General features: G+C 38.9%; 1 protein-coding gene and 1 pseudogene across 2 annotated transcripts; both read left to right on the forward strand.

Annotated features, from left to right (window-relative positions):
* Window positions 1-8,013: 8,013 nt before the first annotated feature.
* HS3ST5 (heparan sulfate-glucosamine 3-sulfotransferase 5) lies at window positions 8,014-51,250 on the forward strand. Of its 2 annotated transcripts, XM_031667481.1 has the most exons (3): window positions 8,014-13,039; window positions 43,953-44,091; window positions 48,644-51,250. In XM_031667481.1, the coding sequence occupies exons 2-3, from the start codon at window positions 43,985-43,987 to the stop codon at window positions 49,575-49,577; spliced, it is 1,041 nt and encodes a 346-aa protein (XP_031523341.1). In that variant the 5' UTR covers window positions 8,014-13,039; window positions 43,953-43,984; the 3' UTR covers window positions 49,578-51,250. The 2 variants fall into 2 exon arrangements, with proteins under 2 accessions (XP_031523341.1, XP_021793644.2); XM_021937952.2 differs by lacking the exon at window positions 8,014-13,039 and having other exon boundaries at window positions 43,529-44,091.
* LOC103884099 lies at window positions 22,039-22,615 on the forward strand (annotated as a pseudogene).
* Window positions 51,251-72,089: the final 20,839 nt, after the last annotated feature.

The raw sequence follows: 72,089 nt of genomic DNA on the forward strand, positions 1-72,089 counted from the left end.
GTCTATTTTAACAGAGAAATGGCTACTCTTAGATTAGTCATATGATGGATGATAATGTAATTTATTTCATTCAAGTAGGGATAGTTCCTGCATTTCTGGGAATCTCATTATCTTGAAAACTTTGCCCTATTATCTTCTTCTTTTCATGAAATTACCTCCTTAGCTTAATTACAAGTGTAGTGTTTTCCCACAGGCAATATAATATCTACTTACCCTAAATACCCCAAAGTAAAGAAAACTTAGAGCATTAAGTAAAATTGATTTGTTGAGCCCAAATCGAAAACAACATTACAGCTTACTGGTTAATCAATGTAAATTTCACTAATGCCACAAGGAGTCAAATCCATTTGTAAAAGAACATGTGTGCAATCTATTTCATAAACTTGTATCATATGCAATGTAAATTTGATCTCACTAAGGTAGTTCTGTGAGACAAAAATAATATTACCTCAAAATGCTCTATTTAATCATTGTATAACATGAGTTATGTCCGGTTAGGGCAGGAGATGTGTACAGAGCTATATAGAAACATTTATTGACATAGAAAATAGCTGTTTATAAATTTGATCAGTTAGTTATTATAGCAAATTTATAGCACACATCCTAAGGAAAAGCTACTCAATAGTGACCACAAGAATAAGAAGTCCCCACTTTTTGCCAAATTTAATTCTTGAAAATTGTTTCTAAGATGACAACAGCATTTCTCCACAGGCAGAAAATGTTATTGTGGTTACATTTCCCGATCAAATAAATAAATAAAAAATGTAATCAATATTATATCACAGTAACAAAGATACAACAAATATAAACTTCTTTCATGAGATAAAATGGCAAAATTATACTGCCAATCATATAAAACAGCACAGATTTACTTATTACTTGCTCCTGAGGAGTCAAAAATCCCACTCCCTGTACACATAATTTCTAACAGTGCTACTCTACTGTGTGGTTACCTAAAGTAGTATACTAGCTGAAACATGCTTTGGCTAAAATTTTACTGACGTTTCTTTGGCTTAGAATTTAGGAGAATTTGGAGGGACTATATACACTTTTCAGCGCTCCTGAAACTGTCCATAGACATTTGAGCTGCTGCCTTCTTTTTCCTAATGTGTTTTTCCTCTAGCCAACAAAAGTGTTCATTCATAATTATCCCTTTGACCTTAAAACCGCCTCAAATAATGAAGCCACTGGTTACCCAGTGGTTCTGTTGACAGCTATGAGAGTAGTTCACACTTTACTGGGAGATCATAGGAAAAAAAAAAAAAATCACCAGGTCATTAGCACAAACTGTTTTTTTCCTTTTTCTGTGGATGTTTGAAAGTGCTCTTGTAAACCGCGAAGATGACTGGTATCCCAGAGCACAGGTACTTGCTTCAAAATCTGTCAAAGTTTTAAGTGTATGGACAAAAGTGGTAAAAAGTTGAGGTTTGGGTGTTCATTGAGCCTGAACTGAGGAAAATGATATTCAATGCTACAAAAATGAGTCTTGTGACATAACCCTTAATCCATGGGTAACTTGAACCAAAAGTATTCTCCTTCTGTGTATTTGTTCTCAACCCCCAATTCCTCACAACTTTCTAAGTAAGTAGGGTAAAAAGAAAGTCAGGGCTGCCTAGGGAAGCTACATTTGCTTCTCAAGGCTTGCACCTGCGTATTTCTTTTTTTTTTTTTTTTTTTTTTTTTTTTTTTTTTTTTTTTTTTTGAGACGGAGTCTCGCTCTGTCGCCCAGGCTGGAGTGCAGTGGCCGGATCTCAGCTCACTGCAAGCTCCGCCTCCCGAGTTCCCCCCATTCTCCTGCCTCAGCCTCCCGAGTAGCTGGGACTACAGGCGCCCGCCACCTCGCCCGGCTAGTTTTTTGTATTTTTTAGTAGAGACGGGGTTTCACTGTGTTAGCCAGGATGGTCTCGATCTCCTGACCTCGTGATCCGCCCGTCTCGGCCTCCCAAAGTGCTGGGATTACAGGCTTGAGCCACCGCGCCCGGCCGAACCTGCGTATTTCCGTATTTCATGCCTGACATGTTGCTGAACACAACCGAGTCAAGTGCCAGAATGCAATCAGCTCTGTCCAAGTGGTACCAGGAGTGCTGCTGAAACTAAGGTAGGTTTAGGATTCTGCAGGATCCAAGACAGGCCAGGGAACTGGGACTAATTCTGGGAAACCTCAAAGCTGAGCATATTTGAAGAAAATGCAGAGTGAAATGGCTATGGGGGCCGGGAGGCCTGGATTTAAGGTACCAAGCACCACTGATATAAACACTGATGCTCAGAAAAAGAGATGATGAGTGTGTATTTGTGTCCCTTGAGACCTAATTTAACTTATAATTATTCACCAGAGGTAAGAGGTAAGGTATGTCTCCTTGCTGGATATCTGAATTTACACAGTTCTCTAGTCGTTAGTATTTTTTACAAATATACCACTCAGACTGGGGGTCAGAGGATCTAGGTTTAATTCCAAGACCTGTCACTTATCTGTGATGAGTTTTGTAGCTTATAAAAATCTCTACAGTTTAAACACTTTTTTAAAAAGTCAAGTACTCCCCCTCCTTGGATAACAGGATTGTTTTAACTATCACAAGGAATGAAATATGTAAGAGTGTTTTGAAAAGTAGAACAATAGGCCGGGTGCAGCGGCTCACGCCTGTAATCCCAGCACTTTGGGAGGCGGAGACGGGTGGATCACGAGGTCAGGAGATTGAGATCATCCTGGCTAACACGGTGAAACCCCGTCTCTACTAAAAATACAAAAAAAGAAATTAGCTGGGCGTGGTGGCGGGCGCCTGTAGTCCCAGCTACTGGGGAGGCTGAGGCAGGAGAATGGCAAGAACCCGGGAGGCAGAGCTTGCAGTGAGTCGAGATCGCCCCACTGCACTCCAGCCTGGGCTACAGAGCAAAATTCCGTCTTGGGAGGAAGGGAGGAAGGGAAAATTAGAACAATAAAGAATACAGTTAGGCTTGAAGCCAGGAGTTTGAGACAGGCAACAGAGTCAGACCCTGTCTCTACAAAAAAAAAATTAATTTTAGAGAAAGGAACATAGTCAATCAACAAGAAATGAATTGCTCACTATGTTCTCTGAAGTCAGCTAACTGATGTTCATGAGCTTTCCCATGTCTTCTAATAATCTATACAATTATTTAGTTAATAGTTTTTCTTAAATCAACTCATTTTTCCCCTTTTGCACCCACATTACTCTTACCCTAAAACATAATATTCATAAAATCAGAAGTTGGTGTGTTTATCTTTTTTGTTGTTGTTGTTAGCTTTTAAGAGTCAGGATCTTGCTCTGTTGCCCAGGCTGGAGTGCAGTGGTGCAATCATAATCTCTAATTCCTGAGCTCAAACGATCTTCCTGCCTCAGCCTCCCAATAATTCTAATACATATTAAAATGAATTCATACTTACTAAAAGTTTTAAAAGTTCTGTATATCATGCCTCAATAAACACTGCTAGAGAAGAAGAAGTTCTTAAAATACAGGCAAGTAGCTGAGACCGAACAGGGTAAGAAACAGAAGCCATAAAAGGGTTGAAAAATTGTTATTTGATCCTTTTTCAGATACCATCACTCTCGTCTTTAAAAGTACAGTATTGATTTTTAACTTAAGGTGAGTTAGAAATTTTTTTTGAAAATTCTCTTTTTCAAAAAAAAATTACTGTCACTAAAGCCATCTGGAAGTGTAGAATCTGAAGAAAAATTTTTATTTGAGGTTTAAAATTTTATTTTGGTATGGCAACCTCTGTTTTGTCAAAGGAAGGGGTGACACTGGCACATTCTGGAGTGCAGAATTTTTCTATAATGCATTCTTAAGAAGCCAGATTTTAAACTTTTTACACAGCCCTACCTGTGGCTCAGCATGTTAGTGTTATGATGTATTTTAAGGATAGGGTTTGAAATAAGATTATAGTGTGTGATTTTTGGCATAGGCGAAAAATCCAATAAACTGAGCGTTTGAAAAGGGAAAACAAAGACCTTGTAAATCTCTTCAAGCCAGAATGTCTATTTCTTGCTTCCTTGGGTAGAGCTACTGTGGTCAAAGTTTATTACCTTTAAGTTACCCCTGTCTTTACCCTCCTTCATCATGGCAAAATTCTCCCTAGGCATCTAAGGCATAGGGGACCTATCATGGTAATGCTCAAGAGGTCTGGAACACCAGTCCTTCTGCTCCAGATGGGGGAAGGTAGACAACAGCGAGCTCCTCCAGATCCACAAATAGGCTCCTATTTCAGTGCCAAATGTCAGAGATTCTGGAACCAGCTTATGTTCTGGGAATGGCAAAGACCTGAGGTAGAAAGAACTATGTGCCACCATTTCTAAGCCAGGAGTGCAGTAACATATTGAATGGTTAGGCAGTAGAGGCAACTCTGCAGTTAATACACATTCTTTAAACTTTTATTTGAGGTTCATGAGTACATGTAGAGGTTTGTAATATAGGAAATTGTGTGTCACAGAGGCTTGGTATACAGATTTCATCACCCAGATAACTAAGTATAGTACCCGATAGGTAGTTTTTTCCATCCTCACCTTCCTCCCATCCTTCACCCTCAAGTAGGCCCCAGTGTCTCTTGTTCCCGTCTTTGTGTCCAAGTGCACTCAATGTTTAGCTACCACTTATAAGTGAGAACATGTGGTATTTGGTTTTCTGTTCCTGAGTTGGTTTGCTTAGGATAATGGCCTCCATGTCCATACATGTCGCCACAAAGGATGTGATCGCATTCTTTTTTATAGCTGTATGGTATTCCATGGTATACATGTACCACATTTTCTTTATCCAGTCTACTGTTGGTAATTTAGGTTGATTCCATGTCTTTACTATTGTGGATACTGCTGTGATGAACACACATGTGTGTGTGTCTTTATGGTAGAATAATTTCTATTCCTTTGGATAAGTACCCAATAATGGGATTGCTGGGTGAAATGGTAATTCTGTTTTAAGTTGTTTGAGACATTGCCAAATGACTTTCCACAGTGGCTGAACTAATTTACATTCCCGCCAGCGGTATATAGGCACTGCCTTTTCTCTGCAGCCTCACCAGCATCATACAGTTTTCTTTATCGAAAATATTTTTGGAGCCTTTGATATACCCACAGGCACTGTAAATCAACAAAAGGGGCACTCTGTCCTCAATTTCATCATTCTTCTAATTTTTTTAACCGCATGGTGCTTTTTTGGGAGCATGTGAGGAGAATAGCATCCCAGGAGAGTCCTTCTCTAAAAAGATATTGCTGTTTGGGACAATATAAATATAATGCAATATCATATAGGAGGTTGTCCTTTTGTATATTTTTAAAACATGCTACTTTTGTGCTTTGGAGTTGCCCTAGATAAATATGTTGTAAACCTTTGTGAGTCTCTGCTTATTTGGCTTAATAACCCTTTTGTGGTTTCTGAATAATGTAGGAATTTGATTCATTATTTAGAAATCTGAGTTGCTGCAGTAATGAACTAGATATTACATTTAATCGAGACTGCCAATACTACCCAGATTGCCAGCCTCACAGGGCATCAGACCTAACTGAATTTTCCTGCTAGCTTTAGAAAAAAAAGACAGAAAAATAATTCACTTCCAAAAGTTAAACACTTTGCCAATTACTAGTGACCCTTGATGTGACTTTTAATTTATACAAAGGCCCAGATTAATTGTTTTCAAACCAAAAGCTATGACTCTTAGGTAACACTTTAATTTTGAACAAATCTTCTCCTCCATCTTGACTGTGAGCTTGTACCTACAGAATGATAAGCCTTCTAACAATGCCTGGCATAGTGTCAGCTTGTGAAGCCATATACTGTATATGTTTTGGAACTAAATATTTCTTCTTTCCATTGACTCTTGACCCCCTTAGAACAACTGTCACCTTCTTCAGATGCTTTCACTAAGTAAAAAGTCAATTGGCTGTAAGTGGTGATGAAGACAATGTCGTGTGATTAATGCTACAGTTTAGGCTGTTGTGATTAGTCACAGGAAAAACAGTTAGACTTCCTCCCCCAAGAAACATGGTACGTTAACGGCAAATGGCCTGCCTGAAGCCCAATAGGAAGAAATAGTTGGGCAGTGTTAAAAGCTGCTTATTGATTTGGGCCCCGACTGAAAGCCATGTGCTGATGTAAATGAAAATGTGTCAAGAGTTGATATCGATTTTTTTTTTAAATCAGACCATCTCTGGGGAAATACTGCTAGCCATACTACTGCCTGTCTATGAGTGAAATAAGGTTCCTTTCCACAAGACTACACATGTCCAGACATCAAATTTTTCTCCTTAACTGAGGTGTGGTAGGATGCCTCTCTATCGTCTGCAACCTCTGCATGGAGAACGTGGCCCAGAGACTATAAAGATTGTCTTGATGAAAGACGTTTATGTGGGGAAGGGTGTGAGCTCATGCCACCCATCTACACATCGGTCTGTTTGTGTATGGTTCGTAACACACACGTAGGCTTCAGCTAGGAATTGTCATCCTGTGTCTCCTAGAATAAATCATTGCAGAAGAAGAAATTTATTTTTAGAAAATTCTATCCAGAGAGAACCACAATATAGGATAAAATGTAAAACATATTAGAATACGAACCATGAAGTTAGGGTCTTTCTTTTCCTTCAGACTGTAGGAAAACTAGCCACATTTTTTTCCCCGTTTCTTAGGAGTTATTCCCTGAGCTCTACCTTATTCATAGACTGCAGTGCTTGTAAATATTGACTAACTATATATGAAAAGGCCAAGAGTCATAATAATCACGCAGCTTTGGGTCATATCTGTGGGGATTTCAGCTGCCTAGGTAAGGCTGCACTTCTGACTCAGCTGGGATAAAGCATGGATGCTAATATTAAGCGATTAGAAGGGAAAATTAGTGTGAAAGAGGAGAGGGGTCATCACCTAGCAATATATGTGGATTATTTGGAATCAACTACCAGGATTAGAGAAAACCCTAATAAACTAATAAGGGAAATGGTCTTTCCCTCCATGCTAGCTTAGAGAACTGAATCCACTTAGTTTGATTTATTGGCCTTAGGCACAGACACATGATGAAGACTTAACTTTGCAAATTGATTAACTTTTTGTTGATTACTCAATGACTTTTGCCGTCCTCTAAATTTTATGATCTGTGTGCCTTGTGCTCGAGATTAAAGGAAAAACAATGATCTGAAATAGACCTTAAGGGAATAGGAATTACTATGATGAGACAATTTTATACTGAAAGTTCTACATTAAAATTTAGGAGTGTGTAACAAAACTTTCAACTAGTGTTTTAAACTAGTTGTTACCAGTAACTGGGAAGACAAATGAGGTCTTACAAATGATCTAAGTAGATGGAACTTTTCAATTAGGGCTGCTGCCTTAAAATACTTAACATTAACTTGTACTTCTTAAAACAGGTGTAGCTTGCTGGCCCTGTAACTTGATTAACAAGCTAAGGTTTCTGGCTGACCCTCTAGGGTATCCCTAAGGTGGCTACAAGAGCAGCCCTTTCTGCAGCATGGAAGACCAGCGCTGACTCAGAGACCTTTGCCTATCTATCAGGAGTTCTAGACCAGCTCTTGACTGCTCCAACTCCCATCATTTCTTGTATTGTTATTTAACTTCAGGTATATATTTATTAAGAATCTCCAACAGGACATTAAACTCAATAAAAACATGTGTTATAGTTCATTGTGTTGGCAGCAGTGCAGAAATTCATAACTGCTCAAGGGAAAAATACACAAATATACATACATACATGTACACATATATGTGTGTATGTATATATTTTTAATGCAAGATGAGCTAGTCTTCCTATGACATTAAATTATTTAATCACTTTTTAACTGAAATCAAAGAAATACTCACCAATGACTTTACACAGTTATTTATTCTAAGGTGAATGCAAATTACCTCAGAAGATATTATCCAGAATAACAATAAATGTTTATTCTTTCTTCTTATGGTTTATATAGCTGCCTAGTATGCCCATTCATCAAGTATTTCATAGTTGTATTTCATGCTCAAGCACATATATATCATTTTCAAATATATATATTAAATATTATATTAAATTGTATACTAAAATACATATTTGAAAGTGATAGATATATACATATACATATATATGTACTTGAGATGAGAAAAAATAATTTGAGACAGGCCATAAAGTCTGAAAATATAGACAATATTAATTATCATCTATATGCAATATAATATTAATACATCATTTGTTATATGTTTTATTTCCAGGTTTAGTGACCACTCAGTGTTTGTAAATATATTGTAAAGGTATACATTCAACAAATTAACTGATCTTCTGATTTTAACTTGAGTTACCAAGTTGAAGGTTTTTCTTTACTTGGTTTTTTTGTTTTAAATAAAAGAAAGCAAATGATTTCAGGAAGAGAATTGTCACAGCCAAAAACTTCCAGGTTAAGCAAAAGATCATAATAACTTTATCTTACCAACTACCTTGAATGTTTTAGTATGTTCTCCACTCACTTAGTAAAACATCTGAATTAGAAAGCATGTATTACCATTTAATTCCCAGCCTTTCCTTTCAGGGGCCAACCTCACTTTTCCAAGTACTGTACTAGTGAAAGAAGCAGGGAACTAAATGTCTGTACATGAGTCATGCATTTGTCTTTTGATTGTAGAGAAGAAAAAGAAAAAAATATATATATACACACATATAAACCTAAAAATAAGAATGAATTATTTGCCAGCCCACAAAATTTTTCACTACTCCTTTTTTGTCCTTTGGGGGTAGAGTTAGTTAAAAATCTGTTTTTTTAAATTTTGGTTTGGAATTAACAGGCTGAGATGGGAAACCAGAAAATAATGAGAATATATACTATTTTTTGATTTTTTTAAAAAGGAAAGAATAAGGAAGTAGAGCTCAGGAAAATTATCTTCCTTTTCTCATTCCCCAAATCTTCTATCCAAAAATAATTTTGATTACTTCAATTCAAAGTGTTCATATTTTCCAAAGCACAAAATAGACTCCAAATATAGTTCTATGTAGAATTTTATATATTTATGCCACAACATTTGACAATCATAGAAAAATATAAGAAATATGCAACACAGAACTCATAATTGGAACATATTTGAAAGCATGGAAACAAACATAAATTACAATATACAATATAAAGGATGCTGAATACCCAATATTTCCTTCCCTAGTAATAATGCTTTTGTTTTAATATGTTTCAATGTTCCTAGGAAAAGTTGTTAAACAAGTTTTGCATTTTACATGTCTTAGAACAGTAAATGAAATACATCCTAATAAGTTACCTTTTTTCTTAAGTGTATCCACATAAGACCAAACCTTTTAATGAATTCCTTTAACTGGTAATACATTAGTATTTACAATTTAAAAGTTTTACTCTGTATATTCTGTTGAATAAGGATAAACAACCTAATATCCAATTATATATATGTATAGAGATACATATTTCATATCTATAAATAATCATCTATTAATTGATGGAATAATTCAAGTGGCAAAAATTTTAAACGTTGTGTTTTGTATTACTCAGGAAGAAAAATAATCAGGAAACTAGAGGAAGCTCCTTTTTTCCCCCTTTTTATTACACCAAAGAAATTGAGCGCAATGAACCACATTATGCCTTTCTTTATCAGGTGTGTATTTACATTTACATTTCTAAATTATTTACCATAAATACATTTTTAACACTAGAAAACCTTAAAATAATAAAGTTCCATTTTTCAGGCTTTATACAAACATGCAAATGTTAATATGACTAAGGAATATACTTTAAATTACAGGGCATTTTTATTCATTATTCTATTACTCCTGCTGTGATAGTCAGGCTTCCTGCCTACGGAATGTTAGAGAGCCCCCTAGTGGCACTTATATGCCTATTAAGTTTCCAAACTAAGAATAAAGTTGTTTTCCTTACTAACTGCTTGGACCAGTTTTGATACCTAAACATAATTTGGTTGACTTTTTTCCCCAATTTTTAAACCCAAGTTGACTTCCTTTTATGTACCACACAAATTGTGCACGTTTATGGCCTCAAAAATGTAATAATAACATTATCTCTGGTTATTCAAATGCTCAGTTGCTAAGCATCTCTTTTCATTTTTTCTCACCTGGTAACCTTTCCAGTCATCTCAGGAACCATTTGGAGATTCACTGTGAAAAACATTTTTATGGGGAAAAAAAGTCCTGCGTTAAACGGTAAAAGCATACACTTACCCAAATAGATGTTATTTTAATGTTACTGCAGTAAAGAGGCGTGTCTTCATTATACTTTCATATAGCCAGAGGAAAAGATATACAAAATGATACCTAAGATGCATTATCACTGAGGCAGCCACCTAACATGTTTGGAACTTTTTAACATTACACTAGTTTATGTTCAAGATTTGATGATGGGCTCAAGGGTGATGTTGCCTTGGACTAGTGAACAATTTGCAGCATTTTGATGCTTTTTCAGCTGGATACCCACAAAACCTCTGCCCTTGTCTAAAATTATCCTTCTTAGTAGGTGAGTGAACGCTTCCCGAAGGTTTAAAATACATCCATGGAATCTTAAAAGGTAAGGTGAAGTTAGTCTTACAAATGCTGGAAAAGAATGTTCTTCACAGTGAAAATAACTTCAATAGGAATATGGAGATGAAAATAGCATGAATATGCCCCGGAAACTATACTATAAACAATTAGTATCATTGAAATACAGAGTGAGAGGTAGGAGCATAGGACAGGAGATGTATCCAGAGATGTAACAGCGACCAGTTACACTATCGAAGGCTTTGGGGACTACAGTAAGGGGTTTTAATGTATCCTAGATACTAGTAGAAAATATTGTAAGATAAACCAGATTTCTGTTTTAGGAAATCAGTCTGGGAATAGACTCGAGGATAAATTAGAGGGGGAATAAGATTCCAAGTCAGAGTGAACATTTGGTCCAAGCAGGAAACAATGAGAGCTGGTAGAGAAAGTTGTCAAAAGTGCCTTTACAGTAAAGTGAGGTCATTGCTGGGCTACTGATGCCTCGGACAGTAGTAGAATTAACTGGGGTCTGAGCAAAGGCCTTGGCACCACCCTGCCTCGGTTCAGTAGTCAATCAGTGTTGTCTTCGTTGGTTATTTGCCCCTTATCCTTGGCAATTCTGTTGCCTCCCTCCCTCTCCCATATTCATGTGAGCATCTTATAGCCATCAGCCCTGAAGAAAGGCATGGGTTGTGTAGTTTGAGCTTCACTAGTTTGAAGGGTATGAAGCATAGAAAAGAAGAACTGGTTGAAAGGTAGGATTTTGGAACATGCAGAGTGGTTAGATGGTAGATGTTGGGCATACGGAAAGGGAGAAGGTCAGAATGGCTCCAGGGTCTCTGGCATCACAACTGGGAAGATGGAAGCGCTAATCACTGTTTATACAGCCAATAATAGAGGAGGGCCAAAAGTGAAGTTTATTTGCTTTCTATGCTGTGTTACAAATTCTCACAAAGTTAGCAACTTAAAACAATACACATTTATTTCCTCATCACTCCTGTGGGGCATGAGTTTGGGCATGGCTTAGCTGAGTTCCCTGCTTCAGAGTCTCACAAGACTGCCATCAAGGTGTCATTTACGCCTTGGTTCTCATCTGGAGGCTCAACTAAGGGAGGGAGATGTGCTTCCCTGCTTGTGGTTGTTGACAGCATTCAGTTTCTAGCAGCTGAAGGTTCATGACAGCTTCCTCCTTCAAAGCCAGCAACAGAGATAGAGTCCACAGTAAGCCTACTAGAAGGACCATCCTGTGTCATGTATCAAAATCACAAGGGTGACATCCCATCATCTTTGCTATGTGGGCTAGACACAAGTCACAGGTTCTGCCCATACTCATGGGGAGGAGATTATACAAAAGTATGAACATCAGGGACCAGGGATCACGACAGTCACCCTGTCTATCATAGGAGTATTTTTATAACGTTTACAAAATGTGAAATTTCTGAGTGTTTTTACTTCCAACTATCGATTCAAGGAAATTATATTATACTATAACTTGGATCATTATTACATAGCCTTAGGATTATTAGAATAAATGTCCCAAGAATAGCTACCATATAGGAGGAAAAAAAAGAATAACTCCATTCTTTCTGATCTTTACCCCCCATTCATAAGGGTTCCTACATTTCTAACAGAAATTTGTTCTTCACTCTCTCATATACCTCTGAGAAATCTCAGTTCATGGTTTGGAAACTATCAAAGAGCAAATTCCAAGAATACTTAAAACTAAATAACACTGTAACATTGGATTGTTGCTGGCTGCTTTCCTATCCACTGTGAAGTTTGATTTGTTGTAAATATTTAGGGAAGTATCAAAACTCACCTTAAATTCTTTCCTTGTGCACCTCTTCTTGAACTCCCCCCAAATAAGTCAAGATTTTTTAAAAACTAGAGCAGGCCTAAAATGGCATATATTACATCCAGTCTTCTTCTAAGTCCTAATGACTCTTTCTTTAAAATATTCATACTGGCTCTACCCCATCCCCTTTTTTCTGTTTACACAACTTCTCAACACTGGTGCAAGCTGTTACTACTGTCTATGTCTGGATAAATCCGCATCACTGTCCTATTTGGTATCCTTACTCTACTTTTCCCTTTCCTCTTCTGTCAGAGCTATTCAAGATTGAATTTTTATCATATATAAACAGCTTTGAACATGCAGTTTCTTTTTTCAGTCATGTGTGCTGGTGCTCTGTTTGCTACATTATCATGTACATGCCCATGTCTGCCTTTTTAGAAGGTCTATTATCTAATGTACCTGCCTATTCAATTATATTCCCATTCTTAATACAAACCATATTTTCTCTTCCAAATAATTTCCTCTTGGCCTCTATACAACGCAGGCTTGTTTCTGTTTTTTTATGTCTGCTCAGATTTTACTTCCAGCTTGGGTTGTCCATGCATCTGTCATCATGTCTGCCCTAAGTCACGATGAATAGATATTGCACGATGGGGAGCCCAGGTAAAGAGTAAGAGGAAGCCAGATGTATAGAAAAGAAAAGGAGAAAGACGAGATGAACCCATAATGGAACTCAGAAGGCAAAGCCCATGGCAGAGCCAGCAGGTTGGAAGAAGGTAGGCAAAATGAACAGTAATAACATCACATTCTAGAAGTCAAAACCAATCCAAGCCCAGCAGGTTAGCCAGGACAAATGTAAATATCAAGGATGGAGACAAGCAAAGAGGGGCAGACAGAAAACATCCACCAAAAAAAAAAAAAAAAAAAAAATCCCAGAAGGCAAAAGAGATACAAGGTCATATGTGAGGATATTCTCAGGCCTTATAGGGATGAATCAGCAAAGAGAACAGGCAGGTGCATATTCACCAGGAACAGCTTGATTAGAGAGGCCACATTCGTCCTGAAAACCAGGTTCTTTAACAACCCAGTGTTCTTCCTGTTCAGGCAGACTGGTGTGTGTGGAGGATTAGGGTCTTTGAAGCCAGTTAGACATGGGTTCAAATTCCTCTTCCACCATTTGTTAACTGTTTGGCCTTGGACTTGTTATTGAACTTCCTCGACCCTCACTTCACTGATCTGTAACATGTGGATCATTCTACCAATCTCATGGGGTTATGAGAATTAAATGTGATTACATATACTATACGAAATGCCTGACATCAACCAGGTTTAGTGGCTCATGCTTATAATCCCAGCACTTTGGGAGGCCAAGGCGGGAGGATTACCTGAGGTCAGGAGTTTGAGACCAGCCCGGCCAACATGGTGAAACCCCATCTCTACTGAAAATACAAAATTAGCCAGGCATAGTGGCGTGTGCCTATTATCCTAGCTACTTGGGAAGCTGAGGCAGTTGAATCACTTAAACCCAGGAGGCAGAGATTGCAGTGAGCTGAGATCGCACCATTGCACTCTAGCCTGGGCAAAAAGAGTGAAACTCCTTCTCAAAAACAAAAAAACAAAAAAGCAAAGCAAAACCAAAAAAAAAAAAAAAAAAGCCTGACATCTGGCAAGTATACAACATATATGTTGATTTTCATCATTTTATTTTTATTTTTATTTTTCTATCTGCCAAAACCAAAATAGCTGCCAAGTTGTAGCTATCCTTTTATGAGGTCTGCATGCCTTTCTCTAACCTCTTGTGATCCATAAAACCTGCCTCATACATTGTGCCACTTACCACAGAATGTTCTTTAGGTGTACTAAGTTTCAGGTTATTTAAGCTAATTTCTTCAATGATATTAAAAGCTCCTTGGGGAGAGATTTCCCAGTGCCGAGCTCATCATACTCAACCTGCACTTGAGATTATAACGCATTTCAAGGCCCCACTTCATTCACCCATTCAGCAGGTATGTATTCAACACCATGTGTGATGTACTGGGGATGAAACAATAAAGAAGACAAGCTCAGCTTCCTAGAGGTAGGCGTGGGTTACATCACTAAAGTAAGGGCACTGTCATCTTCAAACTGGAAGGACCCTAAGAGATTATCTAGCCCAGCTCTTTGCTTTTACAAAGATGCAACTGAGAATCACAGAAATGACAGTGGCATATAATTTTTTATTCACTGGCTTCTTTTTGGCCTGTTGAATCACTGTCATTTGGAAAAACAAAGAGATAAAAGTCTAGAATGTTTTAACTGAGAGTTTGGAAGTGAATTGTTTTGTCTTCTGCCATGCCACTGTAAAACAGAGGCCACTTGCCTCGGACAGCATTGCCAGCAAACGTCCATGGTATAGCCTCCTGCAAGTCTCTACCAGAAAACTCAAGAGTTGTCTATGGCTGCTATGCTCTGACCTCTTTGCTTGTTCCCCAGTGTGAGAAAAAATAAATAAAAATCATCGCAGGAAGAAACACAGGTAATTCAGGAAACACGCACAGATACTTTCTGCTTTCTTTGTTGGGGAAGGCCGAAACATGGTGGCTTCTTCCAGCAATCATTCCAGACCACTGCTTAGCACGCTTTTTTTTTTCTTTTTTTTTGAGATGGAGTCTCCTCTGTCACCCAGGCTGGAGTGCAGTGGTACAATCTCAGCTCACTGCAAGCTCTGCCTCCCAGGTTCACGCCATTCTCCTACTTCAGCCTCCCAAGTAACTGGGACTATAGTCGCCCACCACCACACCCAGCTAATTTTTTTTTTTTTTAAGTAGAGACGGGGTTTCACCTTGTTAGCCAGGATGGTCTCGATCTCCTGACCTCGTTATCTGACCGCCTCGGCCTCCCAAAGTGCTGGGATTACAGGCGTGAGCCACTGCACCCGGCCACTGCTTAGTACATTTAAAAAGACACATGTAAACATTTGTATGTAGGGATGCATTTGAATCAACATGAGACTGGCATGTGAAGACTCAGTGGCTTTAATCAAAGTGTTTGCTGAACATCCTTCAATACTTGATCCACAAACTTATTTCGAAATTAAAATGCCAAGGTGAAGATTAATACCTCTAGTTCAGTGGGGCTAATGAGACATGACTTATTAATCCTACAAGAAAATCTTAATTAGGCAGCGGGGCACTGCTTGTTTCATTGTTAAATACTACCCAATCCCCAAAGAATTGGAAAATAAATAGGGACTAAAATAGAAAGGAGTGTTATAATTAGGCCCCTTGAGATGAAAGAAATAGTTTTTTTCTCCCCACGGAAAGTATTTGTCACTTTTTTCCCTAAATAACTCAGTATTAGCATTTGTAATAAAAGTTTGATGCAAACATTCTTGAAATAGCTAGACATGTGAACACCAGAGAAAGAGGAGAGTCTGATGCACCAGAACTCTGCTAAGAAGGCAATTGTACTGCTGAGTTTCAGCTGCAGCAAAACTCAGGTCACCGTCCAGGTTAATTAGCAAGATGACTTCATTATTATTTACTTCTTGTTCATTTAATAGGCTCTTCCACTAAGATACACTCATTTTAACACTAAAGATTTCATGATGCAAGTCGAAAAGGAATTGCTTCACTTAATTTCGCTGGCATTTTTTTCAAACTATCCATAGTACCCAAAAAGGAAATGGGAGAAGGGAGGGCTGTAGCACAAGGGAAGAGCCGACATTTACCTCAGCTTCCTAAAACTGGAAAGCTGGAACATAGCGTACCCATGGTAACGCTCATGACCAACAACTTTGCCATAATATTTGGTGTTCTAAAATTTGTTTTCATCAGTGGATTAAAGATAAGTGTAGAGAAGAAGAAAGAATAAGAGAAGAGGGAAGAGGGAGGAGGAGTTGGGAAAGTGGGAGAGAATCTTTGTAACATTCATTTACAACTTCAGAATAAGTCACCTTGTTAAGTTACAGCTAGAAAAAAATATCACTGGCATTCAACACACAATTTGTTACAAAATATACTAATAAACCAGATTGCCAAATTATGTCAGTCACATCTAAATAATAACAAGCAAATTGCCTTACACAGATGGAGAATGTGTAAGGTGCATAGATTTCCTGTGAGGCAACCTCAACTAAGACTTATTGATTAATGTTGTCCTGCTTGTTTATTCTGTTTAAAAGCACGGACTGCATTATTTTTGCCTTCTTTTAAAAAAAAGAAAAGAAAAGAAAAACCATTAAAGCCTAAGCCCCACATTTCAAAATCTTCAAGCTTTAAATAAAGTTTCCTTATCTTTGGCAGAGGGAAGATTCCACATGTACAGGGTTCTCAAAGAAATGTCAGTGGCTAACTCCCCAACGCCAGAGCTTCAGAAATGCAAGAGTACCCCCAACTAAAGTTTTGGGAAACCAGTTTAGCAATTATTCCAATTATTGTTATATTGGATAAAACTATTAAAAGAAAGGTTGTTTTCTTTCCATGTATACTAAACCATCAAAATTGTGTTTGAAGAGAATAAAGAATAAGAAATTATCTAGGGAGACGAGATCATGAGATTGCCCAACAGCTTCCCTCCATTCAGTGGCCCCAAATTATACCCCTTGCTCAGCATGATGAATCTGTGCTCTTATTCAATACAAGTAATAATGGGAAGCAAAGAAGCAATCATAATATTTGAAAATAATATAGAAGACATATACAGCTCCAACATTCCTAAGGTATGTGACATCTGATCAGTTTAAGTTAACTTCTTTGAGTATTTGGCTCCACATTTCAAAGTGGAAGTGCTCATAAAACCTAACAAGCTTGCTTTGAAAATTTGATGACATGGAATACATAAGACAGGTGCTCTGTAAAATATCAAGCAACAAATAAATGTATGAAAGGGACCAGGACACGAAAGGATAGGGGATCAATGAAAATCCATCACTGAAAATTAGGAAAATTATTGAAAACACATATATACTGTTTTCTGCACAGATAAATGCCAGCAAGATCAGCAATGACCAACTTGGAGAGGGTCATTCGAAAAGGAAGGAAAGGTGTAATTAACTCTTGTGAATCCACCTATGCCTAGATGCCATTGCCAGAAAAACTGTTAGATGGCTAATTTAATGGTTGGCTGAAATTCTGTTATAAATATAGCTCCCCATTTCTTCCCAACTGTCCTTCCCCTCTCTACATGGTAGAGTGAAAATATTACTGTTCTGAGAATCAGGGGCTAGGTAGCCTAGTTTGAGTTCACTAGATGTGTTTACTTTGCATTGATCATTTATTCATTCATTCATCCAGCCAGTGTTTATTGACCTCTTAAGTATCAGGTCCTGTACTGACCACAGGAGATAGAGCAGCATACTTCTCACATGCCTTCCCTTCTAGCAGGGGTCTCTTAACTTCTCCAGCCTCAGCTCCTTCATCCGCAAGAAGCGGGAAATGAGTGCAGTGCTCCCTACAGTATCTTCCAGCCCTAATGTTCTCAGTGTTGATTCTCTCTGAAGATTTTCATTCTTTATTCTTCTCTAAAGACCTACATAATCTTGCTGAGTCTTTCCCTCTTCATTAAATTATGAAACGTTGAGTCTGTATTTATGTATATATATTTACATACATGAACATGTATATGTATACACACATATCTATATATAGCCTATAACCTATCTTCTAAATAGAATTCCTCCCTTCAATTTATGTATTGCACATTTTTGAGAGTTATTGAGGGAAGTCACTATGCTGTTTGTGAAGGCAATAGTCCCTATCTTATAAGTGCTTATAACATAATAGACAAGACAAGATAAATATACAATAAATACACATCAGAATCCTTCCTTTAGAAGAAATCCCTTTCCGTTAGTGGGATCAGAGGAGGTTTCTTCCAGGCAGTGAAGCTGAAGCTAAAGTGAGCTTGCAGGAGAGGATAAGATATTGATAAGCAAAATTTAAAAAAAAAAAAAAAAAAAGAGATCATCCAGGAAATAGTATGAGCAGAAGAAAAGAATAAGAAAGCACAGAGTCTCTGAAAAAATACTGGCCATGGTGGACATTTCATATGTGGGATATGAGAGTTGAGACAAGTAGAGGAGATTGCAGCCAGATGTGAATTACAGCACCAAATTCAGGTGCTGGGACTTTATGCTGTAGGCTAGCACATCCCAGTAGAGTATAATACAAGCCACATATGTAATTTACAATTTTAGAGGCCTCATTAGAAAAGGTAAAATGAAACAGGGGAAATTAATTTTAGTGATAAATTTTCTTTACTCAGTGTAGGCATCGCAACATAAAATCAATATATTTGACATTCTTTTTTTCATACTATGTCTTTGAAATCCAGTGGACATTTAACACTTTTGGTACATCTCAAGCTGTGCTCATGGATAGGGGCTAGTGACTACCGTATTAGATCATGCAGTTCTAGGCTATGAAAAGTTATTACGGGGTTTTAGAGGGAGAGCAGTTTAGTAAAAGCAACTTTTAGGCAGCTGAGTGAGGCTTTTGTATGTAGATGTGTATCAGATTGTGAGGATGTTATAGCACAGGACAGAGAGTTGAACCTGTTGAAATCATCTGGTTTTGAAGCCTGGTGGTTGACTCATGGGTTATGAAAACTTGGGAGAAACATTGAGGCTACACAATCCAGTTGAAGACAAGGTAGTGAGCAATATGCTGACTCATACATTTAAAAAAACAGAACTATTCTTTTGCATACAACTATTCTTTTGCACCTGATTATTTTGTTTATCTCACTGGGCCTGAGCCAAATTAGGTTCACTCAATTCCACAAACAAGGATCAAACATCTAATAATGAACTGTGCCAGGCTTTGGGGATTCATAGATGTTTGGGGATTCATAGGCCATTGTTCTTAATGTCAGTAACTTAATGTCATGGCAATTACACAACAGAGGGCAAAAGTTATTTTTGAAGACTTTGGAAACACAAAATAGGAACTATCCAGTTCTGCCTGGAAGAATCAAGAAATGGGGCAAGTGATGCCTGAGCTGAATATTGAATGATTACAGTTTCTACAGGTGGAAATGGAAGCATGGTCATCATGTAGGGAAGGAAGAACCTGCTGGAAATTAGGAAAGTACCTGGCATGTCTGGGCAACAATAAATATCTTCCCAATTTAGGATCTGTGTGGACATTTATCAAAAATGAAGCTAGAAAGGCAATTAAGGGTGAATTGGAGGAAGAGGGAGGTCAACATGTAGCTAAATGTAAAGTGGCTCCACTTTGCTGCAGAGACCTACAGCCTCATCAAGGAGAGAGGGCACTTCCAGAGCCCGCAGGTGAGCACTGGAGAACATGGCTTTAACCTGAGAAAAGACAGAGAGGAGTCAGCTTCTGTGAGAGTAATGTGAAGACAGTGGCTTACAGATTACAATCCGGAACACTGACTTGGTGTCAGATAAAATGATCTGCCTTTTCACCGAAAAGTATTTGACATTTCACTAAATTGACCTTTGCTTGCCAATAGCAAACTCAATTGCATTATTTTCTCTGTTCAAATAGTATAGTCATAGGCACAATGTATCTCTTGAAGGTGAGCTTTTGTCGTTCGGTATTCTGTGTTCCCCGAACAAAAAGCTTCAAGAAAAATTCACTAGTTTTGTTTTTTCTTAAAGTTACAGGTGATGGAGAAATATGCCTGCATGAGTTTTCTATTGCAGCATAACAAAAGCCCACCACCATGGAAACTTAACATCTATATTAGCACATAGTTCTTTAGGTCAGAAGTCCAGGTAGGCTCAACTGGATTATCTGCTGAGCGTCTCACAAGGCTGAAATCAAGTTGTCATCTGGATTGTGCTCCTGTCTGGAGATGACTCTCGGGAAGAATCTGCTTCCAAGTTCATTCTTGTGGTTGGCAGAATCCAGTTCCTTGTGGTTGTAGGAATGAGGTCCCAGTTTTCTAGCTAGCTATTGACTAGGGGTCACAAATCCTAGAGGCTGCTTTCCAAATCCTTGCATCTTCAAACTAGCAACACTATGTCAATCCTTCTCTTGCGTGGAATCTAATCACTCCTTCTGCTACTTGCTAGAGAAAATACTCTGCTGTTAAAGAGCTTATCTGATTAAATTAGACCCACCTGAATGATCTCCCTATCTTAAGTTCAACTGATTAGTAACATTAATTACAATCTGTGAAATCTTTTACCTTGTAATGTATCACAATCATAGTAGTAACACCAAGACCAAGGTTATGGGGTCCATGTACAATTCCACACTCCCTTTAATAGCATGTCAGAGTATCTTTCAAATAGAACCATTTTTTTTCCTATAAACTGAAAGAAGCATTTGTTGCTAAAAATGAAACAAAAACAAAACAAAATCTTTGAATGTCCATAAAAGGACAGATATAGGAGTTTTTCCTCTCAGTGGCTGATTAAATGGGGGGGGGGGGAATAAATTTATATGAATTTAAGAGAAAATGAATAAAATAAAAATAATTTTTATTTCAGGTAGTATGGTAGAATAGGTACCCTATATCATCTATATCACCCTCACTGTTGAAATAACTAAAATATATGATGAAATAATTAAAATATATGTCTATATCTATAAATATACAACTATATCTATGAGGCTCCTTGAAAGTAAAGAGTGAACAGATCTCTAACATGAAATAAAATCAGAAAATCTGATTGGTAAGCAAGTTCCCAAGTGGGTATTGCTGTGAGAATTTTTGCTAAACCCTAGAATTCTTTGGCTTCCATTCTGATGATTGTGTGGGACCAGCTGTGAGATACAGCCTAGGTCTTGGTTAGTGCAGGAAATCTAACAGGAGGCCTTCATAATAACAGTATTCTAGAGAGCTATACTGTCAATGTAAGAATGAATTTGCAACAAACTCTGATATTTCACAAGCAAATTGATTTTGGCATAGTGTGAGAGGATGGAATTCTCTGAGGATTCATAATCCCAAATTGGTCTTTGCTTGAGTTCTGATTCATCGTGCATGTGTGGTCCATAAAACCTCAAGCGTGATCCCAGACGACTATGTCCTCAGGTGACTAGCAGAAAAAAATTTATAACTTCTTTGAAAGAACTCAATTTCAGCCCAGGATTCAAGATACCACAAATAAAGTTTCTTATAAAATGAGCAGTCAAGAGTGAAGAATCACAAAACAATGAAAGAAGTAAGGCACTGTGAGTAAAATGACAGACCACAAAATCCTCATATAATAGAATTTTTTACATGGAATATAAAACAGTTATGTTTAAATAAATTTTCTCGCTTTGGGAGGCTGAGGTGGGCAGATCACGAGGTCAGTAGATCGAGACCATTCTGGCCAACATGGTGAAACCCCGTCTCTACTAAAATACAAAAAATTAGCTGGGGGTGGTGGTACACACCTGTAGTCCCAGCTACTTAGGAGGCTGAGGCAGGGGAATCACTTGAATCTGGGAGGCAGAGGTTGCAGTGAGCCGAGATCACCCCACTGAACTCCAGCCTGGTGACAGAGGGAGACTCTGTCTGAGAGAAAGCGAAAGGGAGGAGGGAGGAGGAGGAGGAGGAGGGAGGGAGGGAGGGAGGAAGGAAGGAAGAAGGAAGGAAGGAAGGAAGGAAGGAAGGAAGGAAGGAAGGAAGGAAGGAAGGAAGGAAGGAAGGAAGGAAGGAAAAGGAGGGAGGGTGAAAGGGAAATTTTCTAAGAGTTTGAAAATACGCTGAAGTTTGCTGCTGCCACTGAAGCCACTCCAATTGCTGGCCTCTTCACTCCTGGAAACTTCACTACCCAAATCCAGGCAACCTTCCAGGCTGCTTTCTTGTGGCTACTGACCCCAGGCTGACCACCAGCCTCTCATGGAGGCATCTTATGTTAACCTACCTGCCATTGCTCTGTAACGCTGACTCTCCTCTGCGTTATGTGGACATTGCCATCCCATGCAACAGCAAGGGAGCTCACTCAGTGGGTTTGATGTGGTGGACACCAGCTTAAAGTTCTGGTAGTATGCGGCACCATTTCCAGTAAACACCTATGGGAGGTCATGCCTGATCTCTACTTCTACAGAGATCCTGAAGAGATTGAAAAAGAAGAGCAGGCTGCTGCTGAAGAGGCTCTGACCAAGGAGGAATTTCAGGGTGAATGGACTGCTTCAGCTCCTGAGTTCACTGCTACTCAGCCCGAGGTTGCAAACTATTCTGAAGGTGTGCAGGTGCCCTCTGAGACTATTCAGCAGTTCCCTACTGAAGACTGGAGCACTCAGCCTGCCATGGAAGACTGATCTGCAGCTCCCACTGCTCACTCAGGCCACTGAATGAGAAGGAGCAACCACTGAATGGTCTTAAGCTGTTCTTGCATGGGCTCTTAAGCAACACGGAAATTAAATTAATGGGAAATAAATATGAGTTTCTAAAAAAAAAAAAAAGAAAGAAAAGAAAATATGATCAGGGAACCTGTGACCATAAAATAGACCAAGTGTTTGTACAATATTAGATTCTGCAAAGTAATATATAATAATTAAAAATCATAATGAAATGGATAATACCATTCAACATATTAGATAATAATGCAGATAGTGAACTGGCAGATCAATCCTAAGAAACAAACTAGAATGCAGTCCAGAGAGATGAAAAGATAGAAAGCATGAAACATAGGTCATTATAAAGGCTAGTGTAAGAAGATTAAGCATATATCTAATCAGAGTTTCAGGAGGAGATAATAGAGATAATGGAGAAGAGGAATACTCAATGGGGTGATAAGAATTTCCCCCAATTTTTAAAAGATACCAATCTTAGAACTGGGAAACCTAGTGGATCCCAAACAAGATAAATGAAAAGATTTCTACGCCAAGACATATTAAAGAAAAGCTATAGAACACCAAAGTAAAAGAGAAGATCTTAAAAGTAGAAAAAGTGAAAAGAGAGATTGCTTTCAAAGTACAAATAGTTAGCCTGCTTATAAACTGCTTTTTTGATATGTAAATCTTCTACCACCCAGAGCTATCTCCTTAATGACCTGAAGCTGTCTCTTCCACCTCAAAGGAGGTAGCGTGAGTTCCACTCATCCCCAACCCCCACTCCCCCACTCCCATCCCATCTCCTGTCTTCTTACCACCTTCTTGTTCTTTTGTCTCCCAGGCTCCGTGGGAGGGTAAGGGACTAATTTTGATAGGTGCTTTACCCAATTTGTAAAACTACCTCCTGTCCTGGAGATTCAAAGTTTGTTTCTTCTCCATAAAGTGCCAATTAATAAACCAGATGGCCTGATTACATTGACCAAGCCCCTTCTTGTTTTTTGTAATTTTCCACTTCCCTGACTCTCTTGGACCTGCCACTGGTTTCTCCCTCCCTGTTTCATCAGTCTCTCTTTAAACCACCATCACCTCTACACGATTGAAGTTGAGCTCAGTTTTATACTTGTTATAAATAAAGTTTCTGTGCTGCAAAAGAAATAACACTCAAATATAAAATTTTCTTTTTAATTCTCAGCAAGGCAATGTACTTCTACAGAAGGGTGCGCCCTTACAGATGGAGCAATGATGAGTGCCCACTTGACAAGGGAGGGGATTCTTATCCCTGACACAGGTGGCCCCTGCTGCTGTGTCGTTCCCCTATTGGCTAGAGTTAGACCGCACAGGCTAAACTAATTCCAATTGGCTAATTTAAAGAGAGTGATGGGGTGAGTATGGTTTGGCAGGAAAAAGAGCAGGTAATCGGAATGAGTCAGGATGGAGCGGGTAATCGAAAAAGGTTGCTTTATGAGGAAGTTACGTTTAAAAGTAGAAGGCAAAGAATTGAACATACTGACATATTGATTATTTGAAGAGAAATTTAGAACTCATATCTAACATACTGAAATCTCTCTCCACTACTGCAGTAGTATTACTGAATAGAAACTGTCTTTACCACCTTTAACTAGTGTCTGGCTTTGTTTTTCTTTAACACCCCTCAATAAATGCGAACTTTATTCTGATATCTCAATACATTTCCCTGGTCCCCATGAAGGTGTTTTGCCTCCTGGATACTGACTCTTCTTTACAAATATGTGTCTTAAATATTTTGCAGGCAATTACTAACCGAGGAGGTCTTTATTGAACACTAAATATCTTAAAATCCAGATAAGAAAAAGAGACTAAGATTAATTTTTTAAGGAGAAAATTTTAGTAACTTACTCTTTTGAAACCAGCTTCAACTCACTACTAGTCTCAAGAGCTGATCATCAGGATGATCTTTCAAGGATTAGTTCATCCTAATGAACACAGCTCAAAGAAAGAAGTCCTACATATTTTTGCCTTTGGGAATGAGAAGAAATTAAGGAAAATATTTCTGCATTTGGTTTGAAATGTCACAATTTTTGTTTGCTGAATGGAAGGAAATTCTACCTCTGGCAGAAGGAAAATGAAAGAGCTGAGATGCAAGAAGGAATAGTGTGACACAAACTAGATTAGTGGTTGCCAAGGGCTGGGAGGGAAAAATGGAGAAATGGGGTGGACTGCTAAAGGGTACACTGTTTTTTGGGGGATGATGAAAACGTAAATGTAAAGTAGATTGTGGTGATGATTGCACAATACTGTGAATATATTAAAATGTAGGTATACTTTTAAATGGGTGAGTTGCATGTGAATTATATCTCAATAAAGCTGAGACCAATAAAAAAGGAATAGTGAGCAACAGTATTGATAAATGTGGATAAATCTAGAACAAATACTGTCTAAAACAGAAATAAAAATAATGTCCCATATAGGGGGATTTGGAGAATCAGTCTATAATGAAATTTCTGCTTATAAAAAATGTGCATATTAGTGAAGAGGAGATATTGGAATAGGTGTACTAATTCTACCGTTGTCAGTCTCAGAAGTTATCCAGGCAACTAGTTTATTTCCTCTTTTGCTAGCCTTGATAAATCTATTATAATCCTTCTCATCCTAGCATGATGTTTTATAAGAGGAACCATTGTTCCATCCAGAGAAAGTGAGAAAGACTATTAACACTTGTTAATTTCAAATTATTTGACACCTCTTTCATTTCTTCTAAGTTCTGTACTTTCACAAAAATTACTTCAGCTCTTTCTTAAAATTTGTTTGTGCATACATTGTTTTACTGTGCTTCACTTTATTCTGCTTCACAGATACTGCTTTTTTTTTTTTTTTGTAATTGAAGATGTGTTGCAACCCTGCATTGAGCAAGTCTACTAGCACCATTTCTCCAAAGGCATGTGCTCATTTCGTGTCTCTGTGCCACATTTGGGTAATTCTCCCAGTATTTTAAACTTTTTCATTATTATGTCTGTTATGGTGATCTGTGATCGGTGATCTTTGATGTTACTACTGTAATTATTTTGGGCACCATAAACTACACCCACATTAGACAGCAGACTTGATCAATAAATGTGTGTGCTCTGTCTGCTCCGCCAACCAGCTGTTCTTGTCTTTCTTCCTCTCCTCAGGCCTCCCGATTGCCTGAGACACAGCAATATTGCAAGTGGACCAGTTAATAGTCCTACAATGGCCTCTACATGTTCATATTAGAGTCACACATCTCTCGCTTTATTTTTTATTACTTTTGTTGTAATTTCAGCTTTTATTTTAGATTCAGGGGGTACGTATGCAAGTTTGTTACCTGGGTATGTTGTACCGTGAACTCTAGGATACAAATGGTCCCATCACCCAGGTACTGACCATAATACCCAATAGTTAGTTTTTCAATCCTTGCCCCTTCTCTCCCTCCTACCTCTAGTAGTCTGCAGTGTCTATTGTTCCTATGTTTATGTCCTTGGGTGCTCAATGTTTAGCTCCCACTTATAAGTAAGACATACAGTATTTGGTTTTCTATTCCTGCATTAAGTCAGTTAGGATAATGGCCTCCAGCTGCACCCAAATTGCTGCAAAGAACATCATTTCATTTTTTATGACTGCATACTATTCCATAGTGTATATGCACCACATTTTCTTTATGCAGTCTGCCACTGATGGGCACCTAGGTTGATTCCATGTCTTTGCTATTGGGAATAGTGCTGCAATAAACATATGAGTACACATTTCTTTTGGTAGAACAATTTAATTTCTTTTGGATATATACCCAGTAATAGGATTGCTGGGTCAAATGGTAGTTCTGTTTTATGTTCTGTGATGTCTCTCACTTTAAATAAAAAGTGTTTTAAACATATGTGTAAATATCACATCTGTTTACAGCATTGTTTATTGAATGTGTTTAAGCTTATTGTTGAGACCTACTGTTTATTTAAAAAGGCTGCTTTCAAAAGATTACTGTTCATTGACAGTGCACCTAATCACCCTAGAGTCCTGATGGAGATGTACAAGGAGATTAATATCACTTTCATGCCTTCTATTACATTATCCATTCTACAGTACATGGATCAAGGAATAATTTCAACTTTCAAGTCTTATTATTTAAGCAATACATTGTAAGATGAACGCGGGAGCTCACACCTCTAATCTCAGCACTTTGGGAGGCTGAGGTAGGCAGATCACCTGAGTTCAGGAATTTGAGACCAGCCTGACCAACAGGGAGAAACCCCATCTCTACTAAAAAAAACAAAATTAGCCAGGCGTGGTGAAACATGCCTGTAATCCCAGCTATTCGGGAGGCTAAGGCAGGAGAATCGCTTGAACCTGGGAGGCGGAGGTTGCAGTGAGCTGAGATCCTGCCATTGCACTCTGGCCTGGGTAACAAGAGCCAAAACTCCGTCTCAAAAAAAAAGAAAAGAAATATATATATATATATGTGTGTGTGTGTGTGTCTGTGTGTGTGTGTGTGTGTGTATTTCCTGAGGCTATAGCTCCCACTGTGATTCCTCTCACAGATCTGAGCAAAGCAAATTGAAAACCTTCTGGAAAAGAGTCACCATTCTAGCTGCTATTAAGAACTTCTGTGATTCATGAAAGGTGATCAAACTGTCAACCTTAACAGATGTTTGGCAGATGTGGATATCAACCTTCATGAATGACTTTGGCAACTTCAAGACTTCAGTGGAGGAAGTAACTACAGATGTGGTAGAAATAGCAAGAGAATTAGTGGAACCTGAAGACATGACTGAATTGCTGCAATCTCATGATCAAACTTGAAAGGATGAGGAGTTGCTTCTTATGGCTGAGCAAAGAAAATGGTTTCTTGAAATGGAATTTACTCCTGGTGAAGATGCTGTGAACATTGTTGAGATGACAACAGTGGGTTTAGAATATTACATGAACTTCACTGATAAAGTAGAGACACACTTTGAGAGGACTGACTACAATTTTGAAGTAAATTCTACTGTGGTTAAAATGCTGTCAAATAATATTGCATCCTGCCGAAAACTCTTTCATAAAAAGAAGAGTCAATCAATGTGGCAAATCATTGCTGTCTTAACTTAAGAAATTGCCACAGCTGCCCCAACTTTGATAACCACCACCCTAGTTAGTAGCCGTCAACATCGAGGCAATGCCCTCCACCAACAAAAGGATTACAACTCACTGAAGGCCCAGTTGATCATTAGCATTTTTTTTAGCAATACAATATTTTAAAATTAAGGCATGTACACTATTTTTTAGAACACTATACTATACTAATGCTATTACACACTCAATAGACTACAGTATAGTGTAAACATAACTTTTATGCGCTTGGGAAACCAAATGATCTGTGTGACTCACTTTACTGTGATTTTTGCTTTATTGAGGTGCTCTGGAACCAAATCCACAACATCTCCAACGTGTGCCTATACTACTCAAGGATTAGATTTGCACTAATGAATGCGTATCCAGTCCTAGAACCAAATAATGACAAATCTTCATAAAAAGGGGATGAATGTACCCAGCACAAACACTGAAGGTCAATACAGCTAGACTGTATTTTGAACTCTGCTAGTTATAGGTGCTAGGTAGACCGGGGCACTACACCTTAATGAGGCCTTGGCTTCCTCATCTATAGAATGGAGAATAAAAGAGTCTTGTGTCCCTTATATTTTTGTTGTGAAAGTCCAATAAAATGTTTAAACTGGTCCTTTAAAAACTGAAAAGCGCTATACAAATGGATAGTATTTTGAAAACTGTTTGTTCGCCGGGCATGGCGGCTTATGCCTGTAATCTCAGCACTTTGGGAGGCTGAGGCAGGTGGATCATCTGAGGTCAGGAGTTCAAGATCTGCCTGGCCAACATGGTGAAACCCCATCTCTACTAATAAAGAAACACAAAACTTAGCTGGGCGTGGTGGCGCATGCTTGTAGTTCCAGCTACTTGCGAGGCTGAGGCAGGAGAATTGCTTGAACCTGGGAGGTGGAGGTTTCAGTGAGCAGAGATCATGCCAATGCACTCCAGCCTGGGTGACAGAGCGAGACCCCGTCTCACAGAAAAAAAAAGAAAGAAAGAAAGAAAGAAAACTGTGTGTTTATGGTTATTAAGTGAACAGTAGGTTATCTGTCTGTAAAGTTTTCAGGAGGTTATACTTACACAAATTTGCTAAAATTTTATATTAAACATGTTAAATTTTCTGGATCTAACTTGGTAATTTGAATATGATACATTCGTATTTCTGCACAGTCTGCTAATGGTTTAATTCTTCACATAAAATATTTAATGTTAAAAATCAGCATTCATCATCAGTCATTATGAAAGAAATATATGGCATAGTGTTATGGAAATTAAAAAGGAGAAAAAGTCACTGCAGAGAGAGGTTAATGAAAACTACAATGAAATGAAGCTTGATGATAAAAATACCATCATACTTTTAATGTATTTATGGCATTAAAAGTTATTTTATATATATAAATATATATAATTAATTATATATATAAATATATAAATAAATATATAAATATATATAATAATTTTATAAATAATTTTATATGTATATTTCTTTGGTCTTCATTATAAACAAAAACAAAACTTGAGGTAAATAAAATTTAAAAGTTGGCTTTCTGTCTGGTAGTGAATACTACCTTTGATTTTAAAATAGATACCTTCAACTGTTAACGGATATGACAAGTAGAACTAATATTACTATAAAACTGATGTTTGCTACATGGAGCAGAGGGAAGAGCTTAATCCAGTTAACTGGAACTCTTTAACTGCAGGAGCCTATATCTCTAGAATGATGTTTGGACCGTGTATATTAACTTAATTAACTATATAATTGTTACCTCTGCAACTCACACTTTTCTATATAAATACAAGATTAAAGAAGGAAAGATTCTGCTTCTGAACTCACTAGCAGGTCAAATTTACTAAACTAACAACTGTTTAATGCAGTGAAAAGAAATTTGGGGGAAGAGTGGATAAACATTAGTTTATCCCTTCTATAAACATTAGTTATCTATACCAGTGAGACACTGGGATTAAGAGTAATTGGGATTCCAGGCCCAAGCAAAATTCAGTTCCCATATTTTTTCTTAAGACATCATTCTACTAAATGAGACCCCAGAACAGAAGCAGAATTAACTGGCTCCTTTTAAGTCTGGTAATTACAAATGCAAAATGAGTATCCTCCTGCAGACAGAGAGCCAGAGGACTACTCAAGCTAACGCAATAATGGGGGCTGTGATAAATAATCTATGCCTGATATGGAAAGCTGAATGGAGGAAAGAAACGAAGAACCCATATGAAAATTTAGAATTTGCTCAAAGCTACTCCAGCCAAAACTCCAGGGAGGATAAGCAGTATTCCACCGTGCAGTTCTGTATAATTTATCAACCTTTTTCCTTTTCATTTCTAACATGGATCCTTTATGGTTAACTGAAGAAACATAGAGCTAAATAGCTTCCTTAGCCATTTGATAGAGCAATTATGAGCATCCTGACTGATAGACTTTCTGCTTAATCTACTAACAAATGGTGTCCATTTTCCTCTTAATCTCTACCCCATCTCCACATTCGACTTGACACATGCACAACACTGCTTTTTGTGCCCTGTTCCTGTGCCCCTCTTCATTTGTTTCTTTCTCATTACAGCTCTCTTATGTGATTATTGTTACAGAAGGAAAACGAATTCTTTATGACAATTTTCCTCAGCTGTCCTTGGTTAATTTTTTCAAAATGTGATTTCTATGGGCTCCCTGACAACAGTGCAGATTGAAAGCTCATCAGTACAATCTTTCTTAAGTATCGGTTTCTTTTCTAAGAAATTTTATGTCTTAGGACAAGAGGATTGTTTCTCCCAGTAATAGGCAGTATGATGTGGTGCAGCCATCTTTAAAGAGGTCAGGACTGCTTAAAACTGGGGGCTATGAAGACGTTAAAAATTAAAATGTACCTCAGGCACGAATTTCCCACCACAATGCAGTTGTCTTTACTTCCTTCTGCATTCATCTCTCATTATAAGAACATTCATTTTTCCCTAGAATAAGAGAATTTGGGGCCCAGAGGGATTGCTGAACTCATTCCTTCTCAGGCGTTTGTTTCTAGGATGAAAAAACAGAAGATCAGGGGGTTAAGTGGTTTACACAAAGTCACATAGCAGCAGGGTAACATAGTTTGAGCTTCCTGTTTTGTTTTTCCCTTGAAGGGAACATGAAATGGAGAAATAATTTCCTGCCCCACAGAAGGAGCAAATGTCCTCAGATATCTGCATTTTCTTACCTGTTTGATAGAGATACTGTCCCTTCACCTCACAGGATTTCCCCCACTAATCTATTGTGATGAAACCCTTTCTTCTGGGGGCGTGTGTGTGTGTGTGTCTCAAGCACTACCTTGTGTGGCACATTCTCTGCTATGGTTATTGTACTTAGGACTCTAAGGCTTTATGGAGAGCTACCATGTTCTCGAAGGCAGACACCATTTTCAGTGTTGGTTACCCAAGGAAGAGATGAGCCTCAGGGAAGACCACAGAACTGAGAGGGAGAAATAAAAGGGAGTGAAAATCCCAACTCTGTAAAAAGATGTGAAGGGTTGTGTTCCTGTGTGATGGAGTTAAGACAGTGTCTGTCTCGTACAGTTCAGTGTCGGAAGAAGAAAGGAGGAACCACTGTGAAGAGCCACGGCCTCCACCCAAGTAATCTATCCTGAAAGACCAAAAAGTCCGGCTGCAGAATCAGGCACATAATTGGTGGGGCCCAGGGCAAAATAAAAATGCAGAGAATTCTAAGACAGCGACAACAGAGCATTAAACCAAGCACAGGGCCTTTCTGATCACAGAGTCCCCATGTAAATGCACAGGTACCAGCTCATGTCTCACCACAAGTAGTTACTTAGTAATGTCCGGTCTACACATACCCAGTGAAGTCTTCACTTGCATGTGGTTTTTGAAGAAAAGAGTCTTGTTGAAGGAAGAGTTGTGCTTTTTGGTATAGTAGTTTGATTGTGCCTACTTGGGCAGGAGGCAAGGACTCTTCAAGGCTGATTTTAGGGTCAGGAGGTGAGATTCCAAAGTGCAGCAGATCCCGCCTTTGTAGGGATTCTTCCTTCACTGCCAATCTAAGAGAATCAGAGGCTACAGCCACACCCCCCGAATGTGCCTGAACTCTCGTAAGAGGATCCAAGCTCTATGTTTAGTAGATGATGCAGTTTCCTTAGATGTATACCAAGAGTTGAACAGTAGAAAACTACAAAAGTAATGAGGCAGAATCTAGGTCTGTTGTCCATATTATTTCCAGCATCTGCAGTTCCTGATGCATGGTAGTCCTCAGTAACTATTTGTTGATGACTGGTAACAGGTGGTTATCTTAGTGTTGAAATTTGGTGGAGTCCTTCTGGCCCTAAAAGGAAAATCAGAGATTTAGAGAGAAGAAAGGTGTCTCTGGTAATAAAAAGAAAAAAGTTTTCAAGCATGTTAAGAATGCTAATTTTAATACTGCAATTTAAGAAAATGTTAGCATGCCTAAGAAGGGGAGACTTTTAGTATCATGTTGCATACAAGCTAATTATATATTATTTTATAGGTTTATTAAATCCTTATAAAATTTCCTAAGATTTTAAGGTGTACTTTTGCTATCAATGTTACTTAAGAATAATATCTCAGCAGTCTTTTCTTTTTAGGTTATTTTATTTAGAGAACATAGTCAGTGGCAGGGTATAGTGAGAAGCAAAAAAGCTGGGAAGAAAGACTTAGAAAAGTCAAAAAAGAAAGAAAAGGATCACAAGGGTCTCAGAAATGAAAATAGGCCCCTGTAAAAAGGCAGAATGAAGAGGGAGGCTAAAAACAGAAGGTGAGAGGTAGGCCCCCCTCTTTTTTAAAAGAGTTCTTGGGCACCATACTGCACACTTGATTGGAACTTGGGAAAGACCTGATTATTGAATGTGCAAAAGAAAAATAAATGGGGTATAATCAGTGGTATCCTGGTAAATACTTAACAACTCGCTCTTGGGGAGAAGGGTATGGTTTGTAGTATTTGTTAATTTCTATTGCATAAATTCTTCATGGCCAATTTTTTTTGCTCTTTTATTATCATTATTATTATACTTTAAGTTCTAGGGTACATGTGCATAACGTGTAGGTTTGTTACATAGGTATACATGTGCTATGTTGGTTTGCTCCCATCAAGTCATCATTTACATTAGGTATTTTTCCTAACGCTAGCCCTCCCCCAGCCTCCCACCCCCAAACAGGCCATGGTGTGTGATGTTCCCCTCCCTATGTCCATGTGTTCTCATTGTTCAGCTCCCACTTATGAGTGAGAACATGCAGTGTTTGGTTTTCTGACCTTGTGCTATTTTGCTGAGAATGATGGATTCCGCCATCATCCATCTCCCTGCAAAGGACATGAACTCATCCTTTTTTATGGCTGCATAATATTCCATGGTGTATATGTGCCACATTTTCTTTATCAAGTCTATCATTGATGGACATTTGGGTTGGTTCCAGTCTTTGCTACTGTGGATAGTGCCACAATAAATATACATGTGCATGTGTCTTTATAGTAGCATGATTTATAATCCTTTGGGTATATACCCAGTAATGGGATTGCTGGGTCAAATGGTATTTCTGGTTCTAGATCCTTGAGGAATCACCACACTGTCTTCCACAATGATTGAACTAGTTTATACTAGGGCAAAAGTGTTCCTATTTCTCCACATCCTCTCCAGCATCTGTTGTTTCCTGCCTTTTTAATGATTGCCATTCTAACTGGTGTGAGATGGTATCTCATTGTGGTTTTGATCTGCATTTCTCTGATAACCAGTGATGACGAGGATTTTTTCATATGTCTATTGGCTGCATAAATGTCTTTTTTTGAGAAGTGTCTGTTCATACCCTTTGCCCACTTTTTGATGGGGTTTATTTTTTTCTTGTGAATTTGTTTAAGTTCTTTGTAGATTCTGGATATTAGCCCTTTGTCAGATGGGTAGATTGCAAAAAGTTTCTCCCATCCTGTAGGTTGCTGTTCACTCTGATGATAGTTTCTTTTGCTGTGCAGAAGCTCTTTAGTTTAATTAGATCCCATTTGTCTATTTTGGCTTTTGTTGCCATTACTTTTCGTGTTTTCATCATGAAGGTTTTGCCCATTCCTATGTCCTGAATGGTATCGCCTAGGTTTTCCTCTAGGATTTTTATGGTTTTAGTTCTTACATTTAAGTCTTTAATCCACCTTGAGTTAATTTTTGTATAAGATGTAAGGAAGGGATCCAGTTTCAGCTGTCTACATATGGCTAGCCAGTTTTCCCAGCACCATTTATTAAATAGGGAATCCTTTCCCCATTTCTTGTTTTGGTCAGGTTTGTCAAAGATCAGATGGTTGTAGATGTGTGGCATTATTTCTGAGGCCTCTGTTCTGTTCCATTGGTCTGTATATCTGTTTTGGCACTAGTACCATGATGTTCTGGTTACTATAGCCTTGTAGTATAGTTTGAAGTCAGGTAGCGTGATGCCTCCAACTTTGTTCTTTTTGCTTAGGATTGTCTTGGCTATGTGGGCTCTTTTTTGTTTCCATATAAAATTTACAGTAGTTTCTTGCAATTCTGTGAAGAAAGTCATTGGTAGCTTGATGGGGATAGCATTGAATCTATAAATCACCTTGGGCAGTATGGCCATTTTCACAATATTGATTCTTCCTGTCCACTTCATGGCCAATTTTAAGCTACCAACATGAATTGACTGAATATGGAATCTTAAGCTACTAAGATGAATTCACTAAATGTGAAATTGGGAAGAGATGTGTAGTATTCCATTGTACAGGTGCAACAGACTTAAACTCAAGACCATAGATAATAGTAAAATGGAGTAAGATAATTAGGAAATAAGGAGTTTTTCAAATTTATTACCTTTGCTTTCCTTAATTATAAATTTATATAATACAATTTTAATTTTTAATAATGAGTTTAACAACTGGCTTGCAAAGTAAGAGCCAGCCGTAGCATGCCAGTGGATGGGCATCACCACATGACTCTACCATCTGTGTTAAAATATAAAAAGGGCTTTTTCTATTTTTTCTTTCTTAAAAGGAATTCAGAATAGTGTAATATGAGACAAGACAAGAATCTCCTAAGAGTATTTTTTGTCACCACCCTGCCAAAGGTTTTTTTCTTTTTAAACACTCAACTCAGAATTTGCAGATTGAAAGTTTAGACAGAGATGAGGGATACATTTATTTCTACCAATAAAATCTGCAATATTTTCAACTTTGCATGAACTTCATAGAGAGGCAGAGTGGTGCAATGTAGAAAGCCCTAATATAATTATTTACAACCCCAGACTAAGCAGTTTGAAGCTTTGAGCAGGTCATTTCACCTCCCTAGGCTTTGAAGACAAGGATGCCCACTGCCCCACTTTTATCACAGGGCAACATGTGTGTGTCAGGTGGGGGCTTCTCACATGCTGCAATGTTGAGATCTGCCACTTATTTTTAATGGTTCCATAAAAGTAATATGTATTTGTATAGAGACAAATAAAGCAAATATGGCAAAACATTAACAATCAGCGAATCTAGGCAAAGGATATATGAGTATTCAATTTTTTCAAAATAAAAAGATAGAAAAACTAAGGTCATTTATACACAGACAGCACTTGGCAAACCTGCTAAGTAGTATACAAAGACAAAGTAGTAGTATCTAAAGAGATGTGGTATCCAGATGCCATAATCTTAGGATATTCAAAGTTCATTTCATCTAACTGATTGGATTACTCAGCAATCATTTACTGAGTATCAGTGACCCTAAATGCTGGAGATAACTCAATAATGCACAACACATACTTCTTAATCTCACAGAATTTGATCTAGTTAGAGTTACACACAAGTAAACAGACAATTACAATATGGCTTAAATAGAATTAAGTAGAGACTACTGTGGTGCCATATAGGAAGAACATCTAAACCAGCCCTAAGTGATGAAGAAAGACTTTCCCAAGGAACCTAAGAGCAGTGAGAACCTAAGATCTAAAACACAGGAATTAAACCATGGCCTGGGAGGGAGAGCAAGCATCCGTTGACGTGTCTAACATTTACACTATAAGCCAAGCAACACATGCCCATTTACTCCTCAGAGCAGTGCTGTGGGGCAGGTTATTGGTATCCCATTTGACAGAACTGATAAACAGAGCACAGAGTTGGTGTTTTCAGGCAATGGAAATCTTGTGAAGAAAAGCCCTGAAGCAGAACTGATCATGGCTTATTCAAAAGAACTGCAAGTTGTTCTGTGTATTGCAGTTTGTATATGTAAGCTTTGGGTGGGGTATGTGGAGTTACAGTGGAAAGGAGTAAAGGGTCTTGTAGATGATAGGCATCTATTAAAGGGTATTAAGGCTGGAGATGATGTGATCCAGTTTCCACTGGGAAAGATTACTCTGGCATCAGTATGAAGAATAAATTGAGGAAGGAACAAAACTAATAGTAGGGATACCACTTGGCTGCTCATAAGGTAGTCTAAAAGACACAGTGGCCTGAACCAAGTCTGTCACAAGTGATGACAGAAATTAGGTGGATTCTACCAGTACTGGAGGTAGCATCTTACTGGCTGATTGGACATGGGGACAGGGTGGAGACCAGAATGACAACTTCCAAGGTTTTTGGCATGGGTGAGGGGCAGATGGGGAGCCATTCACTGAGATATTGAGAGGAAGTGCTATGGGAAGGGGTGTGTAGGGATTGGGTGATAATGGGAGGGCAAAGACAGATTTAATCAAGATCTTACAAAGACCAGCACATAAGAATCTGAGTCTGTGACAAGTGGCAGCTAATCCTAATGGTATTTTGATCATCTACTATAAATCTTTCTAAGAGATAGTTCTTGAGTCATGGAGAGAAAAAGTGGGGTATGCATGATTCTGGTCAGTTTTAATTATAAGTGGCTTGGTGAATATGAAAAACCCTTGGTAAATTATGGAAACATGACCTTTCATTATAATTGCTACTGTCATTACTTATTAGTATTTTCTCCCTGCTTTCATCAAGTTCAAACAACCTAAATGGTCCCTTTTACCTGGCCTTTTATGGAAACATTTTTCCTCTTTTTTTTTTTTTTTTTCATCTCCCCATCCTCTAACTCAAGGTTCAGTGGCAGGTAATTTGGGTGGAGTTAAGTGTTTTTTTTTGCTCTCAGTCAATGAACAAATATTTATTAAGAATCTCCCAGAAGCTAAGCTGTGAGGGCACAAAGGCATAAGAGTGATAGAATGGACTTTGGGGACTGGGCCGGGGTAAGGTAGGGAGGGGGATGAGGGATAAAAGACTACATATTGGAAACAGTGTACACTGCTCATATATCAAGTGCCCTAAAATCTCAGAAATCTCCACCAGAAGATTTATCCATATAACAAGATAACATATAACCACCTGTACCCTTGAAACTATTGAAATTATTTTTTTAAAAATCTCCCATGAAAGTGTAAATCACCACTAGAGGACTTATCCATATAACAAGATAACATATAACCATCTGTATCCCCAAAACTATTGAAATTATTATTTTTTTAAAAGTCTACAGGTGTGGTGGCTCACACCTGTAATCCTAGCACTTTGGGAGACCACGGCTGGTGGATTGCCTGAACTCAGGAGTTTGAGACCAGCCTGGGCAACATGGTGAACCCCTGTCTCTACTAAAATACAAAAATGAAAAATTAGCCAGGCATAGCAGTGAGGGCCTGTAGTCCCAGCTACTCAGGAGGCTGAGGCAGGAGAATTGCTTGAACCCAGGAGGCAGAGGTTGCAGTGAGCCGAGATTGTGCCATTGCAATCCAGCCTGATGACAGAGTGAGACTCTGTGTCAAAAAAAAAAAAAAAATTCTCCCATGTAAGTATCCAAACTCTGTGGCTGGTGCTGCAATCATAGGGTCATGTTCTCTGGGGTCAGATAATTCTGAATTTAAATCCTCCTTCTGCATTTACCAGCCACAGCCCTTGGGTAAAAAAAAATCTACTCGTGTCTCTGCTCAGTTTCCACAAAAAAAAAAAAAAAAAAAAAAAGATAATATTACCGAGGTCTGTTGTATCATATGAGATAATAAATGTAAAAGAAAGTAACACAGAGCCTAGTGTTCAATAAATGTAGTTCCTGTCCACCTCATAAGGCTGTTGCCCAGGATAAATGAGCTAATACTCAAAAGAGGGTTATGATTTCCTTGGAATAATTCTGCTATATAAGTTCAGTCGTTTTTAATGAACTTTGCTGCTATTGTTCCTCTTACTGTTTTTACTGGTACCAAGGGCTTGTGGTAACCATGTCTACAAGCCTTTGAGCAGCACTTGAACACATCTTTATTATTATTATTTTTGAATCTCCTTATTTCTTTGTTTCATCTGGGGACTCATTTCTTTCTTTGCTTAGTGCTGCTTTAGAGAAACAGCCAGATGTGTCTACAATTTGTCGTTTCTGGCCACATACTCTGTTATTTAGATACTCTGCTTTGTTCAGCCAAGATACCGTGTCTGTTAAAGCTTTAGGAGTCTGAAGAAACTAATTGTGCTGTTCTTGGCAGGCGAAATGGAAGACATTGAGAGATTAAAAACTGGAGATAGGGGGAGCTTAAATATCACTGTAGGTCTTCAACCACTTTTTATATAAAAAGAAATAATAAACTTTTTTTAAAAACTTTATATAAATTTCCCATTACCAGTATAACTGCTTTGATGAAAGGTTATTAAAATACCCATTAAAGCTGGCATAGCTGAAGGAATGGGATTTGAGGGTTGGAGAAGCAGTTAACATGCTACCCAATTTAACAGCATTGTCCATAAAGATCGAATGGTGTGCCTTCTCTTTGTCTTATATTCCTAGACCAAAAGCAACAATCTCCAGCTTTTAAGACACCATCCTGGCAGATTCAAATGCTTTATAATGTTATAGAAAACCAAAGAGGCATTTTCGGAGTTAATTTAACCAGATATCTTTGATTTTCCCTGGGGAAATTTTATTCAGAGCTGCTATGATATAGTCTCTTAGGACATAGTCTGCGACTGGTTACAAAACAGAATGAGATTTAACTTTCTATCTGCTAGAGAGCCTCAATAGACACTTGAGGCTCCTCATTTCTCAAAAATTCCTCCTCATTTCTCAAAAATTCCAAGAGATTTCAGCTCAAGAAGAGCTGAAAGAGAAATATTGACTTGTGTGTGTGTATATGCATGTACCTTCTTGCTTTGAACCAAAAAATATAGCATTAGCATTCTAATTCTTAACAAGAATTTCCATTAAAAGTTATTTATACTTAAAAATACTATTTTTCATAATTCAAGTATACTATTTATAAAAACTGCATTTATTTTATTTTTCTCTGTAAAATGCCTTGCAATAATTAATCTGCCTCCTGAAGCTATTAATTATGCTTCATTTTTGTACAATGCACAAATGTTCACAACTTCTATCCTACTGTTCTACTCCGTGCTCACATCTTAAGAACGCTGTGAGACAGATATTATTATCATAATTTTATGGATGAGGAAAGCAAAACTCAGAAAATTTCCATTACAAAACCAAACCAAAATGTGATCCGAGGTCTTCTGACTCCCAATCTAGTGGTCTTTCCACTTCACCATGAGTGGCTCACTCATATTCGTTGAGATCTTCAGTAAAAATATTAGTTCTTCTCAGTGTCACAGTAGATAGAAAGGTACCTTGCCATGCATACTGGGCCTGCCATAACCAGAGGGGGCAGTGTAGGGAGCCAGACCAGTCTTGTGAACAAAATGCTGGAGAAATCATGTCTCCTGAAGAGGAAAAAAACCTCAGCAGGCATATTTAAGGCATCTCAGGCACAGAGAAGCTAGGTTGGCAGTAGTATCTAATCCCACAGAGCAAAACCTCTATGGTGAAAACTGGGTTTATAGCCTAGTATATACCAGATGACCTGTGCATTGCAATTGGATGCTGATAGTTTTTTCATCATAGTCTCCTAAATCTTGCACTACTTCTTCAGCAGGCTTCACATTCTGTCATGTTTTTCTTCTTTTTCCTGTCTGCTAAACTTGAACAGTTTAACGATGAGGTCATTTTATAATTTCACTCAGCCCTACATGCAAAAGCCTTGCAAGTTTTATTCCTGAGCCCAACTATTATCCTTTGGTCTTGTAATTATTTATACAATGGACATGACCCATTCCTACCCACCAAAGGAATGTGTATTGGGATTTTTCCCCTAAACTCCACATCCACCAAGATCAAGATCACTTCCTAGGAAGACACCAGTAAAATCCGGAAGTCTCGAAGGAGGAGACATAGGAAAGATATCCCAGGTCAGCAAGCAAGCTGATGATTGCACAGAGATTAGAGAAAAGGCATATGGGGAACGGTGCAGGGACTGACCTAACAGGCTCAGAGGCTGCGGTGAGTGACTTAAGAGGGTGAGAAGCTGACTGTCTACACTGGGACCTCAGAAGGAAGGGCATAGACTTGCAAAAGGAAGCGATTGAACTTGATCCAGTGAACAACCAAAAATAGATGAGGGACAAAATAACTTATATTAGGAAGATTAATAGTACTATGCAGGGCCATGGGAAATGAAGGAGGAGAGCATACCAAAATGTTAAGGAACAAGGGAGGCACAAAGTGCCTGCATGGCACAAAGCAAGAAGAAATTAAGGAGAAATCATTTTTACTGACCTTGGTGGCTGAAGATACAAAAGATGGTAGAAAACTATAAGCTTTATTACTTTATTCTAGTTTTTTTGTGTTTTTTTATTTTTGTTTTTGTTTTTGAGACGGAGCCTTGCTGTGTCATGCAGGCTGGAGTGCAGTGGTGTGATCTCGGCTCACTACCACCTCCACCTCCCGGGTTCAAGTGATTCTCCTGCCTCAGCCTCCAGAGTAGCTGGAATTACAGGCACCCGCCATCATGCCTGGCTAATTTTTGTATTTTTGTAGAGATGGTTCACCATGTTGTCCAAGCTGGTGATCCACCCGCCTTGGCCTCCCAAAGTGTTGGGATTACAGGCGTGAGCCACCACACCCAGCCTGTTCTAGTTTTATAAATACAAAATTAATTCACACCCGTTGAATCAGAATATCTGAGGGTGGTAGCAAGTGTGTGTATTTTAAAGGCTCTGCAAACTTACCATAGAGAATCACTGACCTGTTCAGCAAAGCAGATTCTGGGCTTAGTACCTTTCTGTAAGCTTTCTAGTGCTTCTGAGTCAGTCAGTAGGTTTAGCCCATTGCTAGGAGATGATGATGATACACACCAAGAAGCAGCTAACACTAATCAAACACTCATGCACAATGAAATGCCTAACTGTGGTTCTGACTGCAAGAACAAGAGTTAGTGGAGGTGGGTGATGATCCTGGACTGGAAGCTGGAGAAGGCTTCCTAGAGGAACCGTGATATAGCCCAGACCTTAAAGAATGGGTGGATTGGAGCTAAAAATAGACAGGTGGACCAAGGAGCTGGTGAAAGTGGACGAAGCATTGTGCAGTATAGTTTTAAGCAGGAGGGTGTGGGCATTATGTTTAAATAGCAGAGGAGGTCGACAACTTCCCTAGCCTTCCTCTGAATTGGCCCCATGTATGAGGCTGGAGACCCTTGCAAGGGTCATGGGGCAAGCACATTTTTCCTTTGTTTTTCCCATCCCTTCCCTTTGCAGCTCAGCCACAGACAAGCTTTATTCCCTCACACTCCTCATCTGTGAATGCACACTAAATTCATTCATGCTAAGAAACAGATGACACATAGTCCTTTGCATTAGTCTGGCAAGTTAATAAACCTTTATATAGTAATATCACTTGTAGAAACCTCATTTCATTCTTCCTGCAGCGCTATGGAATGGGGACACCAGAGGTGGTCCTCATATTGCAGATAAGAAAAGGAAACCCCAGAGAATCCAACCTCAAAACCGTAGAGCTACTAAGGGGAGTATTTAATTGGAGGACTTGAACACAGTTTTCTTTCTGCCACCCTGTTCTGCAACTTGCTGCAGTATTTGCATTTCAACAAGGATCAGAGCCCAAAGCACGTGGGTCTAACTGAGGACTTCAGACATCAACCTGTAGACAGGAGATTGGTTCTTTCAGTGGAGCTCTGAATCACATTACGTAGGTAACTGTCTTTGTCTTCACATTATCTGTCAGTTGTGTGATCACAGGCAAGTTGGAGAAAATTGTGAGCTTCACTTGACCTATGAAATGGAAATAACTCCATCTACTTTATAGGGTTTTTGAGGATTTCCTGAAATACCACCTGGACGATGTCCTTGCTACACAGTGAGCCTCAAGAAACCTCACTCTCTTTGTCTTCCGCATTTTATCTACACACAGGCAAGCTCTGCTACATCAAAACCACAGGCTCACCCAGCCTACCTGTCTCTGCTCTCTCTTTGCTTATGCTCTTAGCCTTTTCTCTCTTTCCCTCTACCTTTGTCCAGCCACACCTTCCTACCTTCACTTCTTAAACAAGCCAAGCATTTTCCCTCCTCAATCCCTCATGTGAGCTGGTTCCTCTGCTGGCTCGTGCCTCTTTGCTTCTCCTCCTCCGGGTGTCACCCCAAGTGTTACTTCTTCAGGAAGCACTGAAGTAGGTTCTTCCTATTATTCTTTCTCACTAGGTCCTGTAACTTTCCTTTGTCATACTGAATACAATTTGTAAGTAAGCATTAATCCTGTATGTAGGCTTAATGCCTGTCTTCTCCACTAGACTGTGGACCCCCACAGGACAAGAACGTGTCTATTTATTCGGCCACTATTCTCCATAGTACCCAATACAGAATCTAGCACATAAGACATGTTCCATAAGTATTTGTCAACTGTGTGTTGGATGAGTACTGGTCTCATCTCTCCCTCTTAGGATGCCCTCCTGCCATCTCCTCAGCAATTCACATAGTACATTCCACACACACAAAAAATTTACCATGCCCACATTCTCTGACCTTTTCCTTAATTTTCTTTTCCCAACACTTATTCATACATTATCATAATTGGGTAATGTTCTCTGGTTGTTTCCTGATTCCCTAATCACATTATCAGTTTTCTAAGGACTAAAACTCTTTGGGGATCTGTTTTGGAATCTCCTATAAACCTAGTGTAATAGTTGAAAATGCTTTGGGAATTCAGTGATTTCTCGATGAACGAATGAATAGATCAATCATTCAATCCTAGTATATCCCTTTTGCACAAGGAAAATCTTCACGGAGCAATACAGAGATATCATTGCAGCAAAACAATTTCTAACCATGACTCATTTCTATCTATATAGCTTCCTTCTTGGGTTACTATTTTGAGTTTCAATAAGAGGCAAACAATCTTATCTTGAAAGGGGTATTGGATTTATTTTTAATAAGAAAGGCTGAATTGGGAGCTTGCATTTTCCCCAAAAATTTAATAACAGCACTAGTAAAGCCCTAGACTCCTCAGCTGGCCTTATTTCAGGTATATGAGAACAGAGCTTCCAGGTAAGCTTCTTTCATGATTTAAGAGTGAGACCAATACCACCAAACCTGTCTAAATTCATTGACAGCCAGGGGAGGTCACACAGCAAAAGCATCTAGTCTGAACATGTTTCAGAACCCAGGACTGGGCAGAGGACATGGAGGGAAACATCAGGTTCCCCAAGGCCATTGTCCTCAAACATGTGACATTCTGATACTTACCACTGATAACTTCAGTAAGTATCACTTTGATCTCACCCCCTTCTACTCATAACTAAAACAAAACAAAAACATATGTAATTAAAATATGTCATTGCTATGCTCAAAATGATAACTTATGAACTGGGATTTCAAATTCACCTTGTTATTCTGAAGCAGAATCTTCAGTTTATGATTGCCCTGCTGGTAAGCCTCAAGTTGCTCTTTTATTTTTTTTCTTTTTTGAGACAGGTCTTCTCTGTCACTCAGGCCAGAGTGGAGTGGCATGATCTCGGCTCACTGCAACTTCCGCCTCCCGGGTTCAAGCGATTCTCCTGACTCAGCCTCCCTAGCAGCTGGGATTACAGGTGCCCACCACTGCGCCCAGCTAATTTTTGCATTTTTGGTAGAGACGAGGTTTCACCATCTTAGCCAGGCTGGTCTTGAACTCCTGACCTCAGGTGATCCACCTGCCTTGGCCTCCCAAAGTACTGGAATTACAGGCTTGAGCCATCGTGCCTGGCCATGTTGTTCATTCTATCCATATTCTTTGAATCATTTTATACACACACACACACTATATGTTACATGCATTTTAATTTACTTTGACAATTATCTAACAGGTTCTGTCTAGTTAGCATCTTTTCCCCTAGAGTTAGTATTTGATCTTATAACATGGGCCAGGAAAAGAAAGGTAAGTTTTGCTAAATACCTGTTACATCATGACAATTCTCAGAGTTGGTGTGGGATCTGCTCTTTGTGCAGTGTCGCTTATCACCTGTCTTCCACCTCTGCTTAGCTCTGTGACAACAAACAGAGCCTCTAAGAGATGACTGCTGATGAGTCCTTCTATCGCAGGCTGCAGCAGTCCTGAAGGTTGATGGAGGGCCATGCTATTCAAACAGCAGGCGTGGCTGAGACAGAAGCTCCTGGTGCTGGGAAGCCTTGCCGTTGGGAGTCTCCTGTATCTAGTCGCCAGAGTTGGGAGCTTGGATAGGTGGGTGCTTAAACACATGCTTATACCCCTGTGACTTTAAGTCTTGATGTAAACTTCTTTAGGACATAATTTTAAGTCTATCCACTTGTTTTTCTCCCTCAAAATTCCCAGGAAACATGCTTTTCTGCAGTATTGATTTTGATTTATTGAGCCTTTAAAAGAGACAGATCCAAGTTGCTCAAACCAAGATGTTCTGTCAGGATCCATTTGTATTCCGTGTGCATTGACACTTGTTTTCAGGGAAGGGATAAAGCTGTGTACAGTAAAACTGTCATTTACTAGAGCTCAGTGTGGTCTGCGTGCATCTGGTGTTGACCTCTAGCTGTAGCAAAACAGTGATGATGTATCTATGTATCTTCCTTTTGAAATTTATGAGTGGACACTTAATGTGCTATCAGGAGCATTAAAATTATGTATGAGTCTCTAAAGGAGCTCATCAAGTTTGCAATCCATTGCCCTGGAAAGATGGCTGCAGGCGTGGGGAGTTTTAACTATGCTAATTAGCTCTGGTTCTCAGGGCCTGAATGCACCAGACAAGGAGGCTGTTGCTCAGAATAATTGCCCAGAAAGCAATGGGAAATCCATGGAGAGAAAATTACAGTGCTAGGTCTTAGCTCTAAACAGACAAACAGTTGAGAGGCATTGAACTTGCAGAAGTCCCAGCAACATCAGCTGGCTTCACATTAAATGTTTCTGGTATGTTCTGTGTCTAGTCTAACGGGCAAGAACAGAGAAGTTAATTTCTGAAATGTGAAGCTTCCTTTTTTGCCCTTCAAAAAAAAATTTTTTTTTTTAATTGGAGTTTCGTTCTTGTTGCCCAGGCCAGAGTGCAATGGTGTAATCTCGACTCATTGCAACCTCCTCCTCCCATGTTCAAGCTATTCTCCTGCCTCAGCCTCCCAAGTGGCTGTGATTACAGGCATGTGCCACCACACCTAGCTAATTTTGTATTGTTAGTAGAGACAGTTTCACCATGTTGGCCAGGCTGATTTTGAACTCCTGACCTTAGGAGATCCACCTGCCTCAGCCTCCCAAAGTGCTGGGATTACAGGCATGAACCACTGTGCCTGGCCGGCCTTTTAAAATTAATTCTTGCACTGGAAAGACTGAAGTGTGTTCTCCGTGAGTTCAGTTCTCGCCATCAGTGAAAACACATACAAACTTAAAAATGAAAATCTCTTCCTTTCAGTTTTCTTTTCCTTCCAAAGTTTAGGTTAATCTGTAGACCTTATCACTTAGATATTTAGAAATAACATAGCAGTGGTCCTTGTTTTCCTTCAGTTGCTGTCATTTTGACTGGTAAAGTGAACTCCTTTGATGCTTCTCAATTCAAAATTGCTGAGTAATTGTCCCACTCACTAGTTGTTACCTACCTGAAAGTGTAATCAGAGCTTCTCACCGACTTCCAGCAGTTTCCTAAAGTAGCACTTGATGATTAATGAGAAGCCTTGAGGTGGTGCCATTGGCCTACCTCTGTAATGGAACTTTTATATCCAGCCCTTCCCAACTGACCTTTAATTAGCTTCCAATCATTTACCTTTTACTTAGTAATTGATCTAATGATCACTAATGCATTATTATTTAGTTGACGATTCTTTTCATTTTCTTAACTCTGTCTCTAGTCTCTAAGGGGATAGCTTTTATTTGGAATTGAATGGTTTGGTGGGCTTTCTAAAAGCCTCTCACTTGAGACTTTGAGATTACGTCTGAAGGTAACACAGGCTTATGTAGGCCCACCCTCCACTAACTGAAGACCCTGCTTTCTGGGAGGGAGGCAGATGTTACTTCTCCCATCCCTTCCAATCCTAAACCTGTATGATTTTTCAGTCTGGGACCCACACTCAGAATCTATGCTGTCAGAAGTGGGAAAGAGTGTGATATTTTCTCATATTTTCACATCCTATCTTGAGTTAGGGAGTCCAAAAGGCAACTGTTCTGCAGGGTGTGATCTCCCAGGGTAGAAGGTAGAAAAGGGAAGGAAGTAAAGAAGGAAAATGACCCTTTCTACAAGTAGGGGAATTCCATTTGACCTCAAACAAAGCAGAGACTATCTATGTCAGCCACTCTCAGCCAGGGTACTATGAGAGAATTAAATCCTACAAAAGAGAATTTGAGTGACTGTTTCCTCAATTCTCACAAAGATGGTACTGACATCATTCCAGGTGCTTAGAACAGAAATCCATCAATGGATGCCTTACGGAATTAGAGCTTAATTCTCAACCGGAACCCAAGAAGAACTGAAGGATGAATTTGTAATATTCCAATCAGTGTCACAATTAAAAGCATCTTTGCCTATGTATCTACTGATAATTTTATATCCTCTATTTAAAGCCCTAGTACATTAATCTCATTAACAAGTGTAAAAACAAAATTCATGTTTGTCTAAACTATTAACTGGGTTAAATCCTGTTTTTTAAAAGCTGTCTAGGCCAGGCTCAGTGGCTCACACCTGTAATCCCAGCACTTTGGGAGGCCGAGGCAGGCAAATCACGAGGTCAGGAGTTCAAGACCAGCCTGGCCAACATGATGAAACCTCGTCTCTACTAAAAATACAAAAATTAGCTGGGCATGGTGGCACATGTCTGTAATCCCAGCTACTCAGGAGGCCAAGGCAGGAGAATATCTTGAACCAGGAGACGGAGATTGCAGTGAGCCAAGATCATGCCATTGCACTCCAGCCTGGGCAATAGACCAAGACTCCATCTCAAAAAAAAAAAAGAAAAAAAAAAGTTCTCTATATTTTCACACTTTCCACAATGAGCATGAATTGTTTTAAAAATCATGAAAGGAAACTTCACGAAAAGTAATATATATTGATATTTCTCCTTAAACAATATGATAGATAGTTGTTTAAATAACACAGACCAAGACCATGCTCTGTTCTCAATTCTGCAGAACAGATTGGGTGTATTAGTCCGTTTTCACACTGCTATAAAGACATACCTGAGACTAGGTAATTTATAAAGAAAAAAGGTTTAATTGACACACAGTTCTGCATGGCTGGGGAAGCCTCAGAAAACTTACAATCATGGCAGAAGGCAAAGAAGAAGCAAGGCACGTCTTACATGGTGGCAGGAGAGAGAGAGATAGCTTGCAGGGTGAGTGGCCACACAGTTTTAAACCATCAAATCTCATGAGAACTCACTATCATGAAAACAAGGGGGAAATACGCCCCCATAATCCAGTCACATCCCATCAAGCCCCTCCTCTGACATGTAGGGATTACAATTCGGGATGAGATTTGGGTGGGGACACAGAGCCAGACCATATCACTGGGCATGACCTTGAGGTTGTTTCTTATCTCAGAAAACAAGAAAGATGCCATACAGTCTCTTGGGAAGAGCAAGCAACAGCCTCATTGCCACAGAGGGGGAGATACAGATTCCAAATTATTAGAATAACTGGAAGCTTTCAGGTGTAAGAATTGGTTTAACAGCCTTTTTGACTGATATTAATTCCTTTTACCAAGAAGGCTAAAATGCCCTCACAGATCAACCTAGGGAAAGTATAATGAATTTCAGTTCAATTCAGACTATACCTAAAAGGAAACTCAATTTGCTAACCATATATGTTAGCCATGACAAATTAAACGGTCACCACTGTCTACTATCATTGTGACTGTTACCACATCTTTCTCCCTGAGAAAAGCAGAGATAGTTGTTCACTATTCAGGATAATATTGAAGTGAAAATCCTCCTTTCTGGCTATATCCATTGCATTCCTTCCTTTGTGAGCTTGAGTTCCTGATTTTAATGGGCTTGGCAATGAGGGCTTGAGGTTTCTGGCCCTGTCAAGGTCTTGTTGATGCCTGGTCCCAGGTGTGGTTGGTGATATACAGCACTTGCTGATGGCAATTGGGTTTGATCCTATATTCAGCAAAGTGGAAATGTAATCCTGACCTCTTTAGATAGAAAGAGAAAGAGAGGCAAAAGAAATATTATATTCTTCTGGCTATCCTCAAGGCCAAGGGCAGAGAGTCTTAGAATGAAAAGCTCAGCAAGTTCCAAGATTGGAACTTTGCAGGTTGATGATGCAAACAGCCCAGGGCAGAAACTGGGACCTCCTTTCAGATTATATCTCAAAGAGTTTCAAGAGCCATGTGAGTGCTGCCGGGCTGCAAGAAAATAATACCACACGAAACGTGAAACACATGGCCTCCCTGCTACCCTTCCGCCCCCCAGCTGAAGATTATAATCTCCTGCCTTTCACTTTTTCTTAATGATTTTAACTGGTGAGCTGTTAAAAAGCTATTAGTATGGCTGGTGTCACTTGTCTATCCTGTACTGCGAACAGAGGTACGCGCCGTAGTCAATTAAGTGCTTGGGGAATAAAAAATTTTAAGGAGCACTAATAAAAAAATCTCATCAATTATGTGTGCTCCATTTAATACATGGTTGCTTAAAGTAAAATTTCCCAAACATATGTTCATTATGGATTCCAGCAGGCTGGGAATATGCTTTATTTATGCATTTAAAGTCTTGGTCTGACTGGGGAACCAGGAAAATGAGAAGTTAGCTGCAATGAGCTTAAAGTGTCTCTGTCTTGCTTGCAGGCTACAACCCATTTGCCCCATTGAAGGTCGACTGGGTGGTGCCCGCAGTCAGGCTGAATTCCCACTCCGCGCCCTGCAGTTTAAGCGTGGCCTGCTACACGAGTTCCGGAAGGGCAACGCTTCCAAGGAGCAGGTTCGCCTCCATGACCTGGTCCAGCAGCTCCCCAAGGCCATTATCATTGGAGTGAGGAAAGGAGGCACAAGGGCCCTGCTTGAAATGCTGAACCTACATCCGGCAGTGGTCAAAGCCTCTCAAGAAATCCACTTTTTTGATAATGATGAGAATTATGGTAAGGGCATTGAGTGGTATAGGAAAAAGATGCCTTTTTCCTACCCTCAGCAAATCACAATTGAAAAGAGCCCAGCATATTTTATCACAGAGGAGGTTCCAGAAAGGATTTACAAAATGAACTCATCCATCAAGTTGTTGATCATTGTCAGGGAACCAACCACGAGAGCTATTTCTGATTATACTCAGGTGCTAGAGGGGAAAGAGAGGAAGAACAAAACGTATTACAAGTTTGAGAAGCTGGCCATAGACCCTAATACATGTGAAGTGAACACAAAATACAAAGCAGTAAGAACCAGCATCTACACCAAACATCTGGAAAGGTGGTTGAAATACTTTCCAATTGAGCAATTTCATGTCGTCGATGGAGATCGCCTCATCACAGAACCTCTGCCAGAACTTCAGCTCGTGGAGAAGTTCCTAAATCTGCCTCCAAGGATAAGTCAATACAATTTATACTTCAATGCTACCAGAGGGTTTTACTGCTTACGGTTTAATATTATCTTTAATAAGTGCCTGGCGGGCAGCAAGGGGCGCATTCATCCAGAGGTGGACCCCTCTGTCATTACCAAATTGCGCAAATTCTTTCATCCTTTTAATCAAAAATTTTACCAGATCACTGGGAGGACATTGAACTGGCCCTAAAATAATATGTCATACAACACTATGTGTTGTGCCTGGAGACACACAATGTCTCCTGTAGATTAAAATATGCACTTTTCCTAGGCAGAGCTATCCAAGTCATTTTTCCATGTATACTTGTACATACACAGTGTGTGACCAAATATAAGATCAGTTCTTTTTCTACTGAAAATTTACAAAAAAAAAAAAAAAATGCTGTCTGCATAGTCACATCTTTTAAGCTATTTACAAAAAAGAAGAGGTGGTGGTATGGGGGGAAAGTGACTTCAGCTATTCTCAAAGAATTAGTCTTCCTTTGATTCAGAATTTGTCACCCACCATTTTCATAGATTTAAGCCAAAAGATAAATGTGTGAAAATGTACCAATGGCTGCGAAGCTTCAGGAAGTAGAGATCCAGTGATGCTTTTTTTTTTTTTCCTAAGGGAAAGCTGGCTCTTTAATTCAGATGCTGAATTGGTGCCATGAAAACAGAAAATGCTATTTTCTTATTATTTAAAAGAATGTCTTATCTCATAAAATTGACATTGTCCAAAGTTCCTATGGTGATTGTGCACTACTGTTTTCTCGTATGGACCATGGTGTCACTTATAGCATGTCAATCACACGTTGGAAAGTCAAGTCCTTTTACTTCCACGTTGTATGTCAACAGAGAGAAATGTCATGTACATAATGTATATTGTTGTAAATACTGGTTTCACACTAAGTAATTCTATTTTGTAAACTGAATATGGCTATTTAATTTATTGTGAAAATTAAATTTATTGTGGTATTTAAAAATGGAATGGATTAAAATTACTCTATGTGCAATTTTTTTTTAACTCATTTTGTTTTACATGCCCCCTGCTGGCTTCCAAAATGGAAGCTGTTTACGTGCATATGAGAGCACTTGGAAAGATGTGCTTCCCTGCTGGATTTCTGTACCCTTGTGAAAATGTATTTATGAAGTGAGGTTGAGTATATTAAAAAAGAAAAACCTCAACCATCTGGAAATCAAGTATAATAGCCACCTCAAAGAATCCTAGTGCTGCTCTGCTACAACTTCGTAACAATTAATTTACTTGCAGTTGCTGCTGCTCAGGGCAAGAGACAAGGGATATTTTAACAGAATCGAGGCATAGAAGAATCACCATTTTATTTGAACCTCTAATCAGAGTCAGACCGGTAGAGAAATTAAATAAAATAAGATTAGAAAAGTCTGTACTGAAAGCTGCTGATGCTTCCAAAATGAATACAAGATCTCAGAACTCTCCCTGTTAGATGAAAATATATCAATTTGCTCAGAAAGGATTCAGTTGCCTAGTGTTGCCATTACTAACATAAACATATGGCTCATATTTCCATCCAGAGAAATTAATGCTAAATTGGTGCCTCGCTAACATCAGATACACTGTATTATGCTTACATATATTCAGTAAAATGTGGAAAGGGGTATTAACAACAACAACAAAAAGAAGGATTTTTTTTTTTCTCACAATCGTGGTTGCTAATCCAGTGGGAGATATTTTAGAGTTTTGTTCAACATCACAGTGAGAGTGCCTAGGGAAACCAGCAAATTACAATGGATTCCCCTTTGATTGTAATAAGTGTTGATTTTCCCCATGAGTTGTTTATCCTGTCCAGTGATTTGATGGTGAACTTTTCTAAATAAATAGCCCTTTCCCCTCTGGTGTCGGTATATATTGCTTCTCAAGTCACTGCCTTGGTAATCATCTCTATTGTTTGAATTAGCAGTGATGCTGTTCTCTCAGCATGAAACAGGCATGACACCAACACGCACTGGCAGGCCAGCTCCTCCCTCACTGTGGGATGACTCTAGAGTGACAGCCTCAGGTCTAAATGTCAGCCACTTCTCCCCTAAGCCATGAATGAAGTCAATATAAGGATCCTGCTGTCAGATTTCTCTGGGCCTCAACTCTCTGCTAACCATCAGTATAAACTCTTTGAATACAGTGTTCAAGGACACAATCACTGTATTATCATTAGTTTCATAGAAGTATTCCTAGAGCACTATACAGCCAATATGATTTTGTGCCAGTAACTGTATGCTCCCTTGGAACACTGATGTTTCAAAAACTCAGACCAGGTATTCCATCAGTAAAATTACAAAATGGTCATCTTTTCCCAGATTAATAGAGGAATAAAAAATAAGTTAATAAATTGAAATTTCTCAGTAATCATCTTTTCTGTTACCAATTTTTCTTAGACTTTGCTACTGCTACCAATAGTGTATATCAGACTTTATTCTAAGATTCTATTTGACTTATGCCAACTTTTATCTCAATAAGCCAGTATTTCTTCATATTTGGGGGCAGGAGGAGGGAAGCACTGTGATTTCTAGTTGTTCCACTTCCTAAGTTTGAGAACTGTTTTAAATCTTCAAGCCTCCCCACGGAGATTTAAAGCAAGGGCCTATGTTGGGAGAATTTTTTGGGTGGCAGGTTTTATTTCAGTAAAACAACAGTCACAGCCACTGCTGATTGAGCTAGGTAGGGAGAAATAAAAATGCTATGATTTAATAGCATAACACTTGTGGAGATTTTAAACCTGCTTGTTTAGAAAAATGTTTCCTGTTGCTATCAGACAGACAATAGAACTCTAGAGAAATCTTCACCTCATTACAATAGCTCCACTAGGACTCTCTTTAATAAGTTACGTCTTTTATGTCATAAACACCTTGAGTGTTTTCAAGAGGCACAGTGGAACCATACAGTGTTGTGAAACAGTTCTAGCTGCAAAGAGAAAAATTGTTTAAGCAATGGCAGGGTTTCTGCTGGACCATAAAGCAGAAATTACACCTTTTCTGGAAGCCAAGGAATTCCAGTTACAATTATACAAATAGCCCAAGAGAACAGAGAAAGACTAGGGATCAGAGAGATTTTAGATTTTAGAACAGTAAAATAAACCCATAGATACACATCCTCAAATTCCAAGTCTATTTCCTACCCACCTGAAACCACTGCATATAAAACCTTAATTAATTAAGGCACTAAACTTTTCTTAATAATTGCAATATAGGATAACAGAAGCCCAAGACATTTTGGTTCTGAGTTAATATATATGATCAAGCAAAGGCTTGTAAACTCCTCTGAGGTTTATAATCCCATCTGATCTTAGATCTGGTAATCTTTATGTTGATGGAGCAGTGAGAAGTCATTAATTGGCAGCCCAGTTCCTCCTCATGAGTGTTTCATGGACATGCTTCCTGGAATTCTGCCCCTGAAATGAAGGCTTTTCTGGAAGACAAGCTTCAAGGCCTGTGGGGGACATCACTGGGACACTGCAGATGCGCTGCTGCTCAGGGAAGGTGAGAACCAGGGACAAGTGCAGTCCAAATTCCATCCCTGCTGAGAAGCTTTTGCTTGGTCCAATAAGCTGCTTGCTAAATCAAATTGCCTTCATAAGCCTAATTTGAGAATTTTCCAGCAATGGAGAATTTCAAATGATTGTAGTATCTTCCCACTGAAATCTTGCATACTCTTTCCACACACTCAGCAGCCATTTTCCACTAAAAATAGTCTACAGTCTAGGAGAAAGAGAAAAACATTCCCCCTCAAAATTACTAAATACAGCAAAATCTTAGCAATTTGGACTAACAAGGTGAAAATATAAAATATTTTGAAACAAATTCTTTGCAATTATTGCCAAGTAGACAAACCATCAAACTGGGAGGCTGAGTGGGCAGATCACGAGGTCAGGAGTTCGAGACCAGCCTGACCAACATGGTGAAATCCAGGCTCTACTAAAAATACAGAAATTAACTGGGTGTGGTGGTGCGTGCCCGTAATCCCAGCTACTCAGGAGGCTGAGGCAGGAATATCGCTTGAACTTGGGAGGCAGAGGTTGCAGTGATGCAGTGAACCAAGATTGCACCACTGCACTCCAACCTGGGTGACACAGCAAGACTCCATCTCAAAAAAAATAAAAAATAAAAAATAAAAAATATCCAATTGTGCCTGCTTTGCCAAATCAAAGCCTCATAATTGGCATATTGGATTTTTTTCCAAATTGGTATTATTCAAGTATTTCAAAATAGTCTGTTCTCTTAAGTAGGTTATTCAAGCCCCCTAGCATCTGTCAATTTTTATAGCACACCTTTCTTTTATAGCTCGTGTAAGAGTGAAATTTTGTCCAAAATATGATCATTTGGTAAGGTTCTACTTAACGATACCTTACTATACATCTTATATAAACAGTTTCCTTACATTTGGGCTTTCAAAAAATTCTTTTCAGTTACATTTTATTGCACCTTTTAAGAATAATAGTGCTATTTCACAATGATTAGAAACGGATTGAGGAGTTGAAAGGCAGAACTGAACTGATAGCAATATGCAGCTCCCACAGAAACACTTGATTGGTGTTCCAAAAACAAGTGTCTGTTATTTAAAGGTAGTTCAGTTGAAAAGCAGTAGTACCCTTTCAGTCACATCAAGTAGGCCGTAGAATGGTTGGTACTTGATCAGGCTAGATCTATTGATGAATTTATGAACCACATCAGTCTACCAGGTTTGCGGGAGGTGTTGGTGAAAGGTTTTATTCTTTCTAAGGATATGTGTCACCCTCTCTCAAAAACAGTCTGTCAAGAAGGTGTCTCCCAGCAGATGTGTAGCACCATTCCAAAGAGGTAGCTTATCTTACACGTATCTAAATGCACATGTCTCTGCTTTGCATTTCCATTTCTTTGATGACACCAGAGAACATCCTTAAGGCCAACTCTAAAACTGCCTGTGTCCTTGGTAAAGCCTCAATAAGGCTCACATAAAGGTTTGGGCATAGATCATAAAAGAAGTTGGAATTGTTTCATGGTCAGGTAATCTAACACTAGGTCCTGTAAATAAACTTAATACACTCTTTAAAGGTGAGGCTCTCTGGCAAGGCCAGATGACAATGTTGCCATACCAAGTAGAACTAGTGAGTCACAGTTCAGAAACTGTAGGAGAAATAAATAAATAACTCAGCCTGGAAGAATCAGAGAAGGCTTCCATGAGGCCACATTTGAAGATCGTAACATCTCATCAGGCAGACAAACAGGAAAAACATACTCCAGGATGAGGGAAACAGTACAGCAAAAGCACAAAGTGTGAAAAAGACTAGCAAATCCAGTATAGCTGGAGAGTAGGTAACAAGAGAAGGTGGAATGTAAGAATGGAAACTGCAACAGAGCTTCCTAGGCCCTGAGCGACTCCTTCCACCATAGCCCTGAGGGGACCCTGCTAGGTAGCAGGCCAGGCCCATCACGCTGAGTCTACACCCAGCTGATTCTTAGAGGTTGAGGGTTCAATATTGGAAAAGATATGATAAAATTAATAAGCCGAAGGTTATCTTTCAAAGAGAAAAAAAATCAAATGATTGGTGCTTAAAGAATCACCATTTTCCTTCCCATTCTTCTTTACTCTTCTCTTTGCTTCTCTCACTGTTTGCTTCTTTCACTTCTCTTCATGACCAGTAGCTTTGCTGCAGCTGATGGGATCCTCCATATTTGGCTCACTTTTTTTCTGAGGTTGAGGAAAAAGTGTTTCTGTGGGTATACTGACCATGGAGGAGTCATATTGTCTCCTTGCCACTGGGCTTCTCACCAAAACTTCACCCATTCTGAGACTGTAACAGGAGACACGGGAATGAAAAGAAAAACAAGCACAATATTCTCCTGCAAGATAGGTGTAAGAGTGTTCTCAAAAAAAAAAAAAAAAAAAAGCAAGGAAACATATTCATTTCATTACAAATAAAGCAAATAAAGTCATGCATCACTTAATGACAGGGATATGTTCTAAGAAGTGCATCATTTGGTAATTTTGTAATTGTGTGAACAACATAGAGTGTACTTACACAAACCTGGATGGTATAGCCTGCTAGACACCTAGGCTATATGATTTAGCCTATTGCTCCTAATCTATAAGCCTGTACGGCATGTTACTATATTGAATTCTGCAGGCAATTGTAACACAACGATAAAGATCTCTCTATCTAAACACATCTAAACATAGAAAAGGAACAGTGCAAATATGGTATAAAACATTTTTATATGCTATGCCTGTGGAGTTAGGGCATTTAACATGAATAGAACTTGCAGAACTGGAAATTGCTCTGGGTGTCAGTGAGTAAGTGGCAAGTAAATGTGAAGGCCTAGGACATTGCTCTACACTACTGTAGATTTTATATATAAATACTGTACACTTAGGCTACACTAAACTTATAAAAGAATATTTTTCTTTTTTGAGTAATAAATTAACATTAGCTTACTGTAATTTTTACTTTATAAAATGTTTAATTTTTTCTTTTTGACTCTTTTGTAATAACACCCACCTTAAAACACAAATAACACATTGTACAGCTGTACAAAAATATTCTCTTTCTTTATAACCTTATTCTATAAGCTTTCTTCTACTTCTAAATTGTTCCACTCTTTCACTTTTTAAGCTTTATTTGGTAAAAACTAAGACATAAACACATACATTAGCCTAGGCCTACACAGAATAAGGATCATCAACATCGCTGTCTTCCACCTCCAGATCTTGTTCTATGGCAAGGTCTTCAGGGGCAGTAACAGGCATGGAGCTGTCATCTCTTATGATAACAATGCCTTCTTCTGGAATGCTCCAGAAGGACCTGCCTGAGGCTGTTTTCCAGTTATTTTTTTTTTAATAAGTAGAAGGAGAACACTCTAAAATAATGATAAAAAGTAAATACACAAACCAGCAACATAGTCATTTATTATCATTGTCAAGTATTATATACTGTACATAATTGCATGTTCTATACTTTGATACACCTGGCAGCACAGTTGGTTTGTTTCTATCAGCATCACCACAAATGTAATGCATTGTGCTACAACATTGCGATGGCTACGAAGTCACAAGGCAATAGAAATTTTTCAGCTCCATTATAATCTTATGGGACTACCTGTCATATATGTGGTCCATTGCAGACCCAAAAATATCATTATGTGGCATATCACCGTATAAGCTAAACTTTCAGGATGAAATGGGCAAGCCATTTTGTCTTTTTGAGCTTCCTATTAAATAGAAGAATCAGAACAGGGATTTGTACACTCCTTCTTATGACATCATACCATTCCATGAAAGGGATTATTGGAGCATTTCTTGTGACACTGAACATCCACAGAGTCAAGGCATGAAGGTGGAGGAGGAAGGAGGGGCCAGACTCAATGTACCCTGCTGTACTTGTGCAAATGATCTCTCCAAAAAATATTGTCTATGATTTTGCCTGTAAGGTCTCTTCTTTGTCACCATCCCCTTGCAACCAAACTTCCATTCATTCAACCTTATTCTCAACTTGGGTTTCTAGTTTACCTATCCCTTCCTACATTAATTAACTTTTGCCACACAGCCAACCATCCCTCTAAAATTTAATTTAGCTCACAATTCTGTTGTTCAGCTGGGCAGTTCTTCTGTTCTGGCCCAGCTTGTCTTCCCTCTGCTGGCCTCTTTCACATACCTGTGGTTTCTGTCAGGTCAGCAGCTGCCTGGATGATCTCAGGTGGCCTCATCTAAATGTCTGGTGGCTTGCGCTGCTTAGTGATTGGTGCTGCCTCCCAGTTTACCTGTTGGCTTGGTGACAAAGGTGCCTAGGTCACATGTATCTTCTCACTCAGTATATGCACCAGGCCTCTTCACATGGTAGTCAGAAAGGGCTTAAGAGAGGGCAAGTCCCAGTGTGCAAGTACTTTTCAAGTATCTGCTTCCATCATGTTTGCAATCGCCTCACTGGCCAAAGTATGTCATATGGCCAAGCTTAGAGTCCACATGAGAGGGTATTTCATAAGTGTGTGGATACAGGAAAGGAAATTATTTTTTTAAAAATGCTTTGGCCAAGCATGGTGGCTCATACCTGTAATCCCAGCACTGTGGGAGGCTGAGGCAGGCAGATCACATGAGCCCAGGAGTTCAAGAGCAGCCTGGGCAAAAAAAAAATTTTTTAATTAGCCAAGTGTGGTGGCATGTACCTGTAGTCCCAGCTACTCAAGAGGCTGAGATGAGAGGATCACCTGAGACTGGGAGGCAGAGGTTGCAGTAAGCCAAGCTCATGCCTCTGCACTCCAGCCTGGGCAACAGATTAAGATCCTGTCTCAAAAAACAAAAAAACAAAAAAAAAATTGAAGAAATGGAATCTCTCTTAGTTGCCTAGGCTGGCTTGAATTCCCTGCTTCAGGCAGTCCTTCCCCTTACCTTAGCATGAGCTGCCACACTCAATAAGAAAGGAAATTATTGTGACCATTTTTGCAAATAATCTACTACACTTCAACCTTGATTTTATCATGATGAAAATTATAATACAGAATAAATTTTATGTTTCTTAATTTTTTAAAGAAATACATAATCTTAATAAGAAGAGTGGTAGGTAGAATAATGCCCTCCCTCAAAGATATCTACATCCTAATCTCGGAAACATGTGAATATATTACCTTACATGGCAAGGGGACTTTGCAGATATGAGGAAGTTAAGGGCCTTGAGATGAGGAGAGTATTGAGGATTATCTGGGTAGTCCTGATGTAACCATAAGGGTTCTTAAAGGTAGAAAAGTGAGGCAGTAAGGGGCAGTCAGTGGAATGATAAGAACTGAAAATGGGTTTACACTTCTAGGACCTTCAGGGAGATGCAACAGTGCTGGTTTTGAAGATGTAGAAAGGGGGTTATAAGTCAAGGAATGTGTGCAGCCTTTAGAAGCTGGAAAAGGCAAGGGGAGAGCTTTCCCCCAGGGCCTCCAGAAGGGAACATAGCCCTGCCAACAACTTGATTTCAGTCTGGTGAGACCTGTGTTGGATTTCTAAACCTGCAGAAATGTAAGATAACAAGTTCATATTGTTCTAAGCCACTAAATTTGTGGTGATTTATTACGGTAGCCATAGCAAACTAATACAAGAAGCAAGAGGAAATGGAGGGCTCACGAAATGTCGTGTTTAATCAGCTTATTCCCCTTCATCATAAATGGGTGATATGGCAAGAGCCATCAATCACGAAGGATATTTCTGAACAATCCAAACAGAAGCCCTGAAGGATAGGAGAACCTTTGCAAATCCCTAAGACTGCACAGGCCTAGTGAATGCAGGCAGAGTGACCCTGCAGGACACAATCCCCTGGTCATGGAGAAGCCTCATTGCTTCTGGGACACCTTCACTGTAGCTCAAAGAGTAAAAAACAATTTTAATGCTAAATTTCAGAATCATTTATGCAAAGTGCAGATTACATGATGTTTTTAAATATCTTTAACATTATGGCTTTTATGCTGAAAACAGAAAACATTTCTCTTTTTGTTACAAATTTGTAGTATCTCACCTTGATCCAGAAAATCTGAAGTCCCCAAAGGTCGGAACTAGGAACCTCCGTCTTTTCCCAGGTTGATCCCAAAATTTCCTCTAACTGGCACTGAAAATCATCCCGTGGGAAAAAAAGACCTTAAATGATTTTTCTTGGACTTAATGAGATTCAGAGGTATTTATTGACCATCTAATATGTTCCTAGCTCCTGAAGAATTCATCAATTATTAAAAGTCACTAGGAAAACCAGAGTTAGGCGCGTGACCAGAATACAGCTCTCCAGAATTCCAACCCAGGGCCACTTGTCAAGAAAAGTCTCCAGTGGTTCTATTTATTATTTATACCTGCCTACTTCCTAAATGGATTTGAGGTGGCAATTTTCTAATTAAAATGTGTTTCTAACCTCTTTCTAATCTTGTTTCATTGGGTACATTTTAATCCCTTGTACTTAACCTTGAATGGAAGCATGTACTGAATCTGTATAAAAATATGAATTAGCTGGGTGCGGTGGCACATGCCTGTAACCCCAGTTACTTGGGAGGCTGAGGCGGGAGAATTGCTTGAACCCTGGAGTTCAAGATGAGCTTGAGCAACATAGCAAGACCTCATCTCAAGAATATATATATTAGCATTAAAATTAAGATGTGCATCCATTTATACATGTAATATATGTGAACACATATATTTTTATTTGTAAGCCTGTTGAAAGAAGCCAATAATAATGGTTCATCCTTGGAGCAATTCAAACATTCTTTTGCTAACAGTTACCTGTCAAATTTGCACAGCTGCTCTTTAAAAAATTATATTTCAAAGGTGTCGCAGTCTAGCCAAACAAAGTAAGAGTATATAAGAGAAAAAATAGAAAAATTCAATAAATTGATATTTCAAAAGCACATCAGCCAATCTGGAAACAAATACTTTGGCAAAAGAGGATAGCTTGCCTAAAGTGTCAGTATATAGTATAAGAAGTTTCAACAGTAAAAGGCAGATGTCTTCTAATCCGAGGATACTGAAAGTGCTTTTAGGAAGTATTATACATCCAACTATTGTGTGTGTGTGCATGTGATTTTCAGCCATTCTTTAACTGGTTCATCCCATTGTGATGATCACATTGCCTTTCATCCTGACCAACACTGCAAGTCTTCCGCCTTGAAATTGTATCAGTTTTCTCTGAAAGCACAATTAAATTTAAAGATAAATTTAAGAACAAAGTGTTTACTTGGTATTATTGTCTGCATCTATTGTGTTTGAGGTCTCCTTCATTAACATAAAGTGATAAATTAATACGAATACAAACTCAAGCCTGAAACTCTGAGAACAGAGGATTGATAACTTTCTCTGAGATCCTGAAATGTCCTTAGGAACTCTGAGCTAAAGAGCCAAGCAATTACTGAAAACTAAAGGTGTTTGCAGTGAGGGGTCAGATTCACAGGGACAAAAGAACCCCAACACACACACCCACTGACACCCATTAGCAACTGTGTTTATACTCACAGATGAACCAGCCAAATCTAGCCACACAAGCCATTATTTTGGATGGAGTTTGTTAAGTTGGTCAAATTATTGGTTACTACATGATCATCCTCAAAAAGTTACTCCAACCTTTCCAATATCTGTCTCAAATAATGTCTTTGAAGTATCTGGAGAAAGAACTTAAGAATTCTTTGTGTGAAATTAATTCTTTGTCAATCTCTTTGGCTGCCTCAAGCCCCACATGGCCCCAACCCCTGTAAATGTACTCCCAGAGCATTTCCAGGAGTCCTCAGGAACTTCTAAGCTCTGCTGACATACAAGCCAGTTAGCACTACACATCACCTGTCAAGCGTAGCTGCCCTCCTGCTGTGTGCCTCAGTGTCTGTTCAGTACTACAGCCAAATCTGTTCAGGAAGTGTGGCTTCCCTAGTCAGGCATTGCCATAGTCTCCAAGTAACCAAAGACCAATGACAATGGGTGTGTGTGTGTGTGTGTGTGTGCATGTGTGTGTGCACGTGTATGTGGATGAGGGCAGGTAATTCTTTATCTCCTGTGTAATACTCCCTTTTAAAAAGTACCAAAGCTGCACTATGGTGATATATCAATAAAGCTGCTCTTTCAGTTCCTATGTTCAGAATCTACCCCTGACCTTAATAGAGTCAGGCTGGAGTGGAAGACAAATCTGGGTAGTAGACACCATGTTAAACTCAGAAACTCATGATAGGTGTTTAATAGACATTGATGGAGTGGGTGAATGAATCACTCTTTCATTATAATGACAAAGGCATTACTAGTTGGATAAACTTACCTGCCTCTTTCTTCCCTTCGATTGGATTCTCTGCCAAGAGAACCTAAAATTCTTTATGCAAATAGATTTGTGGTGGCTAATCCACCAAAGAGCCAGACATATCCCCTAGCAGTGAACACAGTGCAGGATTTTGCTGAGCTCCTGAAAGCCCATTATACTTTTCATGCATTGTAAGACACAAACACAAAGAACCAAGCGCTGGCTTCAAACTCTGCTCTTCAAAAGCCTTCTCGTGCCAGGTACCAGCATGACATTTCAAGTCACTTTGCTCCTTTATGCCTTGTCATATACTACAGTGAGGTGGTAGATGTCAACTCCTATTTATGTAAGAGTCCTTGTCTCTCAATAACATGGATCCCTAAATTTTCTCTGTTAAGCTGTTAAATTTTACATTTAATTAAGCATGAGTTAAAATTGTAAGTTTCCAAAAACATAACTCAAGCAATAAATGAAGTGCCACTTTCATCACGTTAAACCAATGTTCTGAATATTCATTGTTCAGGGTTTTATGATATTAAAAGTGAACATCTTAGTTCACTAGTGGTACGGAAGCTAGAGCTAGTTTTTGTTGTTGTTTTGACACGGAGTTTCGCTCTGTTGTCAGTGGTGCGATCTCAGCTCACTGTAACCTCCGCCTCCTGGGTTCAAGTGATTCTCCTGCCTCAGCCTCCCAAGTAGCTGGGACTACAGGCGCATGCCAATACACCCAGATAATTTTTGTATTTTTGGTAGGGACAGTGTTTCACCATGTTAGCCAGGATGGTCTCGATCTCTTGACCTCATGATCCGCCTGCCTCGGCCTCCCAAAGTGCTAGGATTGCAGGCGTGAGCCACTGCGCCTGGCCATTGTTGTTTTGAATTACACTTGAATTCTATCTTTTTTTGCATGTTAATGAATCTTAGCCTGGCAAAGTGCCAGACACAGTCTGGTGGACTCAAAGAGAAGCAGGCAGTTCAATGACTCTGGAGAGTAATAGGGGTCTACATATACACAACTTTCCAGGCATAGATTAGGAGAAACACTCACTTTTATTTACTTTGACGTATTTAGGAAATCACTATTAGACATTAATTAAAGAATGATTAAGACTAATTATTTGCACAAGGCTTTGTGTGTACAAATAAAATAATCAGACCATGGATGATCCACTTATTTCTACTCTCCAAAGTTGCAAACTGAAATTGTCATTCTCTGAGTCTAGTTATTATTGCATCTCAGTCGATTGGTTACATCATATAGACACAGGCAAATCATTTAGGAACATACTTTAATGCATGAATAACTTTGGAAAATTCACCAAACGAAGAGGCAGCAGCTGTGAATAAATGAAAAATTCTTGGCCTGGATATCTATCTAAGTCAATAGAGATAGTTCTGTCTAGGCATGATGGATAATAAGGTTAACATCTACCCTCCAAACTGATTATTTCAGCATCTCACAGGTAATTCCGGCAGAGACTCAAAATAAATGTTTATGTCACTTCCCACCCTCATATGTCAGAGGAGAAAACTGGGATGCAGAAAGTTTCAATGACCTGCCTAAGCTCACACAACAGGTAATTACAAAGCTGGGACCAGATCCTCAGGGATTCAGATTCCCACCACTCCAGGAACCCATGTGTTCTGATTATATTTAGTCCATTGTTATTATTACACTTAGGAAGGGTGGCTGTTTTGTGGCAATTCATGATTTAAAAAAAAAAAAAAAAAAGGTGGAGAGTACGGAGGACAGCCATATCCACATCCTGAAAGTACCAGGTATAATCCTTCAAAATCTGGGATCACAGCACACAGGCAGGGAATGGGGTTTCTCAAACCTTTTCATGCCGCAGCACACATATGTATATGTGATAATATTTGTTTGCAACCTAGAGTACATACAAAGCTATTATTCCTGACCCTGGAGACTCTTTAGCTATCCAGACCCTGTCCAGATGCTCAGAGGGCATCAATTTATCATCTGAGGACAACAATTTTTCTTGGCACATTTCTAATCCATTCATGACTCACCCAGATACCTTGGACCATAAATAGGAAACCCTGCCAGATCATAATTATTCTTTTAATTATTAGAATTAAATGTAAAAACTGAAATTACTATGGCTTCTTGGCTTACATTATTCTTTACTAAAGAGCATATCAAGTAGAAAAAAGGTTTACAGAAGCTAAAAATATAAGGGTGTACCTGGTTTACAAAAAATTATCGAGAATCTCTGAAGTTCATTATTTGCTGAAAAATAGCTTCTGATGCAAAGTAACTCGCAGAGAACACCTCGGATGGTCTTACATATAGGCATTTAGTTCAGAGCCCATCACGGGAATGCAAGAACGCCCATTTGTTCCAAGCCTCACATCGACAGAGTCCCAACTTTACAGCAGTGATATTATACCTCCAAATGAGATTATACTGTGCTCTTTGAAAAGCTCTGACACATACCACATATTTTGACTTTTTAAAAAAATATGCCTGGAATCTCACAAAATATTGGTGGCCCCTGGGCCTCTGAGAGTCAACAATCCTCATACATATGGGACTAAACTCATTCATAACAGGATTGTTAATAGAAAAGTTGCCCTTTAGGTATTCATTTTGCTCTTCCTTGTCAATACAACTGAGAAACAAAAGCATGAGATCTACAGGTCTGCAGGAGAATGTGCTTTTGAACAGAGCAAGTGCAAACGGGAGAAAAGGTACAGGAACACTAATCCACATTCCCATAGAAATGCTCAGGTTTCAATATTCCTTTTGAAAAATGTAGCTTCTCTAGTAAGTTGGTCACACTCCAAGAGGAATTAAGCTTGAAAGATAACAGAACTTCAAAAGCCAAGTTGAAAAGACCAGACCTGAGGCAGTGAAGGGCATTCAGAAGAAAGAAGAGTTTTAACTCAGCTTTCAAAGCATGTTCTCCTTCCTCTTTGAAAGTTTCTGACACTTTCAGGGTTGCTGAAGATGTTCCCACCCGTGACATCTTTCATCAGGAAAGCATGAAATAACAAAACTCTCTCTACAGGTAGAATAGGAAGAAAAGTGGGAAAGTAAGTTAAAGTAAGTTGCTTCTTGTTCTGCTTCTTCTTGAGCCTAGCAAGTCATCTCCAAGAAAATTACTTGAGCCTTATCTCACTGCAAATTAGCAAGATGCAAATTCTACTATGCAGTGGAACTGAGACCCCAAATGAGCGGTCCCTGAAAGGAAGCAGAGGCCGGTTGCCAGTCATGATTTTTCCATGACTCATTTTTCAGGATTGGCCAAAATATGAAAAACAAAACAACAACAACAAAACAGTAGGGAAAAACTAGAAGGTAAGAGTGAAAAGTGTACTTAAGACTCAATAATTACATCTGTGCGTTTTAAAGGCTACTTTCATTATCAGTAATCCCCTGTTGTTCTGCATTTACCTGGGTAACGTCTGCTGATCCTTCAAGGCTCAACTGAGAATCATTCCGATTACTACTGGGTGCCAGGCAAGAGCTGAGCACAAGGAACATGATAATGATATGCACAGTGCAAGGCACCTACCTTCAAGGAGCTTTGGCCAGACTCAGTGCTGGGTGCATAGGACATGATGGTATACAAGATGAGCCCCAGTGAGCTGAGAATGGGTTGACTGCTAGACAAACACAAGAAATGTGACACAGGGAGACCCCATCTCTACAAAAAATAAAAAATAAATTAGCTGGTCGGGCACGATGGCTCACGCCTATAATCCCAGCACTTCAGGAGGCCAAGGCAGGCGGATCACGAGGTCAAGAGTTCAAGACCGTCCTGGCCAACATGGTGAAACCTCATCTCTACTAAAAATACAAAAATTATCTGGGTATGGTGGCCCATGCCTGTAATCCCAGCTACTTGGGAGGCTGAGGCAGGAGAATCGCTTGAACCAGGGAGTCGGAAGTTGCAGTGAGCCAAGATCGTGCCACGGAACTCCAGCCTGGTGACAGAGCAAAACTCCGTCTCAAAAATAAATAAATAAATAAATAAATAAATTAGCTGGGTGTGGTGCCTCATGCCTGTAGTTCCAGCTACTTGGGAGGCAGAGGCAGGGGGATTCCTTGAGCCCAAGAGTTCAAGGCTGCAGTGAGCTAGGATCACAGCACTACACTCCAGCCTGAGTGACAGAGCAAGACCCTGTCTCTTAAAAAAAAGACAGAAGCGTGACAATGTGCACAACAAGATTGTTGCTCATAAAGAGATGTGTGCCAGGCTCAATATGGGCAAAATTATGGTATACAATGCAAAGGGTCACACCTCCAGGGGCTGCCTTCTTGAACCCCTGGCCTAATCATTGCTTTCAGAACCCCCGTTTATATACTGATAAACACCAACATTTTTGAGTGAAATATTTTCAGTGTCTATTTCCCCCATTAACTATAAGCATATTGAGCATATTGAAGGCCTTAATTATAACTTGTTTCTGCTTGTATCCCTGGCACTACACACAGTGACTGCAAAAAAACAAAACAACTGCCACCAATTTCAACACAGATGTGTGTAGAACTGAGCCAAATTACTCCATCTCTGCTCAAGAAAGGTCAATGAGGTTTTAAAGGAACACCTTATCTGCTAACGTCTACGTAGTGTTTTTTACATCGATATTCATGAGTGATATTGGTCTGTGGTTTTCTCTGTGCTATCTTTATCTGGCTTATACAGCAGTGTTATACTTGCTTCACAAAAGTAGTTGGAGAGGTTTCTTTCCTTTTCAGGGCTCTAGAGCAGCTATCAGCACATTTTTCTTTATAGTCGGTCAGACAGTAAATATTTTAGGTTTTGTGGTCCATATAGTCTCTGTTGAAACTACTCAACTTTGCCCCAAAGCAGCCGTATACAATGAGGAAACAAGTAGGATGGTTGTGTTCCAATTAAACTTTAGAAAAAACAACAACAACAACAAGAAGTGGCTGGGGCTAAATTTGGTCAGTGGCTGATACCTTCTCTGGAATAATTTATACACTACTTGAATCGTGTGGTCTTCAAAGGGTTGAAAAGTGCTATAGACTAAATGTTTATGTCCGTGTAAAATTCATATGTTAAAGTCTAATCCCCAATGTGATTCTGTTACAAGGTGGAGCCTTTGGGATATAATTAGTTCATGGGGGCAGAACCCTCACGAATGGAATTAGTCCCTTTGTAAAAGAGACTCCAGAGAGCTCCCCTGCCCCATCTGCCATGTAAGAACCCAAGAAGAAGGTGCTGTTTATGAACCAGGATGTAGGCTCTCACCAGACACAAATGTTCTAGGACCTTGATCTTGGACTTCCCAGCCTCCCAATCTGTGAGAAATAAATCTGTGTTGTTCATAAGCCACCCAGTGTGGTATTCTGTTATAGCAGCCTGAATGGACTAAGACACTAGAAGAATGCCTGATCTTAATGGAAAAGCCTCGTGTTTTCCCATTAAAAAGATCACAAAATGTTGCAGGTTCATCTTGTATTTTCCTTACCTTAGTTCTGGAATAAACTATGTCTCCAAGGAGGCAGTGTCGTACTGTCTTAGTTATAGAGGATTTATAGTGTATTTTTGATATCTAGTAGAAGTAGTTCCCCTTGTAGTTTTACCGTTTTCCTATTTTGTGAAAGTCTTTCTCGGCTGAGCCAACCACAGAAGAACAGAGAAGACTAAAAGGGTGTGTGATCCAAAGCCAGACTTGCCACAGGGACAGGGGGTGCAAGGAGGAAGCGCAGTTTATCAGGCCAAATGTGGAAGCCAGTAGCTTGAATATGGCAATATTGTGACCGTGGGTTCCAGTGCGGGCTCACGTCTGTGGGTCCTGGCATGTGGTCGGGGAGGCTGAGAGTTTAACACCAGTGACGTAAGGCTCCAGCAGCAGTGAATCCAGGTGCAAGGGAAATCCTGAGACTGACACATGCTGGGTAGCAACTGGTAACAAGGGTCCCTCCAGAGGAAGGTTAGCCTGGTAAGGATAAGGCAAAGCCTTCACTGCAGAGGCTCAGGGTCCCAAGATAGCAACCCAGCAGAAGGATCAAGGCAAATCCCTTTGGTAGAGCTGCCAGGCATCTGGGGAAGAGACTGAGATGCCAAAATAGGCCCCAAGATGAGTTACCAGAACTGGAGCTCAGGGCACAGCTGGAAATGCACCAAATGGGGTTTAGGCTGAACTCAGATGTCAAGCTAGAGCTCCTAAGTCCCTCCTGACTAATGTCCCAATTAGACCCTGAGCCTCCAAGTAGAGCTGATTACTCTGGCTTTGAAGTCAGGAAGGAGAGCAATCTTGGAAATAATCAAGGTCAGACAATGGACTGTGAGTTTTGGGGGTTGTCCTTGATTAGCCAGATGACCTTGGGCAGACCACTTAACCTCTCTGGGCCACCAAGGGAATTGAATGAAATTATGTCTAAAGCTCTGTTCACTTCTAAAAGGCTAATTAATTAACCCATTTGAGAGCAAAAGGAACTTGTATTTCACCTGCACATTCCGTGTGCCATGCACTCTGCCAGACATTTTACATACATTAAAGGGAGGGAAACTAGTGTTTTTTGTTACCAGTGGCATGTTGGTAAATGTTTAACCAATATCTTTGGTTAGCGAAATGCAAACCAGCTCTCTTGTAGGTGGAAAGGGCCTTGATTTGTAGCATTTGCTAATGTCTGTGGTATGAATACTCCCATCGTGGTTTCACGCTACCACCAGGTAGTCACTGAATGCAGAGCTGGGAAGAAATACGCCATGGAACACCATAATATGCCATTTCTATTGCACAGAAACAATCCAGGTAAAAAAACCTTAGAGCGGCCAAGCGCAGTGGCTCACACCTGTGATCCCAGCACTTTGGGATGCTGAGGCGGGTGGATCATGAGGTCAAGAGTTAGAGACCAGTCTGGCCAATGTAATGAAACCCCATCTCTACTAAAAATACAAAATATTAGCCGGGTGTGGTGGTACGTGCCTGTAACCCTAGCTGCTGGGGGGGCTGAGGCAGGAGAATCACGTAAACCCAGGAGGCATAGGTTGCAGTGAGCCGAGATCACACCATTGCACTCCAGCCCAGGTGACAATACAAGACACTGTCAAAAAAAAAAAAGAAAATAAAAACCTTAAGGGATAGCTATTAGTAAAATGTAATAAAATTATTAGTAAGTGATAAGTGATAAGCTTTAAGTATTGATTACATTTATTCTTAATATAATTTATTTAACTGCAAGTATATATAATTTAATTTTGCATAATGCCTTTGTTTAACAACTGGCTCTCAAAATTTCTAATTTATCAATCAGTTTTTGAGAGCTTGTAGAGGTCAGCTGTAACATACCACTGACTATTATCTGTTGTCTGCCAGTCACCATGATTGGCATTTTAGATACATTCTTTCATTAACCCTCACCGTACCCTTCTGGAATGGCTATTATTTAGAGATGAATAAAAGGTCTCAGAAAGATTAAATAAATTGCCTGGATTCACATAGCTAAAGTCTGGTTGTATGACCTCCAACCCCTAAATCTCCATATTCAATTATACCGCACAGCCACTCATATAACAGAAATTTGCTTTTAAACTGTTTTATTTTTTATCCAAGAGAATAGATTGTGTTCCACGTAAGCTGGGATCCTCTGGATTCAGTGAGTTTCTGAACATCGATGCATGTTTGAGTTCACTGACACTGAGTAGTCTGGTTACAGAAAATACCATTAAGCTGGATAAGAAACCCAATGTTAGGCAGGACTTCAACCATATGGAGGGTGATCATGGCGAGCTGATTACACCATGTTAAGTCTTCCACCCAGAGACACTAGAATCACTTCAACCGCTTATCTCATTTTCCTTAAGTTAATTTCAACTCAACAAAACTAATCCTTTTTAAGCAAGTCTCTTTTTATGCACAATGAACCTAAAGGTAGAACATCCAATAACATTTCAACCACTGTTTTTAACTAATTATTGTTACTGTTGTAATTTTTGTGTCAAAAAAATGTGTTAATGTTTTGTAAGTTTTGTTTCTTCTTACAACATAACATGATGGTATGTTTTTTTTCATTATTTAGAGAATATTAGTCACTGTAATCAAACGCATATAGATAAAACCTTACATATTTAATACAAGGGTTACCCCTGTACAAATGGAAATAAATTAAGTTTAAGGTTTCTACACAAATGTGGTTGTTAATTTATGTACAATGTCAACTCAACGTGGTAAACTGGGATACTTTTTCCAAAGTTTACAGTACAGCTAAAGTTTCCAAAAATTCAAATTATATATATATAATTATAATTATATATATAATTATGTTTGTATAATTATATATACAATTTTTTATATATACACATTTATATAAAAAGACCAATAATAGCAGCATGTTATACATCAATAGCAGCAACAGCTTGTCCAGGTTCTGCAATCATCTGAAAAAAATTATAGAGACACTCAGCACACTCCATTTAAAGAAAAGGGGAAAAAAAGGTAAAAACCAAAATCCCAGAAAATTGCAAAGTTCTGTTACTGTTGTGGTACCTGGTACCATTTTTTAAATTAGCTTCTGAATCATTATCTGGAAGAAAAACGTTCTAGAATAACATTATTAAAAACGACTTTGATAAAGCATGGTCACTACTACGTATCATAAAGTGGGTACAAGATATTTTGCATTCACAGAGGTATGATAAAGTACTGTCCTACATCTGTATTACTAGAAGACACAATTAAAAAGGCATTATTTCAGACTTGATTCTACTTTTCTAGCAGAGGTCCCAAAGGATGGTATGATACAGCTCTGTAAAGAAATGCTCCTTCTTAGGATTTCCTTTCATTAGCGGCACAGTTCTAGGTACTCACTGTTCTTCATGAACATCAACTAAGAACTGTTTTTTTAAAAAAAACAGGCCACGTTTTCTTTATCCAGTCTATCATTAATGGAAATTTAGGTGAATTCCATGTCTTTGTTTATTGCGAATAGTGCTGCAATGAACACAGGTGTGCACATGTCTTTATAAAAGAATAATTTATAATTCCTTTGGGTATATACCCAGCAATGGGATTGCTAGGTCAAATATTTCTGTCTTTAGGTATTTGAGGAATTGCCAAACTATCTTCCACAAAGGGTGACCTAATTTACACTCCCACTAAGGGTGTATAAGCATTCCTTTTTCTTGACAACCTTGTCAGCATCTGTTGTTTTTTGGAATGTTTAATATTAGTTATTCTGACTGGTGTGAGATGGCATCTCATTGTAGTTTTGATTTGCATTTTTCTAATGATCAGTGTTGTTGAGCTTTTTTTCACATGATTGTTGACTACATGTATGTCTTCTTTTGAAAATGTCTGTTCATGTCTTTTGCCCACTTTTTTATGGGTTTTTTTTTTCTTGTAAATTTGTTTAAGTTCCATATTGATGTGGGATATTAGACTTTTGTTGGAGGCATAGTTTGCAAAAACTTACTCCCATTCTTCAAGTTGTCTGTTTACTCTGTTGATAGCTTCTTTGGCTCTGTGGAAGCTTTTTAGTTTAATTAGATCCCATTTGTCAATTATTTTATTTTTCTTACAATTGTTTTTGGTGCCTTCATCATGAAATCTTTGCCCATGCCTATGTCCTGAATGGTATTGCCTAGGTTATCTTCCATGGTTTTTGTAGTTTTGAGTTTTGTGTTTAAGTCTTTAATTGATCTTGAGTTAATGTTTGTTTATGGTGTAAGGAAGGGGTCTAGTTTCAATCTTCAGTGTATGGCTGGCCAGTTATCCCAGCACCATTTATTGAACAGGGAATCCTTTCTCCATTGCTCTTTTTTGTGAGGTTTGTTGAAGATCAGATAGCTGTAGGTGTGTGTTCTTACTTCTGGGTTCTCTATTCTGTTTCATTGGTCTATGTGTCTGTTTTTTTATTTTATTTTATTTTATTTATTTTGATCTTAACATTTTAATATGTGTATTTTGATTCTATTAAGAAGCACATTCAAACTTTTCAGTCAGGAATAAAAGAATCAAAGATAATTCAGTTTTTTAAAAAGCAGTACCACCCCAGAAAAATAGACTGTAGCTTTTATAACTGTATTCAAACAATTCAATAATAAGCTAAAGTGAGCATATGTGACTTTTCAGGATCTCAAAGCTGCTAGTTTGCCTTCCTATGTATCAGACACTTTTCTCTAACTAATCTTTTTTTAAATTATTATACTTTAAGTTCTAGAGTACATGTGCACAACATGCAGGTTTGTTGCATAGGTATACATGTGCCATGTAGGTGTGCTGCACCCAGTAACTCATCATTTACATTAGGTATTTCTCCTAATGCTATCCCTCCCACTCCCCCTACCCAATAACAGGCCCTGGGTGTGATGTTTCCCACCTTGTGTCCAAGTGTTCTCATTGTTCAATTCCCACCTATGAGTAAGAACACGTGGTGTTTGGTTTTCTGTCTTTGTTATAGGTTGCTGAGAATGATGGTTTTTAGTTGCATCCATGTCCCTACAAAGGACATGAACTCATCGTTTTTTATGACTGCATAGTGTTCCACGGTGTATATGTGCCACATTTTCTTAATCCAGTCTATCATTGATGGACATTTGGGTTAGTTCCAAGTCTTTGCTATTGTGAATAGTGCCACAGTAAACATATGTGTGCATATGTCTTTATAGTAGCATGATTTATAATCCTTTGGGTATATACCCAGGAATGGGATGGCTGGGTCAAAAGGTATTTCTAGTCCTAGATCCTTGAAGAATCACCACGCTGTCTTCTACAGTGATTGAACTAATTTACACTCCCACAAACAGTGTAAAAGCATTCCTATTTCTCTGCATCCTCTCCAGCATCTGTTGTTTCCTGACATTTTAATGATCGCCATTTTAACTGGTGTGACGTGGTATCTCATTGTGGTTTTGATTTGCATTTCTCTGATGACCAGTGATGACGAGCATTTTTTCATATGTCTGTTGGCTGCATAAATGTCTTCTTTTGAGAGGTGTCTGTTCATATCCTTTGCCCACTTTTTGATGGGGTTGTTTGATTTT

This window comes from Papio anubis, chromosome 6 (genome assembly GCF_008728515.1).
Source record: "Papio anubis isolate 15944 chromosome 6, Panubis1.0, whole genome shotgun sequence".
NCBI lineage: Eukaryota > Metazoa > Chordata > Mammalia > Primates > Cercopithecidae > Papio > Papio anubis.

What these genes read in the sequence shown, in the direction of transcription:
- HS3ST5 (XM_031667481.1), top strand. Translation starts at nt 43,985, where the DNA reads ATGCTATTCAAACAGCAGGCGTGGCTGAGACAGAAGCTCCTGGTGCTG. An exon ending in AGAGTTGGGAGCTTGGATAG is followed by an intron (nt 44,092 to 48,643) that starts GTGGGTGCTTAA and finishes TCTTGCTTGCAG; the next exon opens with GCTACAACCCATTTGCCCCA.